At 43.0% G+C, this 69,714-nt stretch overlaps 3 protein-coding genes across 4 annotated transcripts; all 3 read right to left on the bottom strand.

The window, feature by feature from the left end:
* Positions 1–9,618: 9,618 nt before the first annotated feature.
* SAAL1 (serum amyloid A like 1) lies at positions 9,619–34,468 on the bottom strand. The gene is made up of 12 exons (XM_072725460.1): positions 34,259–34,468; positions 32,122–32,235; positions 27,067–27,150; positions 22,943–23,022; positions 21,247–21,306; positions 21,002–21,117; positions 20,478–20,658; positions 18,991–19,073; positions 18,714–18,902; positions 13,891–14,084; positions 11,677–11,769; positions 9,619–11,012 (listed from the first exon to the last, which is right to left on the bottom strand). The coding sequence occupies exons 1-12, from the start codon at positions 34,391–34,393 to the stop codon at positions 10,920–10,922; spliced, it is 1,422 nt and encodes a 473-aa protein (XP_072581561.1). The 5' UTR covers positions 34,394–34,468; the 3' UTR covers positions 9,619–10,919.
* A 1,789-nt stretch (positions 34,469–36,257) lies between these two features.
* Positions 36,258–42,217, bottom strand: LOC140594394 (serum amyloid A-2 protein-like). Its single transcript, XM_072725457.1, has 4 exons — positions 42,102–42,217; positions 41,366–41,470; positions 38,437–38,575; positions 36,258–38,150 (listed from the first exon to the last, which is right to left on the bottom strand). Exons 1-4 carry the CDS (start codon positions 42,178–42,180, stop codon positions 37,988–37,990), a joined length of 486 nt encoding a protein of 161 aa, XP_072581558.1. The 5' UTR covers positions 42,181–42,217; the 3' UTR covers positions 36,258–37,987.
* A 14,321-nt stretch (positions 42,218–56,538) lies between these two features.
* On the bottom strand, positions 56,539–59,755 carry LOC112926992 (serum amyloid A protein). 2 transcript variants are annotated; one of them, XM_072725458.1, is made up of 4 exons: positions 59,693–59,755; positions 59,164–59,255; positions 57,222–57,360; positions 56,539–56,836 (listed from the first exon to the last, which is right to left on the bottom strand). In XM_072725458.1, the coding sequence occupies exons 2-4, from the start codon at positions 59,249–59,251 to the stop codon at positions 56,674–56,676; spliced, it is 390 nt and encodes a 129-aa protein (XP_072581559.1). In that variant the 5' UTR covers positions 59,252–59,255; positions 59,693–59,755; the 3' UTR covers positions 56,539–56,673. The 2 variants fall into 2 exon arrangements, with proteins under 2 accessions (XP_072581559.1, XP_072581560.1); XM_072725459.1 differs by having other exon boundaries at positions 59,609–59,737.
* Between the last annotated feature and the right edge of the window lie 9,959 nt (positions 59,756–69,714).

Genomic DNA, 69,714 nt, shown 5'->3' with positions numbered 1-69,714 from the left:
TTTCCAATGGGCAGGGTTTGGCAGATGGTCTGGGTAAGCCTTCAACTCCTACTAAACAGCCTGCACGTCAACAACCCCAATATTGATACAAGCTCAATATGTAATTAACAAGGTGTCCTAGTGAGCAGAAAAGTTTTTACAAATATATGCTGTAGCCTTTGCAGTAGAACACAGGAAGCTGGTATTTCCAGGGTAAATTCAAAACCATTTCATTACAAAAGGTATTTAGAGGCAGCAAAACCTATACAGTAGGCTGTGTAGCTAAAGAGCTCTTGATGTTCTAGTACAAATCATATCTGCAATGAAGTATCAAGTATGGTATATCTTCACTTAATTTATCTCTAGTGAAAAATGAATGTAGTTGTAGAATTTTCAGATTCTTAAGACTTTTCAGATCTCATTCATGAAACCCTAAAAAGCTTTATAATATATTTCGAAATCATAAAATGTGGTATTTCCATCTTTACTCCTTTATTAGCTCAAATTGCTTTGGCTATTTGGAGTCTTTCACGGTTCCACCTGAATTTTAGGATTTCTTTTCTTTCTGTGGGGGAAAAAATGCCACTAGGATTTTAATAGGGATTGCATTGAATCTATAGGTTACTTTGGGTAGTATGAACATTTTAACAATGTTAATTCTTCCAATACATGAGCATGGGATGTCTTTCCACTTATTTGTGTCTGCCCAATTTTTTGTGTGTTTCAGTTTTCAGTGTACAAGTCTTTCATCCCCTTAAGCTTATTCTTAAATGTTTTATTTTTTTTTGATGCTATCATAGATGGGATTGTTTTGAAACAGACACATAGACCAATGGAACTGTATAGAGAGCCCAGAAATGAACCCACACATACAGAGTCAACTGATCTTTAACAGTGGTGCCAAGAATACACCATGGGGAAGGATAGTCTCTTCAATAAATGGTCTTGTGGGTTCCCTCCACAAAAAGGAGGGAAATTGGTCCTTTATCTTACACCATACATAAAAATTAGCTCAAAATGAAAAAAAAATTAGCTCAAAATGGATAAAAATGTAAATGTAAGACCTGAAAGGGTAAAACCCCATGAAGAAAATAGGGGAAAGGCTCTTGACATTGGTCTTAGCAATCACTTCTTGAAAAGATACCAAGAGCATAGGCAACAGGAGCAAAACTTTGTAAGTGGAACTACATCAAACTAAAATCTTCTGCAAAGCAAAGGAAACAACTAACAAAATGAAAAGGCAACCTATAGAATGTAAGAAAATACATCCAAAGAATTAATATCCAAATATGCAGGGGAGTATCTTCAACTCATTAGCAAAAAATCCAAGTAACTTGAATAAAAATTTAGGCAAGGAACTGAACACTTTTCCAAAGACATACAGACAGCCAACAGGTATATGAAAAGATGCTCAACCTCACTCATCATCAGGGAAATGCAAACCAAAATGATAATGAGGTATCAATTCATAGCAGTTATAGGATGGCTATTATTAATATAAACCAAGATAATCTGCAAGTTCTGGTGAAGATGTGTAGAAAGGGGAACACTTGCATACTGTTACTGTCAAAGTAAACTGCTACAGCCACTAGGGAAATAATTAAGTTCCTCCAAAAAAAAAAATAGGGGTGCCTAGGTAAATGTCTGAGTCTTGGTTTTGGCTGAGGTTGTGATTTCAGGATTGTGAGATTCCGCCCTGCATCAGGGGCTCCATGCTCAGCGCAGAGTCTGAGAGATTCTCTGTCTCCCTCTGCCCCTCCCCGCTGCACTCTAAAATAAATCTTTAAAAAAATAATAAAACTACCATTGATCCAGCAATCTTATTTGAGTATATATCCAAAGGAATTGAAATCAAGATCTCAAAGAGAGACCTGCACTCCAACATCAAGGCAGCATTATTCACAAAGCCAAGACATGGGTCAAACCTAAATGTCCACTGACAAACAGATGAAGAAAATGAGATATACATACAAAGAATGGTACATTGAAGTACTCTGCTTATATCAGTTCCATTACTATTCTGTTGGCCAAAGCAAAGTGACTTGGCCAAGCTCAAAGTCAAGAACAGGGAAGTAAACTCTATCCACTGAGAAGCCATGGATTGAAAATGGGTACACAGAGAAGCCATGGATTGAAAATGGTACACACAGAATAGAGAACAACGATGGAATCTGCTACAAGGTGCATGACGTCTTCTATTGGACCCTTCAGGACCTTCCCCTGTACCTCTTACAAAGGACCCTAGAATGCAAACTCTGGCAAAATTTTTATCTTTGTTCAGTGTAATATTTCTAATATGCAGATTCTTGTTTTGCTCACTGCTGTCTAATGTCTGGGACAATGCCTGATTCATAGTAGACAACAAGTATTAACTGGCTGCCCTCAAAGAGCATGTTCAGCCTTTCAAGTTACATGATCTTTACAGTCCAATGCTCCTGAACCAGTGTGATTGGCCTAGCTTGGATCAGGAATCCATATGCTGTAATCAGAGAAAGAATACAGGTAGTTCAGGGACAATTCTCAGAGAAGGGGACACAGATAGGCTGCTATCCCAGGTGTTTATTCCACCTATGTATGTAAGACCCTTCATTATCTGGTCCAGGTCTACCGAGAAGATTCAAGTATAATATAGTAGTTAAAAGGACATGCTCTAGGGTTAGGCAGGCCTGGATTCAAACCCTGGGTCAGCTACCTACTGTCTATGTAATTTTGGCAAAATTACCTAACCACTCTAAATCTTCATTTCTCCATCTGTAAAATGGTAACAACTACCTTGTAAGATTATTGCAGAATTCAATAGCATATGCAAAGATCTTCACAGAGTGCCTGCACACAGTTAACTCTCAATTATAGTAGTCATTTCTCCCAGATATGTGGTGTCTACTACACCATTCTGCATCTTTAGACAAATGTTGTATCACATTCATTTTATTTTTTTAAAGAGTTTATTTATTTATTCATGAGAGACACACACACAGAGAGAGAGGCAGAGACATAGGCAGAGGGAGAAGCAGGCTCCCTGTGGAGCCCAATGTGGGACTCGATCCCAGGACCCCAAGATCACATCCTGAGCCAAAGGCAGATGCTCAATCACTGAGCCACCCAGGCATCCTCAGGTTCATTTTATTTTATTTTTGTTTTGTGAATTTTCTTTTTTTAATAATAAATTTATTTTTTATTGGTGTTCAATTTGCCAACATACAGAATAACACCCAGTGCTCATCCTGTCAAATGCCCCCCATCAGTGCCTGCCACCCAGTCACCCCCACCCCCCGCCCTCCCCCCTTTCCACCACCCCTAGTTCGTTTCCCAGAGTTAGGAGTCTTCCATGTTCTGCCTCCCTTTCTGATATTTCCTACCCATTTCTTCTCCCTTCCCCTCTATTCCCTTTCACTATTATTTATATTCCCCAAATGAATGAGACCATATAATGTTTGTCCTTCTCCAATTGACTTATTTCACTCAGTATAATACCCTCCAGTTCCATCCACGTTGAAGCAAATGGTGGGTATTTATCATTTCTCATGGCTGAGTAATATTCCATTGTATACATAGACCACATCTTTATCCATTCATCTTTCGATGGACACCGAGGCTCCTTCCACAGTTTGGCTATTGTGGACATTGCTGCTAGAAACATCGGGGTGCAGGTGTCCTGGCATTTCATTGCATCTGTATCTTTGGGGTAAATCCCCAGCAGTGCAATTGCTGGGTCGTAGGGCAGGTCTATTTTTAACTCTTTGAGGAACCTCCACACAGTTTTCCAGAGTGGCTGCATCATTTCACATTCCCACCAACAGTGAAAGAAAACCATAGCTGCGGGCATCACAATACCAGATTTCAGGTTGTACTACAAAGCTGTGGTCATCAAGACAGTGTGGTACTGGCACAAACACAGACACATAGATCAATGGAACAGAATAAAGAATCCAGAAGTGGACTCTCAACTTTATGGTCAACTAATATTCGATAAAGGAGGAAAGACTATCCACTGGAAGAAAGACAGTCTCTTCAATAAATGGTGCTGGGAAAATTGGACATTCACATGCAGAAGAATGAAACTAGACCACTCTCTTTCACTATACACAAAGATAAACTCAAAATGGATGAAAGATCTAAATGTGAGACAAGATTCTATCAAAATCCTAGAGGAGAACACAGGCAACACCCTTTTTGAACTCGGCCACAGTAACTTCTTGCAAGATACATCCACAATGGCAAAAGAAACAAAAGCAAAAATGAACTATTGGGACTTCATCAAGATAAGAAGCTTTTGCACAGCAAAGGATACAGTCAACAAAACTAAAAGACAACCTACAGAATGGGAGAAGATATTTACAAATGACGTATCAGATAAAGGGCTAGTTTCCAAGATCTATAAAGAACTTATTAAACTCAACAGCAAAGAAATAAACAATCCAATCATGAAATGGGCAAAAGACATGAACAGAAATCTCACAGAGGAAGACATAGACATGGCCAACATGCACATGAGAAAATGCTCCGCATCACTTGCCATCAGGGAAATACAAATAAAAACCACAATGAGATACCACCTCACACCAGTGAGAACAGGGAAAATTAACAAGGCAGGAAACCACAAATGTTGGAGAGGATGCGGAGAAAAGGGAACCCTCTTACACTGTTGGTGGGAATGTGAATTGGTGCGGCCACTCATGTTCATTTTAATTTCAACTTTAGCTCATTGTATTAGGGGTACACACTTAGCCCAAAGTAGCCAATCCACAGGCTGGTCAGTGATCCACACTGCCTGAAGCACAGATCCTCTCTCTTCTAAGTCTAGTTTCAGTGTGGCATGGCCCTTTCCAGAAGTTTGTTCCTTGCCAAGGGCCCTGTGACATGGAAAATAAGAACGGTCTACTCCATGCTGCTGCTAAATTATTGTCTTGCAGGCATGGACCTCTAGGGAAAATACAGCTGTTAAAAAAAGGGAAGTCACATGAGCATGATAATCATGGTATAAAGAGTAGCCTAATACCTCAAACTCTGTCTTTGCAAACTAAGTAGAAACCCATGGAGGCTCTTTAGCTTTTATGTTACAGATGTTTCCTGGGTGCACAAAAATGGATTTAAGCAAATTTAACTTTATGCATATTAACCTAAGGTGTATCATAATATTTTACTAATGGAAACTTTGCATTCTATACAGAGATACAAGGAAGTCAGGCTGATGAGGAAATACCATGAGGTGAGTGAAAAGCTGGAAGCATCCACCACAAGGTATTTTCCTACTTCCAGTCTTACCTAGTTTCCTTTGGTTGCTGCTTTAGATCTGGCCTGGCCTTTAGGACTACATTGTCCCAGGTTATTGTATGCTTAACAAACTCAATGACTTGGCACTCGACATTGATCTCTAACAATCTGTTCATCTCTAAAATTCTATGATCGTGTTTCTCTCCCCTAGTCTCCTCTACCCACAAAATATACCATTAAAGACCACCAATACTTGTATTAGTAAACATACCCCACTGTGCTGTTAAAACACATGACATCAGTTCCTATCTGGTTAGTAGTCATGAACCTTATGACAAAAGTCTCCTTGTTGAGTCAGCTAAAACCATTAAGTAAACATAATAATTTTTACATAATTGGTTATATAATGATGGTAATCCTATTAAGTATTCGTGTTGGTTTCAACTGTGTTGAATTCAATAGTATTCAATGGTAATACAATAGTTTGAGTATTAGACAAAAAAGGACCAAGCATCATTCATAAGTAAATTCATGCTTACAACTGTGATTTACTTGCTTTTGTGAAAATTAATAAAGGGAAACCTCACTAAAGTGGAATGGGAGGCCAGAAGGAGCCTCATCACAGCATCAATTACAGATCCCTACAGAAGAATCATCAGTTGGAGAGAATGATTATTACAGGTCCCAACAAGAAAAAAAGTGCATACTGAATCTTCTACAAGAAATCAATGATACGTCAGCCAATGAAAAACCATCATTACCCCCAAATTCCTGCTTTTCTCCATGGATTCTCATTCAAAACAACCCCTCTGGGCAGCCGGGTGGCTCAGCGGTTTAGTGCCGCCTTCAGCCCAGGGTGTGATCCTGGACACCGGGGATCGAGTCCCACGTCGGGCTCCCTGCATGGAGCCTGCTTCTTCCTTTGCCTGTGTCTCTGCCTCTCTATGTCTCTAATGAATAAATAAATAAAATCTTTAAACAAAACAAAATAAAACAAAACAACCCCTCCCAACTTCCTCCTTCTTTTCCATAAAACAGCCTTCTTTTCCTCTCCTTTGGTTGCAGGACTTACCTATCACCTTGATGTAGCTTGCATGTCCCAAACTCCAAGTCTCTGCTATTCCCAAATAAACTCATTCTTAAAAACCCACACTTAAAAATAGTAAGCTTCAACTATAGAGAAAAATAGAATAGTATAGCAATTCCCCCATGTAATCATCATCCAGCTTCAGCAACTCCAATTCATGATCAATCTTATTTCATTCACTTCCTTAGCCCACTTTCTTTCCCTTGCACCAGCCTATTTTGAAGCAGATCCAAGACATCATTTCTCCATAAATGACTTTTTTTTTATTATTTTTTTTAAACTTTTTTTTTTATTTTTTTTAATTTATTTATGATAGTCACAGAGAGAGAGAGAGAGAGAGGCAGAGACACAGGCAGAGGGAGAAGCAGGCTCCATGCACCGGGAGCCTGACGTGGGATTCGATCCCGGGTCTCCAGGATCGCGCCCTGGGCCAAAGGCAGGCGCCAAACCGCTGTGCCACCCAGGGATCACCATAAATGACTTTTAATAACAGTTCTTAGATTAAATCTCATACCAGCAATAAAAAGAAAACTATTAGTCTGATCTAACTCAAGATGGGTAGTTCTCTATTTCTTTCTTAAAACCTCTGCTAATAGCAGAAAGAATGGAGTCGGAAAGTGGTAAAAGAATATAAGCTCAAGTCAAATATACAGTTCACTCCTAAATTAATATGGATCTATTTCTTTTATTTTTCTTAAAGATTTACTTATTTTACAGAGAGAAAGTATTGCGCAACTCCTCCCAGGGGGAGAGAGTGAAAATCTCAAGCAGACTCTCCGCTGAAAAAAAAAAAAAGAAAAATAAATAAATAAATAAATAAATAAATAAATAAATAAAGACTCTCCCCTGAGCATGGAGTCTCATGTGAGGCTCAATCCCATAACTGAGATCATGACCTCATCAAGCGGTGAACACTTAACCAACTGAGCTACTCAGGTGCCCTTGGGCCTATTTCTTTAAAAAAAAAAAAAAAAAAGAGAGAGAGGCTATTGATTTTTTTTAAATACTAGTTAAAATAGGCAAATTAATCTATAACTCCAATACTCCTTTTCTTCAATTTACTCAAATTCACAGTTACTTCAGACATAGCACCGCTAGCCCAGTCCTACAGAACAAAAAATGGTAATCAACACAAAATGTATTTAAGATTTTCTAAATCCCAAACAGAGGTTGTTTTTTAATGTCTTAATATGGTTGGTTTCTGCATGTGTTTCATCACCAAAAGAATATATGCTGAGAGCTGGCTTTTAAACTTACATTTCTACACTTACATTTCAATTATCCAGGATAACTAATCCAAAGCCAAAGCAATGGGAAATGTTAAGGACAGAGTGGAAAGTCTTTTATCTAGAAAGTTGGATCAGTCAAGAAAATTAGCTGCATCCCATGAACTGTAAGGGATAAAATATCTTTAAAGGAGGGGGAGAGATAGAAAGAGAACATGTCTTACGTGTTCTATCTTAAGTGGTTTAGATACTTCAAAAATCAAACTCAAATTTGATTAGAAATAAAACAACACATTTAATAAATGTTAACCCAAGTTCATTTTGTACATTCTCCCCTCCTCTGCAATAAAGTATAGGAAAAGTTTCAATTTCATGTATACATATAATTCCAAATTTCATATTTAGGCTTCTGGAAAAAGCAGCATTTCAAAATATCACCATCATTAATGCAAGCCCTAAATTTGGGGGGTGAATTCCTCACACTATATAGCATTAAAAAAGATCAAACATTGCTCATGTTTTGTTTCTTTAAAAAAACTTGTAATTTATAAATTTATGAAGTTTTCAAACATACCAAAATATACAGTACCTCATAATGTTACAATAGCAATCAGTAAAAGTAACAGAGCAGGTTCCAGGCAGAAATGGAAAACAGGAAAAACCTGAACATCCCTAGCCTTCCCAAGTATATCCTTTTTCTACCTCAGCAACTTACTCACTTCATGGCACTCTTTCCATCAGACACCCAGGGGCCTTGTGCTTCCCTTTTAAAATGTGCTCTTTCTAAAACAAAATGTGAAGTGCATATGTACACTGAAGTAAACACGGCTAATAACCGGGAGTATTACTCCAGGGTTATTTGTATCCTTCATCCTAAATTTCAAGAGATAAAATGGAATTCTTAGTACTGGCTAGCAGGTGTTACTGGCAGATCCACTGAGCTCACCCTACAGGAACTATGTATTAATTTTATCTCTTAGAAACTAACAACAGGAGGAGAACTGAGCTCCAGACAGCCTTGACCAGTTTGGGCTCAACCACCAAGCCAATGCTTGTGTAGACGGCCATTAAAGTGTCCAACAGTTACCTCTGCCTTATCATAATGTTAAGATCTCTGCTCAAGAAGGAGCACAAACTTTATAACATAACACACGATACAAATATAGGCATATTTTCTAAGAATGCATGTGTGACCTTATACCCGCCTCTACTTGCAATGATAAAGGTCTCCTTCTGAATATTCATCTCAAATGCTAAAAAAACAACTTCCCTCACCCCTGCTTGGGGATCACAGCTTTGGAAACTACTCCCCATGGTTTCCTCATTTGCTGCAAAGAAAATTACTTGTGTGACAGCTCCACCTGGTGTAGTCTCTACCTGTAACTCACCAAGGAGCAAACTCACATTAGTTCACTTACACAGGCAGGAGTGATTTCATCAGTGCCTTTGAGACCTCACATGAAATATGGTCTCATTCAGCCTAGAATAAGGTCAGTATGGAAGACATTAAGAACATACAGAGTAAATCTATCAGTTAGAGCTAAAAGTAAGATTTTAATTTTATAGTTCAGTTCTTTTCGGTAGGGACATTTTCAATAATAAAACTATCTCCAAACTAGAAATTGTACACCTCCTCTTAATAATGCTACATCCTGTGTTTTATCAGCAAAATTCACTTAAGGAAAAAATACAAAATGTGAGACAAGACCAATACTTTAAGGCCATAAAGATTCTAAAATAAACTGCGAACAGGCTATACCAGAAGAGGGGTTTTAAAACCTGGCTTTGCTTTTTGTAAGCAAAGGAGGAGGCTGGGAAGATAGAGTGAGGATCCTAAGCTCAACTCATCCTACAAAACTATAGTAGTCACATCAGCATAAATAACCCAGAAAATGACCTGAAGACTGGTAAAAAGCTGGGTTTGTTATTCATAACTGATGTTTTCTTACAACCTATTAAAAACTCTTTCAGTAACTAAATAATGCAAGCTGAATGCTTCCCTAAAGAATACCTGGTTGAATCTCTGAATAGACTTCATTCAGAAGCACCATAAATAATAAAACTATGTGAGGGAAATCGTGTATAGCACAGTTGGTACAGAATCAGAAGCTCTTTTTTTTTTTTTTTAATTTTTATTTATTTATGATAGTCACAGAGAGAGAGAGAGAGAGGCAGAGACATAGGCAGAGGGAGAAGCAGGCTCCATGCACTGGGAGCCTGATGTGGGATTCGATCCCGGGTCTCCAGGATCGCGCCCTGGGCCAAAGGCAGGCGCCAAACCGCTGCGCCACCCAGGGATCCCGAATCAGAAGCTCTTAAACTCCCTCAATCTTAATTTTAAAAAAATCTGAATTCCCTCAAGCAAATCAATTCCTGAAATTCAACCACTGGAATTATGCTGAAAATAGAGAATTCTGCTAATGTGCCTTCATGAAAATGTTATATTTCTATCTTCGTATTTACAACATTGAAAAAAATTGAACTGTAACAAAGCTAAACTAAAAGGTATTTCTGAGTTGTTACTAACAATCTGGCATCTGATCGACACAATAATCACAAAAGGCTAAGATAAGATGTGTTTGCATATATCACAGATTGCCTATCAAAAAGCCTTTCATAACTCCCTTCTCTTCGTGCCTTTCTCACCTATTGACCCTAGAAGGAAAAAAAAGGGGGGAGGGGGGTTGATTTCAAATAGCTGCAATTAGGGATGGCCATCAACATGGTTCTGGGTGAGGAGGGCTGTCTTTTACAAATATGAAGGTAAAGACTTGCTAGGACAAGGCCCCTTTGCCTCTTTCTCCTTTTTCCTCCTTGAATGTGGATGGAAGGTCCAGAGATGTTACAGCCCCCTTAACCACAAGACAGTAAATATGAACACAAAAGTCTACATGCAGACCACATGGAGAAGTAAAAGGAATCAGGATCCCTGAGTCAACAAATCAGGGCTAGACTGCCCACCTCTGGATTTCTTATTGCATTAGATACATAAAAGCTATCAGATTAGGCTCTTAGAGTAGGGTTTTCTGTTAGCACAGCTGAATGTACTTGCAGTGGAGACAAATACAAAATTCTCATGTAAAAATCAAATTAAGAGGTATGAAGAAAATCCTTACCAACGCTTCAATCTAAAAAAGAACATCAATGATAACCTTGTATTTCTGTTTTCTTTACCTAAAGAGGACAAATAACACAAAACTATATGAAAAAAATTGTGTGTGGAGGGGGGTGAATTTGACAGCAGGCAAAACTCCAGGTTCCAAAGCAGAATGTAAGTGAGATAAGACAGGGAGAAGGGCCTGGGTGTAATACCATACAATCAGGGTCCAATAAGCTTTAGGTATTGGTGAATTTCAACTGCCAGTGAAGAAACAAAGTTCATTTATTGGGCAGAAGAAACTCCAATTCAGGTTTTAAGTCTGAACCTTCAAATTTGGGAAGCTTTCTTCCAGGTCATCAGCAAGAGTCTTATCAACTTCATGTAGAATTTTGAGAAAATCTTCTATCTGTGAGTCAAACAAAAGAGCCAAATAAATATAAGTAGAAGAAATGGTGGTTTAAGATATCAATTGTTGATAAAAATGTTCTATCTGTGGTCTCTAAATAGTCCAAAGGAAAAAAAATGTTGACAGATCCCCAGATGACAGATTACTGTCATTCCCAGGTCCTTCAAAACATCAAAGAAGTAACTAGCCCTTCTCATTTAGTTTTACTCTTGAACTACTATTTATACTTCCATTGTTTCTCCTTTAGGGTCCATTACTTTAGGGTCCTTTAGGCTCCTCTCACTACCATATTCCAAACTTCATTTTCCTAAAAAGGTTCCTACTTTCAAATTGCCTCTAATGGTAGCAAATGTGATACAATTTCAAGAGCCCTAAAACATAATATCATTCCTACCCAAGAATCTTATCTTTGCTTAATATACATGCTATTTACTTTATAATGGTAAGAGGTCCAATAAATTCAGTATTGATCCTTCCTCTTAAAATTAGAATCACTAGGCTAGTCCCATGAATTACCCAACAATCATCTATCTGACAATGGCACTAAATCATGTGAATTGTATACACAATCTTTTTTGACAATGGTAGGAGATAATAAGTACTTACATAAAAACATATAGTAATTCTCTACAACTCAGCCACCTATACATTTACTCATACTCACCACTGGACTATAAAAAGGAAGAAGGTTTTGAAATGCACAGGAACATTTCTGTTTGCTTAACTGGCCTTCCTTTAGTCCCCGAGCCACAGTCTCCTAAAACAAAGATTTAATGTTAAAAAAGGAAAATTTCTAAAGTTTTATCTGATCAATAAATATAAATCAGTAGATTTATATCAGTAATTCCCTACTGATCCTATGAGCATTTCAAATGTCCCAAACTGAGCCCAGCATCATTCCTCTTTATGTAACCGAAACTCTGTTCCACTATAGTCCTTATTTTAGGGAAGGGACCACCAGCCACCCATCCAGCTGCACAAAGCAGTAACCTGAGATACAGCCAAGATTTTTTTCCTCCTCTTCTGTTGCTGCTGACCCCTCCCCCTAAGAGTTTAATTCTACTCTACTGAATCTCCCTTATCCCATCTCTTCTTTCCATCCACCCTTCCACGGTTTGGGGTCTCATTATTTTTCAGATTACTCCTGAAGATTACCACCCACAAGAGCCCGTTGGTTGGTCTGCAGGCCTCCAGTCTCAACTCTCTCTAATCCTCTCTCTTGCTTTTAGAGTAATCTTTCAAAAGAGATCATCTCACTTGATCCTTAAAACAAAAGCCTTTGGTAGCTCCTCAATCCTCAAGACTAAATCCATATTCCATTAGATATGGCACATAAGAATTTTCATGACATATCCCTGGTTTATTCTCAATCTTCCTTCAATATTCCTGTCACTTAAAAATAAACATCCCTTCAAAAACAAAAAGGACACACAAAGGTGACAGCAAACAACAGGAAAAACACTTGCAATGAATATGCAAAAGATATTATTATTGCCCAAAGAGTTCAGGTAAATAATCAAAATAGATAAATGTATAAAGTAAGAAACTTAAATAATACACAAATATATGGAGGAGTGCCCATATATGAAACATCTGCCTTCAACTCAGGTCATGATCCCAGGGTCCTGGGACTGAGCCCTGTGTAGGGATCCCTGCTCAGTGGGGAGCCTGCTTCTCCCTCTCCCTTTGCCCCTCCCTTCCCCCACCCCCGGCTCATGTTCGCTTGATCACGTGCATTCTAATAAATAAAATATTTAAAATATATATGTATATATTTTATCATGTATTTTATGTATATATATTCTATACACACACACACACACACACACATATATATATGGGAAGATATTCAACTTAATAAAAAATGCAAATCAAAATAAGGCATAATTTCTCACCTACTGAACTTTACTTGACATAAAAATTATAATACCTGATAATAAGGATCCTGTAAAGCCAACATTTTCACGTAAATAATTGGGGCAATATGCAGCCATTAGGCCTCAGCCATCTTTACTTGTATAGTGCCAAGTTCAGTCATCTAACTTCTGAAAATCTGTACTCAAGTAACTGACCCAAATCTAGAAAAGCAGAATACTTGACCAAAAACACCAAATTACCAGAATAACAGAAACATCTTTTAAGAAATATCCTTCTTTAAAAAAAAATGCAATGAATATGAATATATTCTTCATAGTTATATTAATATTTTTCTAAAATATAGGGGTAGAAAGTATGCTCAAAGGAAGAATATGCGAACAATCTTGAGCATATTCAGGAAGAATATTTCCCAAAACATGTTTGTAGTAAATTATGAAAACTGGTGGTGGTTTTTGTTTTTATTTTTTTTGACAAGTTGGGTATTAAACAAACTGGTCAGTGAAAGGTCTTTCAGTAAATTCAGAGTCTGAAAAAGGGCTCATAACATAATGTTTAGTGAAAAGAACAGTCTATAAAGTTCTATATACTGGATTATAAGTGTGCAAAAAACATATATAAAAACATACCAAACCCTATCAGTTGCTGAGTTACGATTATAAAGTTACAGTTATAACTTTTTTCTTTCTCTATTTTCCCAAATGTATGTAATATTTTTTATTTATTATTTATTTTAAAGATTTTATTTAAGAGAGAGAGAGCACAAGACAGAATGGCAAAGGGAGGAGCAGACTTCTCGATGGGCAGGGAGCCCAATGCAGGACTTGATCCCAGGACCCCAGGATCATGACCTAAACCAAAGGCAGATACTTAACCAACTGAGCCATCCAGGTGCCTCGTTATACTACCTTTATATTAAAAAAATACAGTGATAATAACACTTGGAGCATTAAGCAATCCATACTTTCTTTTGCTGAAGAAACCATCAATACTTCTTTCCTACCTTTGTTAAAACCTGAAAAATATTAGAAAGAAATTCACACGAAATATCCTTTAAGATTTTCAAGTGGAAATCATCTTGGGTCAAGTCAGACTTTTTCGTTTCTTCTGTGTTAGAGTCGGCCGAGTTCTCTGGTTTCTTCTGACAATGTTCCATGTTTTGTAAGACACGAATCAGGCTGTCAATTAGAGGAAGATCTAATGTACAAACATATTGAAAAGCACAGGATTAGCCAGTTAAATTTGACCATTCCTCCTTTTGTTGACTGATTGATTCATTCATTCAAAAGTGCTAAACAGCTTACTAGTTGCTAGAGTTTACGTTAGGTATCAGAGATATGATGGCAAACAAGATCATTGAGAACTCAGCCTGCAAGATGCTTACATTTTCATACTCTCAAACTAATGACTAAAGCAGATAATCTCAGCCTTCAGTGAATTCTACCTATGAAGGAAATTAAAGGGGAATATAATAAAGCAGCTGGCAGGGAAAGCTCTCTGAGGTGAGGACAGTACTAAAGGAGAAGCCTCAATGCAAAGAGTCCAGGAAAATGTTTTAGGCAGGAGAACAATAAGTGCAAAAATCCCAGAGAGGAAATGGGCTGAGAAACAAAAAAGCCATTGTGGCTCAAGCCAAGTGAAGCAAGGGGTAAAGAAGGGGACACAAGACAAGTTTTTAGACAGCTGGGCAAAAGTCCTATCGTGCAGCATCTTGGAGGCCATAGTGAGAAAGATTTTCAATTTTAAACTTTATCATCAACATCTTAAACAAAGCTTTTACATATTTCTTTAAGTTAAATTTCAGAAACAGTATGATTTCTTAAAAAACTGAATAGTCATTTTAATGGGCCTATTTAAAAAACTGAACAGAAAAGGTAAAAATAAAGCTCAGACTCAAATGTATGCTATAGCATGATCATGTTAAAAGGTATCTCACTTTGATTCAACCACTGATTCTAACCCTACCATTTCTGCATCACAATTACAAATTCAGGAAGCAGGATTTTCTGTAGCATTGAATCCAGATTTAATCTAATCTATCATCTAGATAATCTAACTTCACTTCCAGATTTAGGTATTTATTGTATGTGAAAAATGACTTTTTTTTTTAAATTAAGGAAACCAAAAAACTAGGGAAATCATATCTCTTATTTCTCAACTCAATGTCACCTCTTCAAAGCACTCAGCCTGTAGGGCTGTTTTACTATATTCCCCTTGGATTTATTCCCACTCTCTCCCTTGTGTTGTCACTAACTCTAGACTCTAACACTCAGTTCTTTACTCCATTTTGTTCTTGTAGATCACATCAATCTACACTATACCATCTCTCTCTTTCTCACCCCTAGCCCTAACTCTGCAAAGCCCTTATTCAAGGCTTAGGGCAGGATGAGTGAGTGAGGGTTATTTAGAGGCTTAGAGTTCAAAGAGCATCTTTACACTTTCTCCCCCAATCATAAAAATTATACAGAAATTTTCAGGGAGTTGAGGGTTGGGAGTGGTGGTGGGGCTAAAAAAAACACCCAGACTCCTAACATCAAGAAAGATGTGTTCCGAGTATTGCAAATAAAAACTAATGATTTTCAACAGAAAGAGCATATATACAAAAAGGTTAAAAAGAGCATTAGGGCTCAAAGTCAGCATTTCCTCCCCTTCTCCTTTCAGAAATCACCACAGAAAAAGAACATAAGCAACAAAAAACAAATGCCAGCATAGATCAAATTAGGAGATAGCAGAAACCTCAAACACAAGGTAGGTGGAAACAGTGTCAATCAAGCAGAAGGTGCAGGAGCAAGTGACGAAAGGATGCCCGAGGCTATACGTCTCAGAAAGAGCCAGGAAAGTCCATTTCTTTTTTTTTTTTTTTTTAATTTTTTTTTATTTATTTATAATAGAGAGAGAGAGAGAGAGAGAGGCAGAGACACAGGCAGAGGGAGAAGCAGGCTCCATGCACCAGGAGCCCAACGTGGGACTCAATCCCGGGTCTCCAGGATCGCGCCCTGGGCCACAGGCAGGCACCAAACCACTGCACCACCCAGGGATCCCGGAAAGTCCATTTCTTTAAGGTAAAGCACATACTCTGAGGTGCAAATCCAGGATCCCTTGTTTACAAGAGCAGGAATGGAACGTGTAAGATAGCAGCTGGAGCTCCCCTGGGGATTCTAAGAAACAGACTAAGAGGGGGTAAATGACTAATTCCATAGACAAGCCACATTTGCAGGAAGCAAATGGCAAGGGGAAAGGCAAGACTTCACCACAGCCATCTCTCACCTGGTAAAAAGAGCTGGAAGACTCACAGACCCAACTCCTGGGAGCCTAGAAGACAGCTTTAGCCACTCTCCTATGTGAACTTCCTGCAAACGGCTAGGCTAGTCCAGGAAAAACTCAAGTCATTCAAAGGTGAGTAAGCAAAAGGAAACCAGCATAGGAGCAACACAAAGACACTTAAAAGAACAAAGAAAAGAAAAAACAAGGGGAAAAAAAAAAGATGAAGAATACTCACCAAAAGAAGCTAACATGAAGCTTACACATATTAATACTGAGCCATGATTTTTAAAACAACATGTAATCAAGTACAAAGCAGATACAGAAGAGCTCAGACTGAGAAATGAATGACAACAGGAGAGGAAACCTGAGCTGGCAAAACTCAAGGAAGAAACTAAAAGAAAACTTCAAGCCACCACTGAAATGAAGGCAAAACTAGCAGCAGCACAAAGGAGGGTGGACACTGTTCAACACATAGCAAGGGACATGGTGGTCAGAAAGAAAAGAGCAAAATGAAGGAACAATAAAGAGGGTTTGGTTTGTTTCTTCTTTAAATGAAGAAAAAAGAATTATGGAAGACAGGAAAGGAGGTCCTACACAAAATTACTGCTCTCGAAGAAAAAACTTAAAATGATATTTTAAAATATAATTCAGGAATGCCATCCCTGAGACTTGAATTTGTAATTTGAAAGTATGAGGAAAAATTGATAAGGAATTATTAACATTAAGATATAGCTTTTAAGTTATTAGATTTTTTTATAATAAATTTATTTTTTATTGGTGTTCAATTTACCAACATACAGAATAACACCCAGTGCTCATCCCATCAAGTGCCCCCCTCAGTGCCCGTCCACCCATTCACCCCCACCCCCCGCCCTTCTCCCCTTCCACCACCCCTAGTTCGTTTCCCAGAGTTAGGAGTCTTTATGTTCTGTCTCCCTTTCTGATATTTCCCACACATTTCTTCTCCCTTCCCTTATATTCCCTTTCACTATTATTTATATTCCCCAAATGAATGAGAACATATAAAGTTATTAGATTTTAATGATTTTTATATTTTTAGATTTTAATGATTTTTAAGTTATAATTTATGATTCTATTTTTGTAGCAGTCATAATTATAAAGGTAACCATCAGACCAAAAATATGCACCTTCCTAAATGTTAGAACTACATACACAAGCCATATACTGGTTTATTTAAATGTAAATATATCTTTTTTTAAATAATAAATTTATTTTTTATTGGTGTTCAATTTGCCACCATACAGAATAACACCCAGTAACAGTGCTCCTCAACATGCACTTTTTATTAAAAACTCTTAATAAAGTAGAAATAAATGAATTTTTCCTTATATGGTAAAATGTAAATAACAATATCATGACTAATGGTGAAATGCTAGAATCATTTCCAATAAAATTAGGAATAAGGTAAGGATGTTTTCTATTATCATTAGCATTTAACACCTGAAGTACAAGGCAACCCATTAAATAAGAGAAAGAAATCAGAGGCAGAAAAAAGATAAAACATATCTAACTTAAATCCAAAGCTGTATCAGATAAAGCTCAAGGTTATGACTGAAACAACTATTAAATATAGCAAGAGAATTCATGGATGCAAAATTAATATACAGAAATCAGTTGTGTTCATAGATTCCAACAGCAACAATTAATGGAAAGAAAAGATGTCACAGACAATAGCAACCCCAAAGATAAAATAACTAGGAATAACTAGGAAGCCTAATAAGAAATAGGCAAGATTTATATGAAGAAAATCATAAAACATTCCTGAAGACATAAGATAAAACTTGAACAAATGGAAAAGTGTAACCTGTTCTTGGATACTATAAATTTAATGTGATCGCAATAAAAATATCAGGAAGATTCTAGTTTTCGTAACTTGTTAATCAAATTCAATATTAAACAATAATAGTCAAAAAGATTCTGAAATATTAGGATGAAAGCAGACTAGCCTTACTCAACACCAAAATATTTTAAAACCATGGCTACCCATACATGAATACAGCAATACAGAAGGGAATAAAATATATAGGGAAACTCAGAACATAGCAAATGATAAAATTTCAAATCAGTGTGGACAAGCTGGTTTATTCACTAAATGATGCTAAGACAACTGAGTAGCCATCTGGGAAAAAAGCTGAAACCATGCCTCACATGTAACACCTGAATAAATTCTAAATGGATCCTGGATTTAACTGTAGTCATAAAAAAAAAAAAAAATCACTCTGTGAAACGCCATTTGTTTACATAGCAAAATATTCCCATTATATTTCTAAATGAAAAAATTTGCATAAAAAGCAGTATATAGTAATTATTTTTGGTCTGGATGGTGGGATTACAAGTGTTACACTTCCTTTTATAAATTTTACAAATTTTTTGTATTGAGCATATAGTATTTTTGTAATCAGGGGAATAAAAGCACGAAGAAAGAAAGAAACCAACCAACCAACCAACCAACCAACCACATGAACAATAATCACAAGCCTGGGCTTTAAAATCTGACAGACGAGAACAGAATTTACTTCAGTGAACTAAAATGGTACTTGCCTTCTTCTATCTTTAGATACTCCTGTTCAGCCTGTGATGCATAGATGGAAGACAACACTGAATAAACAGAGGCTAGCACTGTTTTCTGTTCTTGAAGTATGATGGGTGGATCATCAGACTGGCAAAATTCATGGCAGACCAGGTCAAAAAGTAAATTCCAAGTGTCTTTTCCAGTATCAGGACACTGTACTTAATAAAAATGATAAAGAAAATGGTAATATAAAAACAGAAAACAACTCAATGAGTAACTCCGGTGCTTTCCTATAAAACATCTTACCAATTGCTTGAATTCCATCATCCACTGTGGTAAGCAGCTGTAAGATATGCATGTAAACATCGAGCCCTTCTGGATTTTCAGAACTAAATACAAAACGCAAAAGCACTGAATCAACAACTCTATGAGACTGCAAATCATTCATTTATTCAACAAATACTTACCACTCTGTACTAGTCACTCCCCTCAGGTACTGAGGGTAAAACAGGGAACAGGATAAAGTCTTGGTGCTCACCAGAGCTTACATTTTAATGGGGAAAACAGTAAAAAAAACAACAACAAAAAATTATGAAATATAATCCACACAACAAGAAAGAAGTAAAAAAAATTTTTTCGCCCTGTCCCACAAAAGCAACAATACAGAAACCTTCTAGGTGATACTTCATCATTCTGGCATAGTTGAATAATCAGAATGAAAAATGACTAAAACATTTATATAGCGAGTGAAAGCCCCACTGCCGCAAGCATCAACAGTAACAATGTTCTCACGACTTCAGGACTCCCCAACCTCCCTAGCTGAGAATACTAATTTTTGTGATCAACAGCTTGGATTCCTAGAAATTCACAATCTTAGTTCTTCAAATGATTAAGAAAAAAAAAAAAAAGCGAACAATAAAAAAGATGGTTCAGCACTAAGTACCTACTATTTTCAGGTACTATGTTAGCAGCTGGGAAACAGGTGTAAAACACTGTTTCTATCTTCATGGAGTTTATTGTCTAAAGAAAAGGAGAGAACTAAAGAACAGTTATGGTAAAGTGATATGAATCTGTAATACTAAGAGAAGTCCAAGGTGCTAGAGGACCACATGGCAAGCAGACTTAATTAAGCTTGGAGAGTCAGGAAAGGTATCTTAAGAAAAATGATGTTTACGAATAGACCTGCAGAAGTATTCAAGGTAAAAGAAACATGTTATGCAAAGGCTTGGAAATAAAAGAAAACAAATGATGTCTGACATTAACTGAAAAATGGAAGATAAAAAATAAGTTCTTTTCCATTTGACTTAAATCACACAAAACTGCAGAAAATTTTAAGACTGTAACCATAATATGCTAGAAAATAGCCTATAGCTAAGTAATATTATAATAAGTACTTTATAACTATTATGATTTTTTAAAGGAGCAAATACACTGTCACCACAAATATTAATAGTGAATCCAACCTGACAAAGATTGACGGAACATTATTCATCCTGTTGAAAAGAACCCGAAACTTGTATCTAAGGATATTTCTAGCAATTGGATTTTCTTTTTTTCTTTTTTAATTTTTTTAAAAATTTATTTATGATAGTCACACAGAGAGAGAGAGAGAGAGAGGCAGAGACATAGGCAGAGGGAGAAGCAGGCTCCATGCACCGGGAGCCCGACGTGGGACTCGATCCCTGGTCTCCAGGATCGCGCCCTGGGCCAAAGGCAGGCGCTACATTGCTGCGTCACCCAGGGATCCCCCAATTGGATTTTCCAAGAATAATCTCACAAAAGAGCTCACTTACCGTACTTGTTTGGCAGCTTCAAGTACACAGGGCACAATCCTAAACACCGGCTGCTCTTCTGAGTCTTCCTGGGGTGGGTCCTGAGGCTGAACAGCCCCATTTCTAATCCATTCTAACATTAGCTTCTCATCCAAATCAAAAAGCTTGTCCACAACTTCCCCTACCTTGACCAGTAAGTCAACTGCAGATAATAAAACAAATATTGAATTGAGAAACAAAATTTTAAAAGCAGTAAGACTAATGAAAATTCCTAAAGCTATTCCAAAAACAGCCAAATCTTGCCAAAACTTTACTAATTCAGAGGGCAATTTATTCATCTCCTTTGTTTAAATTTGCTTGTCTTCCTTCATTTTTAAATGAGGATTTATCAGTATCCTCGCAGCTTAAGAAGAAATTTTATATCTTGAATAGAAACACTTTACCTTAGACTTAATGCTTTTTTTAAAGCTACCTCCAGAAAGTTGCATGGTTTCCTAAATATTAAATATAACCAAAATTTTTTCCCAAATTACATTGTGACTTACCATTTGTTGAACTTGACATAATGAAACAAATGCTATCATAAATAGCTGGATATTCCCGGATTCTTTCAACCCAGACACTGGCCACTTCTGTCTGAGAAAGACAAGTAAGCAACAACCTAGAAGATAAACACGAGCTGAGTATCTAGGTTTGAAAAACAGAAGGAAATGCCATAAAGAATTAACTTTATTCTCCCAGATTCCTGTATAAGTGAGTATACAGAATCCATTGAAAGAAGAAAGCATACCGGCTTGTTTCCAGAAGAGTGGGAGGGTCTGAATCATACAAACAGTGCAATAATACCTGTCTTATAGACAAATAAAGAAGTTAATTCAATATACATCACTTCTCTCACTTCAAATGTCTAAGCAGTATTTTCATTTAATTTTTTTCAACATTTTCATTGTAAATATAGTATATATACAAGAAATTAATACTTAATGAATAATTATCAAATAAACATATATTTACAAAAAAACAGAAGAGTGCTACATCTCCATAGCTTTTCTTTGTCCCTTCCAAATCACAATTCTCTTTACCACCTAGAAATGACTACTACCTGGACTTTTCCAGCAATTATATCCTTGTTTCACTCTATAATTATTCCATATATTTTGGCTTTGAATTTTATGTGAAAAAATTATACTGTATGTATTCTTTTGAGTCTTAGTTCTTTTGCTCAACACCATGGCTTTTAAGGTCTACCCACGTTTTCCCATGGTGATTATTCTTTGATTCACTGCTGCAGAACATTCCACCATATGAATATAAAACAATTTATTTTTCCAGGCTACTACTTACTAATAGATATGTGAGTTGATTCTAACTGGGGCCATTTCAAGCAATGTCCTGTAACACTTTTTGGCTGATACATGTGTGCACTGTATATCTTACCATACAGATGAGTGGGATCACTTGATCACAGCATCTGCATTGCCTATCTTCCAACTTAACAAAATAATGCCCAACTGCTCTAAAATGGCTGAACAAATTTATATCCCATCACCAATGTGAATTGCTCCATGTTAATTTTAATATGACTCATTCTTAGATTTTTGATAGGAACCACTAGAGACAAAATATAATCCTAGGCCATTTATTGCATGAATGACTGTTGAATTACTGAAAACATCTTGAACTAGGATCTCAAAGTCACTTCACACCTAGAAGAGGTAATCATCTCTATTTTAGAGACCCAGGTACTTAAATCCTGTGATAAACCCTCACAACCCTAGCTGACAATAATCACCCAGAACACTTTTCTTAATCTACTGAGGGCATAAATTTCTCTGAAATTCTGACTAACAGTCATGAACTAGAAAATGAACAGGTTGGTGAAACTTAGCATATAATTCCAGGGTGTTCTCAGATCTTTTAAAGTAATCAGTAGGTCTTCCACCAAAAAACTCTCTGCCTAAAACTTTCCCACATGTAAAAAGAACTAGCGTCCAAGCGAAAATATGAAAGTCTTTGAATCACTGAGGCAATCTGTATCTTCTAATTTGTCAACAAGCTCTATCCTGAGATCTTAGTCAAGAGTTCTCAGGGAAACCCTGGTCACTAAGTCTAGCTTTTCCAGATTCTAGCTCTCTGAGTCTTGGGATTCGCTGAGCCTAAATTATTTGGGATTCTGGTCAGGTGCCCCATTGCCAAGCTTTTGACCCCCCTTTGATCTTACCTTACCAGGCTTACCACCTGCTGATGATTCATCCTTTGCAACCAATAAAGAAACAGGCCTAAATCCTCAATGATGCACATAAAAACTGTGAAAGCCCCCAGCTACCATCAATATATAATTAAGTTCCTGAAGACTATAAGACAGGAAAAAGGAAGTACTATGTTTCATAAAATGTTTCTGTATCTCCTATGTATTCAGATTTCCTTAGAGATATGAAATATTTATTTATTTTGTAAAAACATAATTCTTATATAGTAAAACTTACCCAAGATTATTATCATTGCTGATGGACACACATATCTCCTGGAAACAGGCCATATTACCTAAAATTCCCACGCAGATTTCCTGCCAAATCAAATGTCACAGGTCATAGGTCACAATGTCTCAAAGATAAAAGACACAAACAAAAATAACAAGTTGAAAAAAACTTTCACCAAGTCAAGTATGGAGGCAGAAGAGAAGATGAGGTAGCATATAGAAGTATACTCCCTGCATCCTAATCTTGACAAGTTTACAGCATTTGACAAGGGATGAAAGACACAAGCAAAAGAAATATCAAAGGCAGGCACGGGTTATGGAAGGAGAAATCTTACAGATGAATTGTGTTAAATGGTTAGTAGGATTCAGACATGTAAACAAGAAGAAAGACATCTGGACAAGTGGAAAGCATCAGCAAAGATGGGAAGGGAATAATGCACATGGCTAATACACTGAACCTAAAGAAAGCAGCCTGGCTGTTGCACACACCTGGAGAATAGCATGAGATAAAAACAGCAGGTAAAAAGGATCAGGATTAAGGGACATGAATGCCATGCTGAAGAGATTAAATTTAATCTAGGTGGTTATGTGGATCTACAAAGATCCTCAAGAAAGGGGACAGCAGCATACTGCAATATTATTTTAGGAAGATTACGTCAGCAGCAAAATGCATAGTACACAATAGTGAAACATGTTACAGGAAGTTAATAACCTCAGTAATAAGAGCCGATTTTTACTTAGCATGTACTAGGCCCAGGCACTATTCCACGCACTTTCCATGTATTATTATTCATATAATAACTTATAAGGCAGGTACTGTTGTCATCCCCATTTTTCGGATGAGAGGGGACTAAAGCACAGAGCAATTAAGCAACCTGCCAGGATCTCTGACTATGCAACAGAAGAGCTCCAGAGCCTGAGCATTTAACAGCTATGCCATACCACATCTCAGGAATGAAGGTGTGCGAAGATGACAGTGGTGATGGCAGGCATGGAAAGGGATGAAGTTGAGAAGGACTCAGGGGAAAGCAAAATCATCTGATGGGAGGCAAAGGTAGAAGGCAGTTGAACCTGATTCCTCGGTTTCAAGTTTCTTCATTTCTCCAGTTGGAGCTATGGTCCCCCTGACAGGAAAATTGGAAAAGAAAGTGCAGGAAAGGACACAAGGAGCTCAGTTAGGCAGTTAATTTCCAAACTCGCTGGAACGTAAGAATCACTTGGGCAGAGAAGGGGTTAAAAATACATTTTTCTGGGTCCCATCTCAGAGCTACTGAATCAGAATCTCCAGTATAGGGCCTGGGAGGCTACTGCTTACCAAACACAGCATGTAATTCTTTTTTTCTTTTAAAGGTTTTATTTATTTATTTGACAGAGAAAGGGAGAGAGAGCACAAGTAGGGAGAGTGGCAGGCAGAGGGAGAGGGAGAAGCAAATTCCCCGCTGAGCAGGGAGCCTAATGCAAGGCTCGATCCCAGGACCCCAGGATCATGACCTGAGCCAAAGACAGATGCTTAACCAACTGAGCCACCCAGGTGCCCTCATAGCAAATAATTTTTATGACCAGATAGGAGTGTTCATCACTGTGTCCGGACATACAGCACTGTGGACTGGAAAATGCAGCATGCAGGTAGAGAATGCATGTGCCACCAGATATCAGAAGGAAGATGTGCCACTAGCTATCAGAAGGAAGGGCACAGCTCTGATCCCACAGGCATAGACTCCCAACTTAAAAGGTGTAAAGAGCGGATGAGCTCACTAAAGAAATGAATTTAAAGAGGACAAGCGATCTGGGTCGCACCTTAGAAAGAATCCACACTCAGTGTGTAGGAAGAAAGAAAAAAGCCAATAAAAGTGACAAGAGAAGTGAGTGACGAAGCCAGAGACCGGGAGAGTGAGGTGGCATCGAAGCTACAGGAAGGGAAAGTTTCAATGAAACAAGGGCTTAAATATTGTACAGCACAGATCTCCACAGTGAACTGATTTCGTCTTGGAGCATGTGAGATTAGGTCACATGACCACTGCAGGTTCAATGCTGGGAAAAGATTCAAGGAGAACAGAAGCAGCAGAGACACACAGACATTTCCTTACAGATTAAAGGGAGAATGACTGGGGATCTCTGGATGGCTCAACGGTTAGCGCCTGCCTTTGGCCCAGGGCACGATCCTGAAGTCCCAGGATTGAGTCCTGTGTCGGGCTCCCGGCATGGCGCCTGCTTCTCCCTCCTCCTGTGTCTCTGCCTCTCCTTCTGTCTGTCTATGTCTATCATAAATAAATAAATAAATCTTAAAAAAAAAAAAAAAAAAAGGGAGAATGACTGAACTTCCAAACAAAGACCATGTTTCTCGTCTTGGCTGCTAGCCGCAATCAACTGAGGGAACTTTAAAAGTCGTGTGGAGTCTCACATTCGGAGATTGTTTCACCTGATCTGGGTAGGGCCTAACTCAAGATTTTTCAAAGGTCCCAAGGGCAAAACTTCTCAAAATGTGGGCTCTGGTTCAGAACACACGCATCACCAGGGAACTTGTTAGATAGCCTCGATCCTACCACAAACTTAATGGATCAGAAACTCGGGGGTGGACCCAGAAATCAGTGGTTCTGGGACCTGCTGAGGTTTGAGAGCCCGTGCTCCATTCTAACACGTGCCCAAGGCAGAGGATCACTGTTACAGACATGCTGTGGCTCACAGACATATATAATGATATGACTAATTCCCGAAAGGTGCCATTACTGACATAAACTTATTTTCTTTAAGAACTAATCACGAGTCAATGTATTCAAGTTAGAAAAATCCAGGAGAAAATCATGTTAACAGTCAAATTTTTATACCAATGTAATAAGTGAAGGAAAAAGTAGTCCATCAGTTCATCAAGCCCCATTTTAGATAGAACACTGGTCCTAAAAAAATTTGAATTCAGCATTCGATTTGTAAAAATATGCTAGATAATTCTCCACTTCATAATTTCAGAGAAAGAGAGGTGATACAGTTCAGTGGTTATACTGAAGTCAGGCCGGCCAGGCTCAAATCCCAGCTCCATTCTTTCCCAGTTTATGACCCTTGACAAATTAACTGGAGACTTAGCTCATTTATTTATAAAGTGAAGATAAATTCCTATCTCATGGAGTGGTAAAACCAAATAGCCATACTTAGTAAACAGTTATTCAGTATAATTCAGTTATTTAGTATAATAACTTCAGTTATTAAGTATAATTACTTAATATTTACTGATCACCCATGATACTCATAGCACATGGCAACCTAAATGACACAAAAACACAATCCACTGCACACACAACATAAAGACTAAATGAGAAGTGCAGATAATTCTTTTACTATCAGCAATGACCACTGAGAGCTTACTTGTTTGGGAAGGCTTAGAGGAAGAGTAGCACCTAGGCTAACAAATATGAATCCTGAGAGGGATGGAGCGTAGGAAGGGAGGCATGGAGATGGTGATAATCACAGTAAGCTACTGAGACAAGGAGGAGACAGGCCTTGCTAAATTAGAAGGACCATCTGCACGGCAGATTTTATGCTGAAAAGATGAATTAGATTCAGATTATAGAAAGTCCTGAATGTTGGGCTGAGTTTAGAATGAAGGTTTTTAAGCAGTGGAGGATTTTATGAATAAAAAAAAGCAATCTGGGGATCCCTGGGTGGCTCAGCGGTTTAGCGCCTGCCTTTGGCCCAGGGCGCGATCCTGGAGTCCCGGGATCGAGTCCCGCGTCAGGCTCCTGGCATGGAGCCTGCTTCTCCCTCCTCCTGTGTCTCTGCCTCTTTCTATGTCTATAATAAATAAATAAATCTTTAAAAAAAAAAAAAAAAAAAAAAAGCAATCAACAGAAATGGGCAATATTTCCTGTTCTGCCACATATTAGGAACATAACTTCGGTTATGCCTGTTTCCCATTGCTGTTGATGAAAGTATTGATCTCCTTGGTCCAACCCAAATCTAAAATCCTATGACTCTAATAATTGTAAACAGCACCTCATCTAGTGCCCAGCAATATTAAATAAAAGTCTACAGACTGATTTGTGGCCAGCAAGAAAATTAAAGTGAGAAAAATGAAAGACTATCTAGCACTATCTGCTGGTACTGCTCCAAAGAGGCAGCTGTAAAAATGCACATACTTACTCTTAATCGAGGACATTTGGATTTGGCCAATACTCCCATAAATATGTCAGGCGCATTAAATTCTTGGAGAAATAAAGCCACATCCTGAAAATAAAAAATGACTATTAATTTGGATGCTGAATAGTCCTCTTTAAACCCCATAGTTCAGACAACCATAAAAAAAAAAAAATTCTATATATACCTCCTATCAGGCTCAAGAAAAAAAAGCCATTAGGTCAGGAATTGTATCATTACACAAAAGTAATGTTAGAGTCTTTATGCTATCTGATCCCAAGGCAATGGAACAAATTCATAAACAAATTTAAACTAACTGTGATATTCCAGGAGATTGTTTTTTTTTCTGCCTTGAATGCATTTACCTTATGATCTTTCTAGCCACCAGGAATGTTAACTCATTCAAACACACCTGCTGGTTGCCAGGTATCCTGCCAAACACTGGCGTAGGGAAAAAGCATAAAACTCATAATTCCTATCTTCTAAGAGTTTAAACACAATGGGGGAAATTAAAACACCTACTGGGTTATGCCCCAAATCAGAACTTGTGCTTTCAAAATTCTCAACAGAAACTAATTCTGATCACAGTGTAATACGACAGCTTCATATGTCCTTCCTAGAGTTTGCTCAGGCCACAGCACCGATAGGGATGCACCACATAGGTGAGTGAACCTGCAGTGGTCATGTGACCTAATCTCACATGCTCCAAGACGAAATCAGTTCACTGTGGAGATCTGTGCTGTACAATATTTAATAAAACTAAGTTTTTGACAGTCTATCGCCTCCAATTTTTAACAAACTTGAAGTGTATATTTGCAATAGCTTAACTTAAAACCAGAGGCTACATGGCTTAAGTGGAAATGCTCTTCAAAGGGCCCTGGAGGCACCTCAAGAGAGGAAGTAATCCTTCCTAGCAGCTGAAACCAAGGTAATCTGCATGACTGTTGACTATAAGACACATCCTGTAATTACTAAGAGAGCACAGTCAGAGAATACAGTATTTTCAAAGATATACTCCAAACTGAAAGTCACAGCAACAGATGCTTTAAGTGTTCAGAGTGCCGTTTGTCACGTGGGCAACAATTAGGGTATGGAGAGACTGATTTACTTAAATGATAGTTAATAATTCCTAGAGTAGTACAGGATTAGGAAGTCTTAACACTATCAACACCAGTAATAATAATAATAATAATGGTAATTAACATTTACTGAGTAAGTAGTAAATAACAGTGAAGTGGTTTGCATACTATCTCATTTAATTCTCAAAACATCCCTACTAAGGTTATTACTACTGGCCCCACTCCACTAATAAACAGAGGTTTTAAAAGGCTAAGCAACCTGCCCAAGATTATACAATCAGTAGAACAAAGCCAGGAGAACAGAACTCAGATGAGCTTGACTCAAGGCCATGCTCTTAACCAACACACCATGCTACCTCTCAGCTACTCATTCATTCATTCATGCATTCATTCATTAAAGTAGTAATTGCAAAACCCGAGTAACAGGCACTGTTTGAGGCTCTGGTGGACACATTAGTGAACAAGCTAGATAAGGACCCAGTCTCATGGAATTTTTAATCTAGAAAAATGTACAATCAACACATACACAACTGAACTAAGTGCTACAGAGAAGATAGACAAGATAACGTGCTAGAAGCCACGATGTGGCCAGCCTTTGGTTCTTTATAAAGATCAATAAATTAAACTCCTAGCCAGAATGATGAGGGTAAAAAGAAGATACAAATTACTAACACCAGGAATGAGAGGGATGCTATCACTATAGATTCTACAGATAATTAAAGGACATTATGAACAAGTTTACACCAATAAACTTGACAACTTAGAATACAATGGATAAATTCCCTGAAGAACATAAACTACCAAAGGTAAGCCTTGTACCTATTAAAGGAATTGAATTTGTAATATTTTGCACAATATACTAAAAACCACTAAATGGTGAATTTTATGGTAGAGTTATATCTCAATAAAACTGTTATTTCTTAAAGTAATAAATATACAAAACTAAAAGTAAACGAGCAAAAAGCAATTAATCTTCCCATAAAGAAAGCTCCAAGCTCTGATGGCTTCACTGCTGAATTCCACCAAATACTTAAGAAACTAATTCTGCACAAACTCTTCCTGAAAAGTCAAGAGGAAAAAGTTCCCAGTCCATGAGGACAGCATATCCTGGTACCAAAACCAGACAATGACAAGAAAATGAGAATCTTTCATGAAATTAGATAAAAATTTTAATAAGATTTTAGCACCTTGAAAACCAATCAACTTAGTTCATCATATTAACAAAATAAAAAGAAAACCACATGATCATCTCAACTGACTTAGCAAAAGCATGACAAAATAAAAAAATCCATTCCTGATACAGACTCTAGGTAGAGAGAGACAAGACTTTCTCAATCTGCAGCTTCATGATATTAATGGCAGAAGACGGAATGTTCTGGCCTTCAGTTAAGAACAAGAGGATGCCCCTCTTACCACTTTTCTAATTAACATCATACTGGAAGTTCTAGCCAGGACAAATGTGCAAGACAAAGAAATAAAAGCAATTCAAATTGAGAAAGTAGTAAAACTTTTTCTTCACAAATGGAATACAGCTACAGGATAGAAGTTAAACAAAATTGACTGTATTTCTATATACTAGCAATGAACATACAAAAGTTTTTTTTTAAACGCCATTTACAGTAGCCTACAAAAATATGAAATACTTCGGAATAAATCTAACAAAAGATGTGAAGTACCTATACACTAAAAACTACAAAACTTTGCTGAAAGAAATTAGAGAGGATCTAAATAAATGGAAAGATATACCTTGTTCAATTTATCAATTCTTCCCCTAAATGATCTATAAACACAACTCCAACCCAGTCAAGAAAGTAACAAATTGATTCTAAAATTAATATGGAAATACAAAAGATCTAGGACAACCAAAACAACTCTGAGAAATAAAGCTATTAGATTAATACTACCTGATTTCAAGATTTATTATAAATGTACAGTAATTAAAACAGTCGTAAAGATGGATGAACAGATCAATAGAACAGAGCCCAGAAACAAACTCACACATACAGACAGGTAACTGATTTTTGACAAAGGTACAAAGGCAATTCAGTGGAGAAAGCCAGCCTTTTAAAAAATAAGCTTGAACATATGCAGAAAAAGTGAATTTCAACTCATACCTTGCATCACACACAAAAATTAACTCAAAGTGGATCACAGACCTACCAGTAAAACCTAAAATTATAAAACTTAGAAAAAAAAACTAAGAAAACACCACAATTAAAAAGTGGGCAAAAGATTCAAACAGGCACCAAAAGAAGATATGCAGTTTGCAAATAAGCACATTAAAAAAATATATGGTCAACATTGTTAGTAATTAGGGACCCAAATTACAATGAGAATCACTACGCACTTCTTAGAATGACTAAAATTAAAAGGCTGACTGCACCAAGTGTGGGTGAGAATGAGGAGAAACTGGAACTGTACCTCATACCCTGCTTATGGTAATGTAAAATGTAAAAACCACTTTGGAAAGTACACAATTTTTCACACAACCTGTAAGAAACACAATTTGGACTGTTTCTTAAAAAGTTAAGCATACACCTATCATATGACCCATACTATTCTAGGTATCACCTGAGAGAAAGGAAAACATGTCTTACATAGTTAGACCCAAAAATTCAGCATTAACTGTAATAAACCCTGAACTCAAATACCCACCAACAGAAGAATAAATGAATAAATCACAAAATGAATTATCACTCAGCAATAAAAAAAACAGATCACTGACAGACACAGCATGAATGAATCTTAAAACAATGATGCTGAAAGAGCTGGACCCCTCCAAAAAAAGAATAGGCCCTCGTTTAGATAAAACTAGAAAATGCAAACTACTCTGAAGTGACAGGACAATGGTTCCTCAAGAGGCTGGAAGCAGGGAAGGGTAAGTGGAAAGGATCACAAAGAGGAAACTTCTAAGGGTGAGAGAGATGTCTTCTTTATTACAATGATGGCTTCATGTGTGGGTATGCACACACAAAATTTTTCAAACTGTGCACTTTAAATACATGCAGTTTCTGTACATCAATTATACCTCAAGAATACACAGGCTTTTGGTGCCAATTATACATCAATAAAGCTGTATCGGAAAATAACTGATGCCAGTGAACAGCTACGGACAATTTTTTTTTAAGATTTTATTTATTTATTCATGAGAGATAGAGATAGAGACACAGGCAGGGGGAGGGGCAGAGACACAGGCAGAGGGAGAAGCAGGTTCCATGCAGGAAGCCCGACGTGGGACTCGATCCCGGGACTCCAGGATCATGTCCTGCGCCGGAGGCAGGTGCTCAACCGCTGAGCCACCCAGGCATCCCCAGCCATGGACAATTTTTAAGACAGAACACAATTAAATCTGTGTTTCAGGAAAATGAGAACTTTCATGGCAACGTGGAGGACAGAAGAGAAAGGAAAGACTAAAACAAAGATTTTTAACGAGGAAGTCACTGCAGAAGTTCAAGTAATTAGAGAGAGAGATTATGTATGCCAATCTCTTTTCATATCTGTAAAATAAGGGTATTACCTGTATCACAGAGTTATTATGAAAAGCAAGTAGAATATAAACATGAAAATGCTGCTGAGCTACAGAGTACAATACAAACATTAAAATATTATTTTGCAGTTCTATACACATGGTTCCCTCCTGTCCCCTTCTAGTTTGATCATGGTACATCAGTGGTCTCTCAACCTGCTCTCAAACACAAGGTCAGCATTCTCTTTGAGCAGATAAGTATCAGAACCTTCCTGGGCTACAAGTATTCTTGTGTTCATTAGAACTATGTATTTAGACCAACTCTAATGACAGGTCAGATCCTCCAGCCTCAGAAACAAAAGTTTAGCATTTACAGCTCACTCCCTAGACCCATATGAGTGATTACAGACACTAAAGTCTTTCCCCCAGAGACTTAAGGACTGAAACTTAAAAAGAAAAATCCATTTACCACCTTCTTACCCAACAGTCTATTCAGTTTCATTTCCAACTCCATACCTCATCCATGGACATATCCCATACTCTGCAAATTTCATTCTCCATTTCTTCATCGAGCTCCATCTGCTGCTCCTCATCATCTGAGCTGGATTTTGTGTTTTCAGGGCTAACAATCTTTAACAGAAAGGAAGAAAACTGATGATAAAAGCGGCCCATAGCATTCATCACGTAATATCATCCCATAATCATTCATAAGTCACAAAGACACTGTCCTAAAAGTATCTTCTCTTGCAGAAACCTTGTTTTAAAAAATTATGAACCCTGGGTAGATCTATTCATACAACATTCATGAAGTAGGGCATCCTGGGTGGCTCAGCGGTTTAGCGCCGCCTTCAGCCCAGGGCCTGATCCTGGAGACCGCGGATGAGTCCCACATTGGGCTCCCTGTGTGGAGCCTGCTTCTCTCTCTGCCTGTGTCTCTGCCTCTCTCTCTGTGTCTCTCATGAATAAATAACATTAAAAAAAAACAACAACACTCATGGAATAAATACTGTTACTAGGCACTGGGCTTGAAATATAGAGATGAATAAATATAACCCCTTAGTTTCAAGCAGTTTAGGATCTAGAGGGGAAAACACATGTAAACTAATTTTCACAACAGGAAAAAAAAAAGCTAAGTGATTCAAATGAATTGTGGACAGAGCTGTGAAAGCAAAAACGATGGACCGGTAACCTATGCCTGGGGAAGGTGGGCAAACTTCTCCTAGGGACGGGATCTTCAAGCTGAATTTTTGAGGGAGAATAGGAGTTTGTCATGGGAAGAATGGCAGAAGAATGTACCTGAGAAAGTGCAAGAGTTCAGAAAGGGGCCTAGCAATGTTGGGGGATGGTGAGTAGCTTAGTGTGTCATGGGCAGATGAGGCTGGGAAGGTTGCAAGGAGCCCTGGATCCCAAGCTAAGAAATGTGCGCTTTTCTCTCGCAGGCAAAGAGAACCAAAATAAGTTCCCATGGGCGGTTTGTTTGTTTGTTTATTTGTTTGTTTATTTATTTATTTATTTATTTATTTATTTATTTATTTATTTATTTATTTATTTATTTATTTATTTATTTATTTATTTATTTTTGCTTGGTTTGCTCAGCGCCGACTATTCCTGCAGCCATGTAGTAGATGCGCTGGAGAGAACAGATTGAAAGTAGGTTAAGTTCCCAATGGAATCCCCGGGTGGCTCTGCGGGGTTTAGCGCCTGCCTTCAGCCCAGGGAGTGATCCTGGAGTCCTGGGATCGAGTCCCACCTTGGGCTGCTTCTCTCTGTGTCTCTCATGAATAAATAAAATCTAAAAAAAAAAAAAAAAAAAAGTCCCCGAAACGCGGGTGAAGAAGAGCACTGCATCAGCCAAGCGCCACGGTAAGCACGCTCTACCTACGATGACACACGATACCCCCGTACACAAGAACATAGGTGTTTCTGTCGCACTTTATAGAAACGGAGTCAGAAATCGAGGCTCGGAGCGGTGAGGGGATGAAGCCACGCTTTCCGCATCAGAGCTGCAAGGACTCCAGAATCACCCCATTCATTCTTTTTTAAAATTCATTTATTCATGAGAACAGAGAGAGAGAGAGAGAGAGGCAGAGGGAGAAGCAGGCCCCATGCAGGAGCCCGACGCGGGAGGTCTCCGGGGTCACGCCCTGGGTCACGCCCTGGGTCGAAGGGGGCGCCAACCTGCTGAGCCACCCGGACGCCCCATTCATTCTGCTGCAACAAGAGTCCAGGAGATGAGTTAGGTCCCGAGCTTCACAGCGGCGACACAGAGGAATGGGGAGCAAAACGCCAGCCACGTATTTAGGCGCCCAAACGCTCCGGGGAACGTGCACAGGTAAACGGTGTCAACCGTCAGCACTCCTGCGTCCTTGCCGCCGCACCGCCCTGGGCGTGGAGGGCTGCCGGGAGGTGGTGGGGTCCCGGGGCGCTGAGCGCCGGCCCGAGAAGGGGCGGGGCGGGGATGGAGGGCGCGGGGGGAGGAGAGGAGGGGGGAGGGGGACTGGGCGGGGGGGAGGGGGCGGGGATGGAGGGCGCGGGGGAGGGGGGAGGGGGACTGGGCGGGGGGGCGGGACGGGGGAGGAGTGGAGGGGGAGGGGACACTGGGCGGGGCGGGGGAGGGGCGGGGGGGCCCCCCGCGAGGCGCCACCGTCCACACCTGGATGAGCCCGCTGAGGACGCCGAAGAGCCAGTGCCTGCTGTAGACGGTGCTCCCTATGCAGTCCCCCCCGGCCACGTCCTCGTCCCCGTCCTCGTCGCGGCGCGGCGGCGGCGGCGAAGGGTTGCGGTCCATGCCTCGGCCTCCGCCCGCCCGGAGGAGCCGCGCCGGAAGCGGCGGGAGGAGGCGACCGGCCTCCTGGCGCCAGAGGGCCCCGCGCGCCCCGCGCGGCTCCCGCCACAGCGCCCCCTGCCGCCCGGAGCCCCGCGGTGCTCGGGGCTCGCAGCTCGGCTGCGCAGAGGCCTTGACCCCCCCCTCCCCCTCCCCCGCCCTTCCTGGGACCCGAGCACGCCCAGCCGGCTCCAGAATTGCCGTTTGTCACTCTCTCCTTTTCTTTTTTAAAACAATTCCCTTTTTATTAAAATCAATTTTCAGAACATTATTTTCTATTACAAGCCATCTTTTGTGCACTTTATATTAACTTTTATCTTTGTAAAAAAATAATGATAAAAAATAAAAAAACCTTTTATCTTTATGTATTGAAAAATCTCACAGCATTCAACAGCCTTAATTTATTTCAATGAACCCCAATTATCATTTTTCCTCTCATCCTTTCTTCTCAGGTTCAACTGTCTTCAGGTGAACAATAGGAGCTCCTTTAAGTTGACTCCTTTGTCCTTTTTATTATTTTTTTATTTTTCTATTTTTTAACTGAACAAAAGACATTTATAACTTTTTTCTTTTTTCTTTTTTTTTTTTTACATACTTTTTATTGGAGTTCAATTTGCCAATATAGAGCATAACACCCAGTGCTCATCCCATCAAGTGCCCCCCTCAGTGCCCGTCACCCAGTCACCCCCACCCCCGCCCACCTCCCCTTCCACCACCCCTAGTTCGTTTCCCAGAATTAGGAGTCTCTCATGTTCTGTCTCCCTGTCTGACACTTCCCACTCATTTTTTCTCCTTTCCCCTTTATTCCCTTTCACCATTTTTTTTTTTTTTTTTTTTTTTTTTGGTGCTTTCACTATTTTTTATATTCCCCACTGGACCAGATAGTCCATCTCCTCCTGATGGGCAGGGACAGCGAGTCGGGTGCAGAGGTGGCTGTCGAGGCTGTCGGAGCCCGGACCTCCAGGCACCTTTGGCCTCCTTGACCTCAGTGCGCCTCCCTCTGAGACCCCAGTGTGGATGGAACCCTCGGACAGGCATAGGTCACCAGGAAGAACGTCAGTATGACAACTCCCCGTATTTTCAGCTCCTGCTTCTATGAGTTGCGTGGTACTCAGCCCCGAGTGCCCCCCACCCCACAGGGGATACTTGATCACACCTACTTTTACGTGGATGAAAGAGATTTATAGATGCTACCATCGACCTCAACCTGAATTCCAAAAATATCGATGGGGTTCCCCAACAGAAAGAAGAAATAAAACTAATATAAAATAAAATATGTATTTTAATATTTTCAACACTAGAAGACATAATAGAGGTCTCTGTTAGCACATATACATCAAGTCAGTGTGACCCCAACAGTTACACAGAAGAGTAATAACGGTGTGATTCCATCAGGGGGCTGTGCTTCTCAAAATCATAAATGGAGCATGTGAAAATATCTACCAAAACAAAGTTCCAATTTACCAAGCAATTGCATTTCGAGGAAATGTTAGCTTTTATTAAAACTGGGCAAAAAAATATTCTGTTACTATGTAAAATATATATTTTACTATGTGAAATACAGTAGAGTTCCAGGCTCAAATAATTATGAAGATTTTTTTCACTGTATGTGTAGGGTCAGACTCAGGTTTTCTGAGGCCTGAATTACGCAATTTGGGCAGCTCCCTTTAGGAAAGACAACACAAAATTACAAATATTAAATTAGCAACAATAGGAGATATTTACTTAGAATGGGAAAAATTATCAATTTTGAAATAGCCAACAAATATGTAAGACATCACAAAATATATAAAAAATATTATTAATAAACAGCATGACACACTTCAACAACCCTTTATCTTACTTTTAATAGAATTTATTTTTAGATCAGTTCTAGGTTCACAGCAATATTGAACAGAAGGTACAGAAATTTCCCATATAACTTATACCTGCCCCTATACATAGCCACCTCCATTATTAGCATTCCCCACCAAAGTGGAATATTTGATACAATTGAGACTACATTGGTGCATCATTATTCACCCAGAGTTTGCATTAGGTTTCACTCATGGTGTTGTACATTCTATGGCTTTGGGCAAATTTATAACGACATATATCTACCATTATTGCTTCATGCAGAGTAATTTCACTGCCCTAAAAATCCTGTTTTAATATAATTTTAATTTTTAATATATTTTTTCTGAGTTCACGTTAATCTTCTTTTCATATGACAATGACCTTCTAAGGTCATTTTCTATAATGAAAAATTAAAAAATAATTCTGTCTTTACTCTGAGCAGGGTTGCTTGATTTAAAAAAAAATTATTTGAAAGTTTCTTTTAGATTCACAATTTGTTACTGGTAATATTTTATATAATTTGAGCACTGTGAAATTTGGAAAACCTCTCTCAGGAGGAGAACTTCCATTTTGACTGGGATTCCAATCAAAATAAAAATCTTCCATTTATGATCTTACAATTCTCCATAGACTCATGCTTGACTATACATTTCAAAGTTGTCTCTTCCCAACCATCCATGTATTCTGTGCAGGGCTGTGCAGGACATGTTCATTTTGCCATATGACCTCTGCTCTTGCACCAGGAATAACCACAGTAGATGATGGAGCATACCTAGAGGCCATTCCTACTCCAGGGTAGTGATAAATAATTTAATTATACTCAGAAATGACTGAAAACTATGCAAGTACGTCCCACTAAGTGCAAACCAGTTATGTTGCCAATTCAACTTCTCCTTAGATACCCCAAAATGCCTGTGCCCACTACAGTACCATTCAACACAAGCAGAAAAATGATGGTGGGATGTTGGCATGAACACAGGCACTAACTGCTTTAGTTACAATAGTTTACTTGTACAGATTTTACAAAAAGAATTGCCCATGTGAATCCCATCCCAGAGCCACTCCGAGGATCTTGGAATGATCCCATATAAGTGGGGAACCCTTGATGCTCAAGCTTCATCAGATTCACAGTAAATCTGATTCTACCTAAATGCACGTGTGAAGGGACAATGCAAAAGTGAAGCAAGATTTAGGATGGCTCTTTGGTCGCAGCACTGTCTCATAAAAGTAAGCGGTATGTAACTGCTCCACCGACCAGATGCTCTGCAATTACCAGGTCAACCAAAAGTACCCCAAGATAGATCCAAAACCTGGAGTTGGAGATGCATATGGCTGCAGTGCTATCCTGTTGAGAACTAGGGTAAAATCCATCTTGGTCTCAGAGACTGACATGTATGGTCCAAATATAGTCTATATAGTATGGTCCCTATTATGAACATACTTTCACCCCAAATTAGTATTATTCTTTATTAGAATTTATCTCCTCTGAAAAAAAAAATAAGGTAAATTGACCACATCCATGGTAGCAATGGTACTTAGGAGGATTGTTATTTGGTGTTTCCAGATGACAATGACAGACTGAATTTTGCAAGCATTTATTAAACATTTTTATGTGCTCCTTCTAAACTATTGAGTAGAAAGAATACAGAATTCAACTCAACAAGTGTTCTTGCCGTTAGGGGGCTCATAGACCGACTCCTGAGGACAGAACTGAAATGAAGCTCAGTACTTGTCAGGCAGGCCAGCAGGTCGGAAGTGGTTGGGGTCTTTGCCACTCCGGCCCCATTCGTTGGCAGCCTGGTCAGCCTTCGAGTCCTCCACTCCGTGGCCGCTGTCTCCAAACTTAAAAAGATCTGTGATTCTCTGAGATTTCTCTCTGGCGTCACTGGAATAGAGAAAGGCAAATGGGTTTAATCAGAGACTGATGAGCAACACCTCCATCTTTCCTATCTCTCCTCTTTCTAACAAATTAATGACTAAAATAAGCCAAGTTTAGAGGGACTAAAACACTGCTCATTTCTGGGCACAGGCCAACTCAGCCTGGCAAATCTCCTGGTGCTTGGTAGCCCATGCCCATAGGGGGAAGGTGGGTATCACACCTTGGTCTTCCTAGCTGTCCACAGCACACATGCTCAGCTCACCCATCTCTGCATCCCAAAGGGTCCAGTTACCTGATCACTTCAGCAGCCCAGGCGCCCCCAGGGCCCCTCTGTGCAGCGTCATAGTTCCCCCGGGCATGGAAGTATTTGTCTGAATTTTTGTAGTTGGCTTCTCTCATGTCAGAGTAGGCTCTCCACATGTCTCTAGTCCCTGGAAAGGAAGGAAACTGAAGGTGATTATCTCTTGGAAAATAGAGAAAATGTTTTCCTCCCACTGAATCTAAGTTTTCAGTCTTCGACAAAACCCTTGGAGATGATCTTGGCTGGGAGAAATATTCCCTAACTCTTCACTCCCCTGATTCCTCCAGAATCGCACTGGATACACATTTTATTATCTTTGATTCCATCCTGTAGATACCTGGCTTTTGGCTCTGTGTGATGTGTGTGAACAAGGTGGGATGGTCTCTAAGGGATGCTTCCTTGTACAATGAACCTCTACCTGGAAAGACAAGGGAACCCCCCGGCTGGGGCATGAGGACAAAGCCCGAGGGTGAGGGTGGTTGCTGCCCCAGGGGACTCCCAGCCTAGTCAAGGGGAGAAATTCATCCCTGTGGGCAGCATGAAGACAACTCATTCCTACCTACTTCTTAAAGTCCGGGGTGTATTTGGCCTCCAGGCAACTGTCAGAATTCAATCATTCATAGAATTGAAAAAGTGAGCTCCCCAAAACAGCTTCACAGAAATCGAGTCACCAGATGCATAAAAAGGGCAATTGACCCGCCAGCTCTAAAGCTCAGTGTCCTCACCATAAATGGAAGAGTACCGCCTTCCCCACAGTGGTTATGCAAAGAAATGAGAAATTACACATATAACTTCTAGAAGATTGTAGGTGCTCCATACGCTATCACCTCACTAGGCCTTAGGAAGGCTGGGACAAAACCAGCAGCGGGACTAGGCTAAGAGGAAGACCAGAGAGTAATGGACTGAAGGAGTCTCAGTAGACTACTCGGTAACCACATGAAGACTTCTAGAAAGTAGCTGACTAGGCAAAAGAGAAAAACCTCAGTGAGTGGTCGTCATAGTTTGCGTAATACCGGCCACGCCCCTATCTTCATTTCATGTATTTCTCATTCCCAGTGCTCAGAAAGATCGCTTGGTTGAGCAGCACAACCTTCTGACTATACTGATTCCCTCCGAGTTACGGACTCAATAGGTGCCTGGGGGCCGCTGGCTTTAGAAGTGCTTCCAAATGCCCCACAAATCTGTCACCCGGGGAGCAAGACTGCAGGTGGTAGTACCCAATCTTGAGTGGGGGAAAACCCCACTGGGTGCTAGCTAAAGGCCAGATTTCAGGCTCAGCCTCGGAAATTGTGATTCAGCAGAGGGGGAGTGTGTGGACCAGGCATCTGCCTTTCACAAAGCACCCCAAGCCCCAGGTGATTCTCATGCCAGTGGCCCTAGAATGGCCCTTTGAGAAACCTTGACCTAAAGATGAAAAAAAAAAATTGTAGCTGTGCCTGTGAGAATTTAGAAAGGATTGACAGCAAAGTCTTAAAGCAATAGGCACTGGCCATCACAGAAAACTCAAAATAAATGATTTAGTGAAATAAACAAATTTGGCCTCTTGACCCTGCCTCATAAGGGGTATATCTCTTCTCTCCCGCCCAGCCAGGTCTCAGGCCAGAAGAGCCATCATCATGTAATTCCTTGTGCCTTCGACTGGGGGAGAGAGCTCTCAGAGTTGCCTTCTGCCTGCAACACATCCTGACTATCTGGCATTTGGGCAGATGAGCAAGAGGATTATGTGTTCACAGGCCACTCACTCTCGCATGTGCTCTCTGGTGGGAGGCAGGGTAGTCCTGTCCCAGGAAGCTCTGGGAGCGCCAGCACTGGGGTAAATCCTGCTCTGTGTGGGGACTTTGTTAGGACTCTTTCATCTCTTTCTGCCTCAGGTCCTCTAATAAGAGATGATGGTGCCTACATCCCAGGATTAAAGATTAAAACCTGAGGATGAAAACGAGTTCATCCATACATGTAAAGCTCTCAGAACAGCACCTAGGACGGCCAAGCTCAGTTACTCTTGGATGTAATTACTAGGTGCACAAGTTGGATGCACCCACTTCAGGCTGCCTGAGACCCAGCCATGAGCTGTCCCTGCCTTCCCACTAGGCGGCACTAGAGTCCACTCGGAATAGGGAGCAGGCACCAGGGACCCCAGATCTTTTTCTGCTCCTGCTGCAAGTGGAGGCCCAGACCCTATATGACCTCAGGCAAGGGGATCCCCATGGAAGAGGGTGATGCTGGCCAGAAAAGCCAGGGGTGGTGGGATAGGACAGATGAGGTTTCAGGGGGAAAAGCACAAGGAGGAAGCCTGGAGATCTGATGCACAGTATAATGGACACCAAACAATGTATTATTATAACTATGAAGCTTGCTATACTCTAGAACTTAATTATTTCTTTTGTAAAAAAAAAAAAAAAAAAAAAGATTTTATTTATTTATTTGAAACAGAGAGAGAGAGAGAGCACAGCAGAGGGAGCAGTAGGCAGAGGGAGAGAGAGAAGCAGGGCCCCAATGAGCAGAGAGCTCAACATGGGGCTCGATTCCAGGACCCTGAAGTCATGACCTGAGCCCAAGACAGGTGCTTAATCAACTGAGACCTGCAGGCGCCCCAAACTTAATTATTTCAAATACTAAAAAAAAAAAAAAAAAAAGGATAATAATAGACTATAGTAGATGTGCTAATTATGGCTACAAAGGCAATCAAATACATAAATGCATCAAATTAACGTGACATATACCTTAATTATATATAATGTTATATGTCAGTTGTATTGCAATAATAATAAATAAAAAAGGGAGGGAAACTGCTGACTTGCAAACCACACTTTGTGCTTCCCACTCATGGCCCCTGCCCTGTGTGGATGTGGCCCCGGCTCAGGTGAACTCCGAAGGAGGCCAAGTGCAGTCTCCCCATGACCCCCCATGCTTTGGTCCTTACCTTGACCTGCTTCCTTGAGGAATGTCCACCAACTCTGGCTGCTGACTCCCAGGACCAGGGAGCACAATAGGATGCCCACGAGAAGCTTCATCCTGCTGCAGAGTCCTGGGGACACACGAAGAGGAGACAAGTTTTGTTTTCATTTGGTTTGTTTTGTTCATGGGGGGAATGTGACCTATCCTTCATGTCTACACACACACACACACACATACATGTACCTATACACCCATGTACATGCATCCGTGTGGGGGGGTACATGGAGAAGGAAGTGGACAGCGTGTATTAGCACAGTTAGCAGGTGATACAGAGCTACGTAGACAGAATTCCAGGGAGTCCACGTCTCCATTTCCACTTGCCTGCCGGGAATCCCAGGATGAGAGCCTGCACGGCACTTCCAACACACACCACTTTCAATGCTGCCCTATGAGCCCTCACACCCACTGACAGGAAGCTTCCGAGGAGCCCTCTGGGCATTTGTGACCGTGCACCTGTCTATCGAATGAGATGAGGGAAACGATGCCCACACACTTGCAGGTGCCACTTGTACCCACCCCCGAAGGCCCACAGAGGATGATCACGACTAAAGCCCAGTCCCAGAAAGTATTCACATCTGCTGAATCCTCATTGTCAGGATCATGGATCCAGGAAAGGAGCAGAGAGCTGGGACCCAGCACAGGAACACTGTGGGGAAAGAGAATGTGCCAGGAAGAACCGCTTGGAAGGTTCTGGACCTCACCTTTGGCTGTCCCTCCCCGCGGAGGCTCCTGGTGAGGCTGAGCTGCCCTGCCTCCGGCCCGAGACCTGTGCCAGCACATATATACTGACGCTCTGCTGGGGGGACTAATGGGAAGACAGGGCAAGGGAAAACACTGGGCTGGGGGAAATTCCCCGAGGCCAAAGGCAGCTGCAGATCATCAGGCTTTTTCCTCGAAGGCTCTCATTTCCCAGGTTGTGCAATCTGGCAGATTCCGGGAGTGTGACAAACAGGCGTTTCCCAGCCTCTTTCCACTCTCACTGCTGCTCAGGAAAGGTTTTCTTCCCCACACAACTGCTGTGAAGGGGGATCAAGAAGAGAAAAGAGACCCGAATGCCTAAGGCCTGAGAGCGCACAGGGCCACTGGAGGAGCAGAAGGGGGTCCGCTGAGGGGCGCGAAGCCTGGGGCTGGACCCGGGGAGCGGGAGGGAGACAGGAAAGCCTCAGGACCAGGACAATAAGCTCCAGCAGCCAGGGGGGGCCTGGACACTGGGAAGGTCCTCCAGACGCCCAAGCATCACGACCGGCCCCTTGAGGGCGCCTCTGTAGGCCGATGAGGACTGGCCACCCAGGGACACCGACCTGGGGCTAGATACTGGCTCCAATGTCACGCAGAAATGACATCCTAAAAACCATCAGGAAGAGAGCACTGGCTGGGAGCTGAGCAAAATAGAAGATTCAGGACGGGACCCGAGAAAGCAGGATGCAGCGCAAGAGCAGAGGGAGCAGCTGCTTGGCCCGAAGAGCAGGACCGCGCTGTCCTGTGGGAGGATAGTCAGGGTGTGTGGGGAAGGCCCTGCGCGCAGGGCTCCGGGGGCCGGGAGGCCCGGTGGGCGCCCCGACCCCTTCCTGCCCATTCAAGTGAAAGGAACGTGCCGAGCTCATCGGATTTCCTCAGGGAGAGAGGACGGTGCATGTGTGATGTGGCGGCGATCATGGGGCATCCAGAGGACAGACCCCGTCCTTCTCACAGTGAGGCCCTGGGCCACAGGCCGGAGGCAGTAGGGCAGGGAAGGCCCGGCCCAGGGGTGCTGGCTCAGGGGTGCTGCCTGGAGCATCCCTGGGAGACGAGGAACACCAGCGGCCCGGCAGACACAAGACAAGTGCCTGCAGGGCTGATGGCAGCAAATCCTGGAGACTGGGCAGCCCAGAGGCTGGAAGATGCTCTGTAGTGCCCAGGTCGGAGGTGGGATTCATGCTCCACCAGTAACCCAGAGAAGAAGCGGGAGGCCCACTTGGGACTTGTTACAAGACTAGAAGGGATCTGAGCAGGACACTACAAAGGGGAGGCTGACCCAGGACGAAGCAAATCAGGCGAGGATTACAGGAGCGTGAGGGAATCATTGGCTGAGATGGGCGCCTGCCAGTGCGGAGTGATGCCTCTTCCGGGGCTGGGTCTCAGCTTAATTCCTGTAGGTATGATGAGCCGAAGCTGCAGGCAGACAACTGTCAGGATCTCTCTGCCCGGTGGGCCTTAGCCAAGGCAATGCTAAGCTACATTTGGATATTCCCCGCACAAATCATTCCTTGGGAAAGGTGGGGTCCATAGGTCCCCTGAGCCTGCGACCCTGACCTGCTTTGGCTCCCGGGGTCGTAGGAGTAGACATGTGGGGAGACAGGCAGTTGTCAACCCTCCACAGCCATTGGTGACAGGGAGCTTGGGGGCTGCTTCCCGGAGGAGGCCATGGGATGCCCACAGCCCGCCCCCTAGGCTCCCCAGGGCAGAAATTCTGGATCAGTGACCCCATCCTGTGACAATTCTTTTGCTCCTTCGTGGCCCTTCTGTGCAGGAATGCTCCCTCCGCCACTTTCACACAGCATTCAAGTCATTCCCTTCTTTGATAGAGACATTGCAGAGACAGTGAGTGCAATTTCTAGACACCAAGAGATGCTCCTCACAGGGATGTGAACAAGCACCGCATAGTCTCATCCTTTGTCACATCGTGTATTCAAACTTCTTGGAAGGGACACTCAGATCTTTGCAGGGCCCTGCTTAGAACAATAGACATTAGGGACTGGCAGCTAATTCCCTGGTGTCTAATACAGAAGGAAGAGGCTGGCATGGTGGCATCAGAATGTCCAGGCCTTAGAGAGATCTCCAGGTCTCCCCGGAATCGCTGTGTCCAGGTTTGCAGAGACAGTGCCCATTAGGGCGTCTGTGTCAGCTTTATCAATAGTGGCAACCCCTTCACTCTCAGAGTGACCTGGTTTACATAATAAGGTAGATGCCCCCCCCCACCCCGTGACCAGGCTATTAAGGGGCCTCAGAGACCCCCCTTTGCTCTGTTGCAATTAATGTAAGTGAATGAGAAGGGGACCAAGGGTTGAAGATCAGAAAGCCAAAGTTAAAAAATAAGTTCCACAGGACACCGTGACCCAGGGAGGCATGGGAGGCCTAGGTCCCAGGGTCAGAGGGAGGGCAGAGAGAATGATGAGCATTTTCATGAATTTAAAATGAGAAGAATAAACATATGTACCTGCAAGGTTCGCATGGATAAGAATAAAAATTTGATCATTCTGATGATGAAATATGTCCCATATTTCTTTGTCTTTCACAGTGGTGGCCTCCCAAACCCTTGCAATTGCCTACGTGTTCACAGATACAGAGGGGTCTTTCGTGATGTTCATGAGGTGACTTGGGACCTCACGAAGGACAGGGGCTGATTGCCAGGAGGCCCAACCATATGATTGGAGGCACTTTCGTTCCATCCTCTTACTAGAGGGAAGGTTCAGGGACAGGAGCATTGAATCACTCCCCCATGCCCCAGGATTTAAGTAATCCCTTATGCTACGAAGCCTCCATAAAACCCCAGAAGGCCTCATTTCAGGGAGCTTCCAGGGTGTAAGCATATGGAGACTCGGAAGAGTGGTGACCTGCGAGGACATGGGGCCTGTGGCCTTTCCCATTCTTTGCCCTCCGGATCTCCTCATCTGGCTCTTCCTCTGTATCCTCTTCGATAGCCGTCATTACACTGGTAAATAGAAGTAAGTGTTTCCTCGAGTCCTGTGAGAGCTTCTAGCACATTATTCCAACCCAAGGGGGAGGTGGCTGGATCCTTCAGCCTGTCTGGGGTCTGTCAGAAGCACACAGAGCAATGGGGGTTTAGGATTGACATGTTCCTGGCTGAGGTGAAGGGGAAAGATCGTGTCCTAGGACTGACTCCTTAACAGGAGGGTTCTGTGCTCTCTCTGGGGAGAGAGTGTCAGAACTGAGTGGAATTCTTGCACACCCAGTTGGTGTCTGAGAACTGCTTGGTGATGCATGTGGGGGATCCCCGCAGACCCTGACACTGGGTCTGAGACCTAAAAGAATGCCTCATAGGGCTGTGGTCGGGGTGGGTCCATTAAGGCTGAAAGGGGCTTGGGTCGGTCAGAGCTCTTCATATGCTGAACCTTTCTGCGCTGCCAAGACACTTCATAATACTTTATACGTAGCAGAAGACAGAAGATTAATTAATAGATTATTACGCAGCCACACATTCTTAACATTAAGAAGTGAGACGACCAGGCAGAGTTAGATTTTTAAAGATCCTGCTTTGACTACTCAGGACATAGCAACATTCTTTCAAGTCTGGGTGTCTCTGAAGATCTCTTTGTTAGAAACAGCTGTGCCCAGGACAGTGTTTGTGATGCACAAGACAAGGTGGAGTCCCTGCAGCTGTGCAAGGGAAGAGGGAACATTCTCTTGTCCCTGGAACTCCACAGGTAGCACCGGGAGAAACTGAGGCTGGAGGAGCTCAAAACTTGCCACAAGGAAAAGAGAGGGCAAAGCGGGTTCAGGACACATGCAATATTGACTGAGTCATTTTTCCATCTAAAGGCCCCCGGGTAGTTAGAGTAAAAGAAAACTTTATCAGCATTTCCCTCTGTATGACTTCCTTTTATTCTTCACATTCTTCTTTCCAATATGGACTACTTGCTTAGCATCCACGTGTGAACAACTGTGGGCATCCTTTAAGGCTACATTCATGTACTCTCTAAAGCATTGCTGGTTTTAAAACTAAATACTGTATCCGGCATCATAAAAATACCTTTTTAAAAACTTAAATCGAGAATAGCTTAACAGAAAGAGTTTATCAGTGTGATAGACAAAGTAATGCCTCCCACAAAAGATGTTCAGGTCTTGACCTTTCTTTTTTCAAGTTTCATCTAGTATGCATGGATGGGCACTAATTCTTTTAAAAATTGTATTAACTGGGCAGCCCAGGTGGCTCAGTGATTTAGCACTGTCTGCAGCCCAGGGTGTGATCCTGGTGTCCCGGGATCGAGTCCCACATTGGACTCCCTGAATGGAGCCTGCCTCTGCCTCTGCCTGTGTCTCTGCCTCTCTCTCTGTGTCTCTCATGAATTATTAAATAAAATCTTTAAAAAATTTTTAATTAACTTATTTTAAGTAATTTCTATACCCGAGGGGCTCAAACCCTCCATCCCAAGATCAGGAGTCCCATGCCCTATGATCTGAGCCAGCCAGGAGCCCCTGAGGAACACGAATGTTAACTTTGTTGTACTTTCTTCCTCAATATCAAACTGTCTTTTTGAGTGATCATCGTCTCATTCATTCCCCTCATGGTCATTTCCGTAACCCATGTGAGGTATTTGCTGTGAGTACAGAGGATATGCTTTATGGCTTAGCTATCTTTGCAAACATTGAGGGACACATACTTTTACTTTTCTCTCAAGCTGCAGGATTTTCCTTAGCCACCACTTTGGTGAAGAGAAGTTTTGTTTTGCTTCCTTTTTTTCCTCTTCTCCTGAGGATCATTGAAAGTCTCAGCTTAGACACAAGGTGTATCTGGTCGTCTATACCCTGGGAAGGTGGACTGTCCTGGGGGGGCCAGGCCAGCTCATAGGAGCTCAGGACAACCATCTGTTAAGTCATTGGTCATATGAGTTTAGCCAAGGTGGGACGCTTTACACCATAGAAACTGATGACACTGTGAGTCACGGATTTTTTTTTTTCACTTTGGCTTCTGGGGAGGCAGTTGTTAAACATCTCCCAGCACGGGGTGGGCGAAACCTTCTAATTCCAAGCACCACAGATCCTTTGTGAGTCTAGGCACAGCCAGACCAGGGCTCCAGGAGAGGGAAGCTGCTGCAGACCCACAGCTTCAGCCCCAGAACAGGTGCATTCCTCACCCCACCCTTCAGTTCACTCAGGGAGATTCAAAGAAAACAGCGCATTGGAACAACTGAAGAAAGCGTTAAATTCCCGGCCCGCTGTAGATGATGTGGCTGCATATATTCCCAAGGAAACAGGAAACGTGGCAGGGCTGGGGCGGGTGCACAAAGCATCCAGCCCGAGAGAACATGTGTACTCAGCCCCTTTGTGCTTCCTGAGACCAGGAGCTCCACCTCCATGATATCCTGTAGGGAGCAGCAGCTCCCCAATTCCAGGGCAAGGCAACCTGCTCAGGCAGGGCGGGCTTTCTGCTCTGGTGGCTCCTCACTCTGCCCTAGTCCCCCACTACTACTAGCAAACCTACAAAAAAAAATCCTTTCAAAATCAGATCTCCCATGTTTCTCCTTTCAGCTGACTGCTGGTGGCTCCCAGGTCAGGGGACACCTGCATTCCCCACATGTACCCCCAATGACCTCTGGAAGAAGCCACGAGAGGCAGCAATGAACAACACTAACTACAGCACAACACAGCACAACACAAAGCAAAACCGCATAATTATCGGACCTTTCAATGACTGCAGCATTTCTCAGCATAAAAGCTCTCCAGAAGGATTGTTCTGAGCTGGTTAGAACCAGTTCACAGAGGCAGACTAACTTTCCGTGTGGACCCAAAAGGTTGCCCTAAGTTCCCCTTTTCTGGCTCATGTTTGGGCTTAATACAGAGCTCCTGTTCTCAGGTTCAACTTAATCAACTCACGGTGACACACCTTGTGTTAATTTAGATTAAACAATGCCACAAATGTATTCATGTAAGTAAGAAACTTTTTTGTTGCACGGAGACATAGTCATCTTTAGGAAGCCAAATAAATATTAGATACGGTGAAATGGTTGATAAAATCTCTCCTCTCCAGATTCTCCTCTGAGGCCAGATGTTCTTCAGGAGCCTGATAGAATCTTAGGGACAGTTAATTATGTGTTATACAAGCTGTTGTAGAAGACAGAAAATGAAGTTGTGCAGCCATTTGAAGAAGCTAGAATAATCTTGATTCCAAAACCAGACTTGGGTAGTACAAGGACATAAAACAATAGTTCATTTTGTTTTCAAAGGCACAAACTTTCAAAATGGAATATAGTGTAAACAATCAAATCTGAGTTTAAGAATGCCTCACCATTGGTTCACTCTTGGAATGCACAAGGGGCTCAACATTAGGATATTGATCAGTATGAAAAAGACCATAACATTGTGTCAATTGAAGCCTAAAGAGATAAATAGTATCTCAGTTGATAAAAAAAAATCATTTGAGAAAGCTCAAGATTAATTATGGTTTAAAAAAATCTTTTTTTGAAACTGAACATCAAAGGTAACTCTCTTAAATGTATCAGACTAGGTGACAGTAAACATATAATTTAATGGAAAACTTCTAATCCAATTTCTGAGGTTCTAGAATGAGCGAAGACTACCAACGATCACCACTGTTTTCTATCGTAGGTCCTGCAGCCATGGAGAATAACTTGGAAAATAAAAAGAAAGAAGAAATATTAAAATTGGAAAGGTGGACATTAAACTGTCATTATTAGCAGATATTAAAACCATTATCTCCTAGAAGCCAAAAATCAAAAAAGTACTAGACTCGATAAGAGAATTTAATAAGATAACCCAACAGTTGATCCAGAAACCAAGCACATTTCTCCATATCAGAAATAACCAAATAGAAAATATGATTAAAAATAGGAAACCATTCCTGGTAACAACATATCTACAAAATACCTAGGGATGAAATGAATGCGGAATCACACTGGAGAAGATTTCAAACCTCTAATAAACACGTCATACGATGATGTGATTTAATTGGAGAGAAGCTGCAGGCTCTCAGATGGGATGATTTCATTCTATAAAGATGCTAAATCGGGATGCCTGGGTGGCTCAGCAGTTTAGCACCTGCCTTTGGCCCAGGGCATGATGCTGGAGTCCTGGGATCAAGTCACACATGGAGCTCCCTGCATGGAGCCTGCTTCTCCCTCTGCCTGTGTCTCTGCCTCTCTCTCTCTCTCTCTCTGTCTCTCATGAATAAATAAATAAAATCTTTAAAAAAAATAAAGATGTTAATTCTATCCCAAATTAATGGACAAATGTAATGCCTTTCAAAGTAAAATTCCAGGTGAACTTATGAGGAATCGAAGAAAATTACTCTGAAATTTATATTGAGAAGTAAAGATCATACATAGAAAAATAAAGCTTCATAAATAAGAGTGTGAAGAGGTTGCACCTGGGTTGCTCAGTGGCTGAGGGTCTGCCTTTGGCTCAGGTCGTGATCCCAGAGTCCTGGGATCTAGTCCCACATTGGGTTCCCCACAGGGAGCCTGCTTCTCCCTCTGCCTATGTCTCTGGCTCTCTCTGTGTCTCTCATGAATAAATAAATATAATTAATTAATTAGTTAATTAATTAAATAAAAAAAGAAGAATGCACAGACAGTAACACACAGAGCCAATGCGGTAGTAGAAACAAAGTAGTAGTATTGGCAAACAAAGGACACATTGACCAACAGGAGAGAAGAGAGTGCAGAGAAGGGCCACACATAAAGGGCAGGAGATGCAGGAGACACCTCAAATCATGGAGGAAGAGACGGCTTACTTAAAGAGAGTTTCGAAGGAACTGGTCACCCTACAGAGAAAAATGAAACAGGATCCTTGCCCCATACATATACAAATATCAACACTAAAATACTAAATACAAAGGTAAAACGATAAAGTTAATAGAAAATATTTTCACAAACTAAACTTGTGGGGCGCCTGGGTGGCTCAGTGAGTTAAGCATCTGACTCTTGGTTTCAGCTCAGGTAGTGACCTCAGGGTCATGAGATTGAGTCCTGGGTTGGGCTCAGGGCTCAGGGTTCATTGTGGATCCACTAGTACCTCTCCCTCCCCTGCTGCCCCTTCTTCAGCTCATGCTTGCATTCTCTCTCTCTCTCTCTCTCTCTCAAATCAACAAATAAAATCTTTTTTAAAAAGTTTTTTTCACCATATAATTTATTTATTTGAGATAAGCATGAGCAGGGTGAGGGGTAGAGGGCAATATATAAACTCTTCAACAAATAAATAAATAAATCTGTGGGGGCACCTGGGTGGCTCAGTTGGTTAAGTAAGCATCCGACTCTTGATTTCCCCTCCAGTCCTGAGCTCGCGGTCTTGAGATCCAGCCCTGCTTCAGGCTCTGCACTCAGCTGGGAGTCTATCTGAGATTCTCTCCCTCTTCCTGTGTCTCCTACCCCGACCCTCTCTCTCTCTCAATGTCTCTCTACAATAAATAAGTAAATCTTTTAAAACGTAAACTTGTGATGTGGACGAGGGAAGAAATTCTTATAATTTCAAAGCACAAACCAAAACGCGAAATAGTGAACTTGAATACGTCAAAAATAAGAGCTCATTTTTAGAGAGAAAGTGACAAATGACAACGTCTAAAACATGTTGAGAGATTAATTCTTCCGATGAATCTGTGAGAAATGGACAGCACTGCAAATAGAAAAATGGGTGAGGAGCTCAAAAACCTAGTGTGCAGGCAACTGCCAATGACCAAGAAGCTCACAAAGAGATGCGCTCAGCGTTCGTCCTGGGGAAAAGGCAAATAAAACACCGAGCAGTCGGGTCACATGTATTAGAACAGAAAAAAAATGACATTGGCTGAAACCTTGTATGTCAGGAGAGCGCGTGCTGGGGTTGCTGTGCATCTGTCACTCTGCAGTGTGGCCCGACCTCCTGGCTCCAGCTCCTTGGCCACCAGCGGGCACTTTCCCAGCTCCGCCTCCCACCAGCAGCATCCACGTCCACCTGCAGCATCCGTGTCCACCTGCAGCATCCGTATCCACCTGCGGCATCCGTGTCCCACCTGCAGCATCCGCGTCCCACCTGCAGCATCCGTGTCCACCTGCGGCATCCCCGTCCCACCTGCACCAACCGTGTCCCACCTGCGGCATCCCGCTACCCGCCAGGTAAATCATTGTGGTGTCACCGACACAGAGTCACGTCTAAATATTAAATAAAATGGGGCGGCGGCGCTCTCATGGGACGAACAGACGATCTCTGAAGTCTCCTTTGTTGTTCTGGTTTCAAAGAACTCCTTGGTCAGAGCAGCTTCTGGGAACGCGGTGCCCAGTGCGCTTCGTATTCCTGCAGCAGCGGGGATGAGGAACACCCTTCCTTCTGGTACTGAGCTAACTTCTTTCACGGGGGGTCAGTGGGGCCTGTCTTTTTCAAGGCCAAGTTCTGGAATAATGTCGGTTTGGCCAGAAGATAAGCAGGCCTAGGAGAAAATTGAAACCTATGGGAAAGGACAGGTCAGAATAGGACTGGGATAGACGGACTACGGCACGTAATCAGCACCATCCTTTATCTCGTAGCTTCCATCCTGTATGTTGACTGGGACCCTGACTCCTTTACCAATTAGTATCGCATGATCTTTATTAATGTGGGTGCACTATTGATGTGTGTGGATGTATTTGCACATTTAGTGCAGTTGGGGGGGTGTGATGAGAGAGAAAGGCACACACGTGTGAATTATATGCTGCACAGACATCTGCTGCTTTTCCTCATCTCAACCCTAGCCTCCAAGCAGGCGTGAGGTTGGCTTTCTCACCTTTGACAAGCAGCACCCAGGACAAGGCCTAGCAGACAGTGGAGCTTAATGAGCCTAGGTTGAAAGAACAAGTTAGAGAAGAAAAGTTGAAAAACATTTACAACATGTAATAAGTATATGGGCAGCCCGGGTGGCTGAGCGGTTTAGCGCCGCCTTCGGCCCAGGGCGTGATCCTGGAGGCCCAGATCCAGTCTCACACCAGGCTCCCTGCGTGGAGCCTGCTTCTCCCTCTGCCCGTGTCTCTGCCTCTCTGTGTGTGTCTCTCATGAATAAATAATCTTTTCATAAAAACCATTTAATAAGTATAAAGAGAAAAAGGAAACAGCAGGGCTCACTTCCTCATCCTGGGTTGGGGGAGAGGCAGGAAGCACCTCCTGGAACCTTCATGTTTGCCTTCTGGTCTGTTTCCTAAGCGTATGTACTTACCTGATACATAAACAACGATAGGGATATAATACTCAGCATTTTCCAGGCTGCTTTTTCCCTGAACTACTTAGCAGAGCATTTGTCCTCGAGTCTCCTCTCACCTGCCACAGAGTCAGGGGCCAAGCAGAAATTCACATCTGGCCGCCTGGGATTGAGCATTTGGACTCTTCGCCACATGCTGTGCGGCTGCCACCTGAACAGTGGCCCGGGATAGTCCTTCACCCCCTAAATGTACAGTGTAACTTAATTCCATTGTGGTAAACATGCATAGCTAACTAATGGCTCCCCCGGAGAGTGCGACCTGCCCGGGACCACTGATGTCCTCTGTGCCCTCGGCCGCTCTGTTCCCAGGGCCTCCCTCAGTTCCTGCCACATACTGGGGCTCATTCAGGAGGGGGTGAATCCGGGAACGGATGGAAGAAGGAGTTTTACAAGCATCTGTACCCACCAGGGGACAGCTGGGCTTTGAAAAGGCTCTGTGTTAGACTGTCTGGACATTCCCAAGGGGTGGCCTGCAGGGGATTAAGGGAAGATTCCAGTGAAGGGTGGCTCCCTTCCTGCTCAGGTCCCTGGGCAAGCAAGGCCCTATGGGCAGCCTGGAGTTCTTGTCACTTTGCCCAGCTCTTTCAGCAAAGGGACGTGTGAGTCATGATGGGAGCTTTGCAAAATGTTTTACACAGCATGGTTTCACAGCCCTCCGTAAATCACGGATTGTGTGTAGAGCACACACATTCTTCCCAGAAAAGAGCTGAGACTGCTTTCCCATAGTTAGAGACTTCAGGAACCGACTTGGAAATCAGGGGACTGTGAAAGGGCTCCCTTTGCCCCCGAGTTTGACAAGCAGGCCGTCGAGTGAGTCTCTTCCCTGTCCCACACCGAGGACCGAGAGGCTCCATGCACCCCACATTCTAGGGAGAGCATCCAAGAAGCAGGCCAGTCTCACGAGCCCCCAGGGATGATGAAGAGGCACCTGTGCAGATGGGTGCGATCACCTCCTCCTGGTCCCATTCCCCTCTGACCGTACAGAAGAGGCCCGGGCAGGACGAGTGGGGCCCTCGGCCACTCTGGGGTGTCCTGGCGAGAGAACTGAGGTTGGATGAAGGCTGTGGCTGGGCCACGAGTCGCAACATCGTATCTTGAGAGGGAGGTTGGCACATGCGCCCTGTCAGGACCAGTCATGGATACACCACCTCTCTCTGGGGGGGTCCTGCACATGTGGGGGTGCTGGTGTAGAGCTGACCTACACCCCAGGAGCGGGTAAATAAAATGAGAGGGAACCTGTATAAATAGTAACTGTAATAGCATATTCTAGTATTTCTAAGATAGACATTTTTTAGCATGATTTTTCTGAAATTAGGACATCTCACATCCACCAATGACCAGGCCGCAGTCATAAAGTCATTATCATTGCTCTAGGAGCATTTAAATCAATTTATTTTGCGTATGCTTCATCTTTTTTTTCTTTATATACAAAAGTGCTCTAAGATAAAAAATGTATGCCCAAGGAGGTCCAAGAGTATCTTCCAAAGAGTCAAGTAAAACTGCTGAGTGATAGGAAAATATTACAACTTCCCTGAATTCACAGAAGGTTTTTCATGGAGTTTTACCAACAATAATGCATATCTCAGTCCACGGTGTCTTGGGCGAGGGAAATGCAGAGTATCTTTCCCCTCCTCTGTTCTCACAGAGCACCCTCTGCTAACTTGACCCTCTGAGAGTCCACAAGGTAGTCTGGAAGTTCAAATATTAGTTGCTCTCTCCCAAGGCTTCCCCTCAGTAACCCTAAGGACTGATAACTCTAGTCCTCCTGAGGTTTCTATTTGCATTTTTTTTTCTATTTGCATTTGAATGGGAGATGGTGCAAGGCCCTCCTAGGAACAGTGAATGTATTTGATGCTAAAGTAAAATCTTGTCACTTCCCGCAGTACCTAGTGGAGATTCTGGTGTGGATCACAGCCACCCAAGGTGCCTCCTGACCACGTTGTGCAGATCAAGCCCTGGACCTGACAGCCCTACGTCCTGCATGAACCCCTCTTGCTTCTCCTTTGCGTTGGGGCAGCTGTTGTTCCTCTCCTCTACCTTGAGTCACCTGCAAGCCAAAAGTGGTGGGCGGGAATATTTAAAGGGTTTGGAGAAAAAGGCCCGTCAGCACACACTGTGTACCCCGTGCACTTGTCCTGCAAAATGAAGAAGCAAAGGCTTTCTGAGAAGCAAGTGAGGGCCATGGTTGGCACGCACCTGCCTGGCACAGCAGGTTCCAAGTTGCTCAGGAGACTTGGAGGATGGGCTGGAAAGTCAGATCCATGGAGAGGCGGGCGACCTTCGGAGAGGAGGCGTCAAGGTGAAGCCGCACAACCCTTCCCAGAGGGGCGCCGAGGGCAGTGAGGCCCCAGGTCACCAACTGGAACCCACTCCCTGGGCGGGGCCCTGCTGGGCCGCCACCTGCTTCTGCTGCCCCCGCCTTGGTTCCACAGAGACCCGACCCTGGCTCTCAAGCCCAGAGCCTGGACCCTCTGCCTGCACCTGGCCCTGCTCTGGGCAGGAGCCACGATCTCCCGTCACTGACACCCGCATCCACACTTCTGTTTCCTCCTTGACCACGCGTGCTACTGTCCTTCCTCTGTGAAATGTCGTCATGACTCTCTCCCTCCGGTGGGCTCCTCGATGTCTTTGTCAGAGAGGATCCACATGCTGGTAGCGATTGACATCCCTGAGCTCCCAGGAGGGACAAGCAGGGAAGAAAGGCCTCTCCCCCAGCCTGGGGCTTGGCCTCCTCCTTACCCCTGTGGCGCTTCTGTCCTGTGCAGGCCCCCTTGCCCCTCACTAGATGGAGCTTCCTGGCTGTCCCCCCGAACTTCCTTGGCATCTTCTGTGATGCTTCCCTGCAGCGCTGGGCCTGTGTTAGGTGGGTGCTGACCACCCCCACACACTGGGTGACTTAATCCACTCAAATGTATTTCCCGTATTTCAGAGAGCAGGGAAGTCCAAGATCAAGATGCACTCATTTGGGGCCTGGTGGGAGCTCTCCTCCCGGCTTGCAGATGGGCACCTTCCAGCTGTGTCCTCTCGGGGCAGAGAGGAACGAACAAGATCTCTGGTATTTGAATTTTTAAAGACACTGATCCCACCAGACCAGCTTGCGAGCTTGTGAATTCGTTTAACTGGAATCACTTCCTTATCCGGTGGACACCCACACTGGGGGGTGGGGGGCGGATAGGGCTTCACATATGACCATTCAGTCCATAGCTCGGCCGCCTCCACAGCTAGCCTCAGGCAGGTGGACAGCATCGCCCCTGCCGCCCGCCGGGCCCCGTGACCCATGTGGGCTGCCTCCAGGTGAGTTCCCAGCAGCCCCAGCTCCATTCCCAGTTCCACTGCACCCCGTTGGAGTTTCCTGCCTGGTATCCTCCTTGGCACCTCAGTGGGGAATCCTTGTTTGTGGGCTTTGTCTTGGGACACCCCACAATCTTTATGGGCCATCCAATGGGCTACAGGAGTTCCAACAAGATGGACATCTCAGCTTTGTGTGATCTGGACCCCATAGTGTGTAATCTCGCACCTGTCAATCTCTCCTTCTACTATAATGTTCCGTCTCAAATTATTACCTGGTTTCCGTGTGCTGACTCCACCCCAGGCGCCACCCCAAATGGCTTCTCTCCACTGCTCCTTCTTCACTACCACTTCCCCAGTGTGACAGGCTAAGGTGCTGAGGCCTGAGGAAATAGTCCCGAGTGAGGTGGCATTTCGTCTACACTTAGCTTGAAGTGAGGCAGTGAAATCAGGAGGAGCAAAACTCTCTTGGACACATTCTTAGATGGCAGGGACAGAAACTGGTTGTAACTGGACTTGAAGGCCCTGCTGAGAAGCCCACAGAACATCAAGGTGGCCCTTGATCCCACAGTCCCGGCCTCCCTCTGCTGTGTCCCCTGCCCCCAGGACAGCAACCACTGAGGAGCAAAGCTAAGGGATCTAGACGCTGAGAACAGAGACGGTGACAGGACACAACTGACACAGTGAGAGCTCTGGACACCGAGGAGCCAGAAATAGCACCAGTGTAAGCAGAGGGGCCTGGACAGGGGGGCAGGTCTGATCCGGGAAAGGTGGGTACAGGGCATCTGTCCGGGTGCACCGAGGCGGTCCCCCCTACACCAGGGCCCAGGCTCAGCCTCACGCGGTGTCCATCCATCCCCCCTGGGGAACTAACCGGCAGGACGTATACCCAAGAAGAACACACTTTTCAACAGTCCATCTCTTAAGCATTTATTAGACACCTCTGAGGAGCCCTCCCCAGCCTGCGTGGCCCGAGATCTCAATGAGTGTGTGTCCCTGCCCTCAGGGGGCTCACAGCCCGGCTCCCCAGGGCAGAGCCAAGAGGAAGCTCAGTACTTGTCAGGCAGGCCAGCAGGTCGGAAGTGGTTGGGGTCTTTGCCACTCCGGCCCCATTCGTTGGCAGCCTGGTCAGCCTTCGAGTCCTCCGCTCCGTGGCCGCTGTCTCCAAACTTAAGAAGGTCTGTGATTCTCTGAGATTTCTCTCTGGCGTCACTGGGATGGAGGGGGACAGGCAAGAGATGAATTAGGGCCTGATGAGCAAAGCCCACCGCCCCCACCAATCTCTCCTCTCTCCAAGGGCTGGCTGACAGGAGCCAGGGCAGGAGGGGCTGAATCACCCTGCACCTGACCCTGCACCAGGCACAGCCCACCCCAGCCAGGCTGGTCCCCGGGCCCCCAGGAGGAGGGCAGGGAATCCCCAGGTCCCCTGGCCTTGCTGTGGCCCTGGGAGCCCTCCAACCCCACACTGGGCCCAGAGGAGGGGGTGGGCAGGACCAGGAGGAGCCAGTCTCTCCCGCCAACATCTCTGGGGCTTGGCCTGTCCTCTGACAGCCTCGCCAGGCTCACCCATCCCTGCATCCCCAGGGGCCCAGGTCACCTGATCACTTCAGCAGCCCAGGCGCCCCCAGGGCCCCTCTGTGCAGCGTCATAGTTCCCCCGGGCATGGAAGTATTTGTCTGAATTTTTGTAGTTGGCTTCTCTCATGTCAGAGTAGGCTCTCCACATGTCCCAAGCCCCTGGAGACAAAAGCACATGGCAAATAGGATACCACGTGGATAGAAAGCCAGAGGCTGTCATGGGGAAGACTCAAGGAACAACAATCTACCACTGACTCTAGATTTCTGCCCGTGGTCCCAGCACCCTTCGGGACCCTAGGCCCAGGAGGACAAGTCTCCCCCCTAGTTGGTTTCTCCATGTATCTCGACTTAGGTCATGCATGGGGGCACTGCTGTGTTGCTCCTGTGTGTCTGGCTCTGTGCTACCTATGGGCTCATCCACTAGGGCCCCATGGGAGCTGCTCAATGGGAGAAGGGAGGTGTTCTAGAACAGGATTTCTCTCTTCAGCATCATTGACATTTGGGGCCAGATTTTTCCTTGCTGCTCAGTCCTGTCTTGACTCTACAGGTTGTGTAGCAGCAACCCCGACCTCTACCCACTACATGTGCGCAACCTAATCCCCGAGAGTCACCCATCAGAAATGCTTCCAGACATTGCCAAAAGTCTCAGGACATAAAATTGCCCTTGGTCGGGAAGCACTGGTGTAGAATGAAGCCAAGATGGTAAAATCCAAGGGCACTTGGGTAAGTGTGGAGGTGACAGGGAAGGCAGATTCTGAGAAAGGCCCAGGCTTACTGGACTTCTGCCCCAAGTCCCAGGAAACCTATTTTTGCAGAGTGAATGCCCGCGACTGTGACCCGAGGCCCTCTGAGGGTTAGGGGCAGAAATGGCATCCTGGTAACTTTCTGTATAGAGTGTATCCATGATGTGGCAGCTGGAGGTAGCAAGCCCTAGGGCCGCGGCCCATCTGCCATCCTTGTCTGCACTTCTAATCACCTGGGAGCTCCTGAGAGGCCTGCGCCCGGGTCTCAGCCCAGGCCATTCCTTGAGCTTCTCTGGGCGTGGATCTCAGGCATCAGTCCAACATGTAGCTGAGACTGAGAGCCACTCAGCTTTAGGAAGAGGTACTCAGACACATCTACCTGGCAAGAGCTCTGACCTACACACAGCTGGGTTCAAACCTCCTCTCTGCCACCTGCTGACTGCCAGGTAGTCCCTGGGCAAGGGACTTGGCTGCTCTAAGCCTCAGCTTCCTCCCCTCCAAAGGAAGGGGGAGGCCTGCCTCACTGAGGTGTTCTGAAGTCCTAGTAGGAGAACACCTGTCCCAGGTTGACCAGTAGTGTCCCTGTTTGCCTCGAACCCTCCCCATTAGTGCTGACAGTGTCACAGAAAGGCCTCAGACCCGGGCCACCCAGCAGAATTGGTCACCCTGAATTGCATGAAGGTACTGAATTCCTCGTGTAGGCTTGATATATATTATTAGCTCCGTCACTTTTGGGGTCACGTTTAGGGCTAGGAAAGGGTAGGAAACAGACCTCCCAGGGACACTGTCACTGACAAAAGGAACCATCAGAGAGAGCTAAGCTGAAGGTGTCTCTTAATGATCCTATCAGGAGGTGGAAAGGAGGGAGGGAGGGAGGGAAGGAGGGCTGAATGGAGGGAGAGAGGGAAAGGAGAAGAAAGGATGGACAGCTTTAACCATACTTTGTGCATTTTGTCTGCAGAAGATGTTATGCCGTTTCCAGACTCACACTGTGTCTTCTCTTCCAACTTACACTTCAGCTGGGAATGATCATTGTTCTTTCTCTAGTAACAGATGGACTCCCATTTTGTGCTTTCCAATCTGTTTGATGAGGGGCTCCCTAACACCAGGCCCATCCTACCACATAGGGCAACACACCCAAGACAGTGGCTCCCACCCTTGAAAGTGCTCAGGGCAAGTCCTAGTGGCCCTTGGATGTCCCCCAGTCCAGCAGCCTTACCTTGAGCAGCCTCGCCAAGAAATGAATACCATTGGCCGCTGACACCCAGGACCAAGGAACAGAAAAGGAGGCCCAGGAAAAGCTTCATGGTGCTGAAATGAAGAAGAGGGTTAGGGGGGCAAGGACAGGACCCGCACCCTCCTTTGGGATTTGCATGTCACAGAGAGCCTGGTGCTCATTCCCTCTGTTCTCAGTAGACTCTCAGGGGCCAGGTAGGAATCGTGGCTGTAGGTCCTCACTCGGAGCCACAGCCCTCAGTGCTGAGCCCATCAGCCAAGAGGTCCCCAAGGTGGCACTGATGGAGGCAGAGGGCAGCTGGGACCAAAGTGTCCCAGCCTAGGGCAGCCTTCAATCAACCCAGAACCTTACAGTCAACCAAAGTCCTCCGTGTGGCACTGCGTCAGCAGGGCCCTCGTACAGGACAAACACACAACAGAGTAATTACTTTTAAAGGAATCCCCAATCCTGTGGGGAAAGAGAAAAGAGCCTGTTTTCTCAGCCTCAAGGACTGCTTGCAGCAGCCCCTCACCTGAGTTCCCAGTGGAGCGAGCTGCTGGTCCCTGCCTGCTGGGCACAGGTGACCCGTATTTATACCGAGCCGTCCAGCTGGGCCCTGGGGAGAGAGGAAAGGCCAGACCTGGTGCCTGGAAATGTCTCCCCAGGTCGTGGCCCCTGGAGCCTCCAAGAGAGGACTTCCTGGACAACCGTGGTGTTCTGCATCCCAGGGCCAATTCCCGGTTGTGCAACCCCAGGGAAGCAAGGTTCGCTGCTTCTCCCTGGCAGCCCGGGATGGGGGCGGGGAACGTTCTGCCATCAGGGCTGGGGGGGGGGGGCGTGGGGAGGAGGGTGTGCAGCCCCTGCTGGTGGCCCCCCGCTGCTGGAAGGATGAGGATGGCTCCTCATCCAGGACCTCGCTCCCCTGGCCACCTCCTCAGGATGGTCCCTGCCGGGCCAGGCAGCAGATGGGCCAGGACAGACCCGGAGTTCGTGCCTAATGCTCTTGAGCTTCCAAAAGGACAGTCTCGCCCCAGCCCGTGTTTGGGGGGCCCCGGGAGGTCCGTGCACCTGTGTGGGTGTTCGTGCTCGGCTTCCAGCTGGGAGGCACAGAAAGCCCTGCTCAGCTGGCAGAGCCCAGGAGGATGTGTATTATCTCAGTAGGGGTGGGGGGTTGTGGGGTTCCCAGGGTGGGAGTGCCTGCCTGGAGCGATTCCTCCTCCCTTACACCCCTGGAGCTGTCTCCATGGCAATGAGAGTGTTTGGTGCAGGGAAATAAATTGTAAACTCTAAGAAACCTCTAATAGGACATGCAGTCTGGGAGAAAGCAGCCGAATTGGAGAAGTGGCAGGCTCCCATCAGGACACTGTTGGGGGAAAGTTCTTTGCTGCATTTCCTGAATATATAGAAGGTCACTACCTGTGCTCTTCTCACTATGAATCAGAAGTATCACCAGGGTCTGTCCAGTAAGGTGAGGCCTGTGAAGATATGAACAGAGACTCCACTCTCCATAGAAAACATCCTTTGTACCTCGTTCTAACTGGAAACATTCTAGAAGGACACTTCTGGGGGTGTTGGGTGGCTCAGTCAGTTAAGCATCTGACTTCAGCTCAAGTCATGATCTCAGAGGCCTGGGATCAAGCCCATCTTGGGCTCCCTACTCAGCAGGTTGCCTGCTCGTCCTTCCCCTGTGTCCCTTCCCCTGCTCATGCTCTCTCATTTCTCTCTCTTCTCTTAAATACATACGTACATACATTAAAAGAGAATTTTGGAGACTAGTTCAGCATAGACTGTTGACATTGTTTCAAGCTGTCTAGACACTGATTAAAGAGAAAGGCTGATTCTCGGTCTGAAGCAGACTATAGCTCATTATTACTCCTTCCCTTTGCCTGATTTTTTGGGCAAGACAGCAAGTACTATTTATTCTTTTTGACTCCCTGTACCCTGCCTCGTTAGCTAACTGTTGTCTTGTTGGTGTTGCTAATATAAATGAAATACAGAATCTCAAATTCTCAAACTGTTAGTTTGCATATGAAATCTAGCATATGGGAGAAGAGCGACATGCTAAGTTTTCTTTCAACTTTATGAAGATATCTTATATGTTCGGGAATCATTTGAGAACAGAGGATGTCCATTACACCTGTTACAACGTCATTACCAGGGTGACAAATCATGAGTCCAGACCACCAAGTTGGCTTCTATTTTTAAAGGTTCAGAGCACAGGACATACCAACCCTGAACCATTTGCTTTAGAATACTATTTAAAAATTTTTTTTCCCAAAGGCCAATTTAAATTCAAGTTACCAACAGAAACTACGTCTGTTTTGTCACCTTTGTATATACAGTGTTTATCACATACTTTATTTCCTCTGTGAGGACTCACAGCATGCCAGCACTGGTCTGTGTGCGGAAGTGTCTCTAATCTCATGTGTGTACCTTTTTTTAATTAATTAATTTATTAATTTATTTATGATAGTCACAGAGAGAGAGAGAGAGAGGGGCAGAGACACAGGCAGAGGGAGAAGCAGGCTCCATGCACCGGGAGCCCGATGTGGGATTCGATCCCGGGTCTCCAGGGTCGCGCCCTGGGCCAAAGGCAGGCGCCAAACCGCTGCGCCACCCAGGGATCCCTCATGTGTGTACCTTGTAGCGATCCATCTGTAAGTATATAACATAGGGACATCCTGCATTATCTAATTCTAACCCATTCCTGACAACCTGTTGGGTAGCTATTTTTTTTTAATTATTTTTTATCTACAGTTGTGCTCAGTGCATCTAAACCTCAGCATCATCTTGGTTAATTTACTCTTTTTCAGGAAAATCTGCCTCACCTGCCCTCCTCCACGGCCACTGTGCCTCAGGTCAAAACATCATTCTCTGTGGCATACAGAGGATCCTTGCCTTTCTTGTACTGTGTCATCTTGTGGGGCTGGTGCATGCCACGGTTTTGATAGTTGGGCTAGTTTGGGAAGGACGCATTGTCTCAGGGGCTCATGATCAGCACCGTGTCCACAGCACTTGTCTTATTGGTAATGGTAGGGTCAGGACCAGGTCAGGATGGAGTAAGGCAAAACAGCCCTGTCAGGAGCTCCAGAAGCAGCCTTGATGGTTTAAAATACTTGAAGCCAAGCTTCGGTTTCCTAGACTCTAAATATACTGTAGCAATTGTTTTGTGTGGAGGTTAGAGGTAGCAAATTTTTGAATGCCAATTATTTTAAATTATTTTCCAAGAGAAAATAATAATAATCCCTTTTTAGCCGATGTTCACAAATATTATGAGAACTATTCAAATACCTATTTTACAATCTATGAAGGATATCTATACAATATAAAACAATTAAGATGCCAACTACTCAACTGCTAATAATCAATGAGTCCATTTGTGCATGTTTTGTCTGCAATACATAATAATACTCTAGGAGTTGGACACAAATTCTGTTTTCTTTATGCAATGAATATGTGCTATAAATCTTTAGAGATAAAGAAGTATTAAAGATAATGAGTGCACGGGGGTGCTGGGTGGCTCAGTCAGTTAAACTTCCAGCTCTTGGTTTAGGCTCATGGGTCGTGGGTCTGAGCCCCGCATTGGACTCCATGCTCAGCAGGGACTCTGCTTCAAGATTCTCTCCTTCAGCCCCTTCCCCAACTTGCACTCTCTTGTGCTCTCTCTCTCTCTAAAATAAATAAATAAATCTTAAAAAAAAAAAAAGTTTAATGAATGCAAGGGCAAGTAGGTGGCTCAGTCAGTTAAGCATCTGTCCAACTCTTGATCTCAGCTCAGGTCTTGCTCTCAGGGCTCTGAGTTCAAGCCCTGAATTGGGCTCCAAGTTGGGCATGAAGCCTACTTAAAAAAATGAATACGAATAATTTTTGCATAATAAAATATACAGGAACTTTGGTGTCAGAATACATGAAAAATTATGCATCTAAGATTTGTCTGTGTTCAAATTCAGGGAGCTGGATGACAATCTTTTCTACTTGGCACTGGAGATTCTGTATACAGACAGCTGTGAACAATGTTCTAAAGCCATAGATGATGCTATTACTGAAACACACCCAGGTAAAATGGCTGTCTGTGTTGTCTTTTCTTTCTATCACCCAAGTCCTGATAATATGAGACTGTTTGCAGTTACATTTTTGAGTGGATATTAATGTTTATATCTTGGTCACTCACTAGCAGCATGTGTCACTATTGTCTGCATGATTTAAACCATGTCACCACCCGGTGACAGGAGCAGTCCCCCCTAGTAACAGGAGAGACAGCAGAGTTTCTGGGAATAAAGGCAGGTACATCAGTGCATTTGGCAGTCAGAGCCCATGGAATTCATTTCAGATTGCTTCTATTTTTCAGGGAAATAGAAGAATCATCATCTGAGAGGAGGGTGGAAGAGGAGGTATGGTGGAAGTTCTAGGAGAGAAGCGAAATATGGTCATCTAGGAGAAGGGCAAAGTGAATAAACTTAGGAAGTGTAGTAGTAGGATTGCAAGGAAGCTCGAGGATAATGATCATGAATTTAAAGGAAGACTAATCACCATGGCTTTCCCTGACTACATTCAGGTGCCAAAGCACAGGCTTGAAGAAAGTGGGGAATTGGATCTCACCACTCAGTAAATACTTGTTGAATTATCAAATGGGTTAACACATGTGAAGGTCAAAGGAGGATTCATTTAAAGATGAAGGAGGGTAATAGGGTATAGGGAGGGAATTAACAAGGAGAGAATGAGTGAGGGCATAAATATACTCCAAGGTCCAAGGGCCCACAGACTCCCTGAGGGTGGAGTTACCCAGAGTGTAGTAGGGGTGGGTCTTTCTCTGATAAAGAAGGAAAGGAAAGAGAATGGAGATGTATTTTGTGGTGAAGGATAGCTGAAGGAAACCAGAAACACTTGTCCTTTACCTGCTCCAGGATTCATCAGTCTCTACCTGTTTGCATTTCTGAGTTTGGCCCCGCAGTGCACAAACCTCAGGGACAGGAATCTTGTCTGGTTTATTGATAATCTGCTAGATCAGCTACACCTAGTAGAGCACCCCACCTATAACAGGCTCTCAGTAATTTTTATTGACTGACTGTATCAATGAATGAATGAAGGAGGAGAAGTAATCTGCACGGATGGGTAGAGGTAATGTGATGGTGGAGCTTGAAAGTTAAGAAGAATGGAAAAGCTTTGAAAGAATGGTGTGTCATTTAGAGAGATGAACATGGACATTGTTTATACGCCTACTTGGAATGGTTGAACTTATTGTCCAAGAATATATTCAGAAACCGAACAACACCCTCACTACCATTTCCATCCTGTTATTACGCACCATCATTTGGATTATTGTAAGGAATCCCTAATTGGCTTCCTTCCATGTTTTCCACACTTGCCCCCATCTAGTCTCTTCTTAACATACCCACCAGATTGTTAAACACAAGACAAGCGATGTCATTTTCTGCTCAAAATCCTCCAGAGGATCTAAGTTTTACCCATGCTGAAGGCAAAGCTCTTTCAACAGCTTATGAAAATCTGTCTTTACACTTCATTTCCTACTTCTCTCCTCTCATTCATTTTGCTGCAGCCACACTAGCCTCCTCCTTATTTAAACTCCCAAGCACATCTCATCCGAGGGGGCTTAGATAATTATGCCTTTCATCTGGAATATTCTTTGCCCAGATATTTGTATATCAGGGCTCTAAGAAGAGCAAGACCTGGGATTTCAGGATGCTGGAAGGTTCAGCAATATTATTAATGTCACCAAGTGTTGGCAACAAAAAAGTCAGAAGGAAGGCTGGGAGTGACAAGTGGAAATCTTCCATGAAGGTGGAGAGGAGTGGGGAGCTGTACCAACAAATATAATTGAGATATGCTTTGTCCCCAAACAGGACTAATTAGATTGTCTCTATCAGGAGTATCTGGTGGCCACTTTATGAATGCCAGTTCCTGAGCCAGAATCTTGAAGATTCTGATTCGGCAAGTTTGGAGTGGACTTCAGGAATGCCTGTGTTTGACCATCTCCATGTTTTGGAAATCACTTGTGCAGATAACATTGCAAAGCTGGAGGATAGGTAATAAAGACTTTGATGGGGACTTAGGAGAAGGTACTCCAAAGAGCATTGGAAGGTGTTGCTGGGTGGACTTGAGAGACCCCAAGGCCTCTGCTCAGTCTGTCCTGGGATGTTGCCAGAGGCTCTTGGTCCTGTCACAAGAAAGAATTCAAAAACAGACTAGACACAACAGTTGAGTGGTGCAAGAAGGAGAGTTTATTAAAGCCAGAGTATACTCTCAAGACGTGAGAGCCGGTGAGCTCAGGGAAAGCTACATGCCCTGGGGTTTGGGTCTCTCTTTTCTTGACAGTTGTTAACCAGAGGGTGGAATATTTATTATCCATGGGGACAGGATTTTGGGGTACCAGAGTTTCTCACCTTTTCTCCCTTACTTGGTGAGGGTCTTCAGCCTTTTTGGTCTTGAGCCTGTCTGGTTTGACCCAGCTTCTTGTCATTTTGGTTTTGGAGTGCTACCAGGAACGGGTCTCTAACTTTCCCCCTTATAGTAGGCCATGAATCCCCTTTTGCTGGCCTCTGGGTTTCCTGTTAAACTTAACGAACTGCTTACTGTAACAGAGGGAAAGAATGTGGAGATGGTGGTGGGAAGCAAAGAGGATAGAGACCCCCCTCACCCATTCTGTTGTTCAGGAATTGCAGGAGGTCTACCCCTTGGGAAAAGATGACAATAAAGTGGAACCAACGTGGGAAAGGCAGGTTTTTATAACAGGGGAAGGAAATAAGCAAAGATAAAGGGCAATACTCAACATGGAGCCTTCTCACCTGGGGCTCAATGGATGGTAGTAGTGAATGGGCAGACAGAGTATAGAGAGTTGAGACTGACTCATAAAGAAATTACTTTAGGTCAAGCAAAAGCAGGGACATGAGAACAAGGGTAAAGGAAGCAGTGCTGGGGTTACTGTCTTGGGGCTGAGTGTGAGATGCTCTCCTGTAGAAGGCTGATGCTTTTGAGCCAGTAGAACTACCCCTCCAAAGTCCAAATGGACTATAGAGAGAAACAATGGGTATGCTTTTCAGATCTCCTCCCAAAGATGCTGAGGTGTACTATCAACATGAATCCTAGAGAGAATGAAGGGACAAAGGAGAAGGGTAGGGGAAAGAATCGTTAATGAGAATAGATAAGATATACTCCTAATACATATTTAATACAAAAAAATTTGTAAATAAGAAATTAGTTCCTCGGGGCACCTGGCTGGCTCAGTCGGTAGAGCACATGAATCTTGATCTCAGAGTTGTAAGTTTGAGCCCATGTTGGGTGTAGAGATTACTTTAAAAATAAAAAATCTTGGGGCATCTGAGTGGCTTAGTTAGTTAAGTGTCCAACTCTTGCTTTCAGCTCAGGTCATGATCTCAGCTTCATGAGTGAGATCAAGCCCCGTGTCTGGTTCCATGCTCAGTGTGGAGTTTGCTTGAGAATCTTTCCCTTCACCCTCTCACTCCCTCTCTACTCCTCCCCTGACTTGTGCTCTCTTTCTCTCTCAAATAAATACATGAAATCTTAAAAAAAATAAAAATCTTAAATAGAAATTAGTTATTCAGACCTCCACCCAGCATTCAGACTTGGAGGCAAGGGTCTTGCAAGGCCAGGTCTTTCTACTCTTTGAGATCTCTGATTACTGAAGACGGGATCCAAGTTTTCTCCCCAGGCCAGGAGTGCTTTGTTTACCTATGAATTCATCCTTTATAGAGTCATAGCCAATTGATTCTTTTAAATACATACACCACATCTCCTAGGGATGACTCTCTTTACTCACATAGAAACAATCTACCTCCAAACCCCTTTCTGATGGAGAAGCTATAGAGAATATAAACGGATCACTCAAGGACCAGAACCACACAATGCCTTCGTCAGTGTTCTTTCTACTCTAGCTTCTTGCCTCCATAACTTAGCAAGTATTATTTTCTGGGGAATTGTACACCCCTTAAGAAATATGAAAAGAGGTTTCTGGTAATTCCAGGTTGGATGATTTGGTTTGGGAGAATGCCATCAGGCACAGCAATCTCAGCTTCTCGTAGTAGAAATCTGGACTTTGCCACATTCCATTATTCTATGCTTATTTTTAACAGAATGTCCCATTACGAAATACCAGAATACCTTTCCAGGATAGATTGTGACACTGAATTCCCATCACAGATCCTAAAATCCAGCAACCTGAACTTGGAAGAAGTATGGCATAGAAGTTTGTGACACTGAATTCCCATCACAGATCCTAAAATCCAGCAACCTGGACTTGGGAGAAGTATGGCATAGAAGTCAAGAGCCAAGCCCTAGATTCAGACAGACCTAGCATGGTTTCAGAGCTAATATGGTTTCTAGCATATACTCATATTGTGACAGCATTTGATGACCTGGAAAAGCAAAGATAATGTCTTAAGGGAAAAAGAGTGCAATCGAATATGATCCCATTTTTCAAATGTTCAAAGGCATTTTCCTACAGTGAAACACAGCATGAGAGGTTGCACATCAAACAGTGATCATGTTTCTGGGTAGTGGGTTCTGTTTGTGTTATTCTGGGTTTTCAAAATTCCCTATAATGTCATGCTCATTCATTCATTTATTTATCAACTATTCATTAAATGCCTTCTATGCAACCATCACTAAAGTAGCTATTGGGCACGCATTGGGGATTATGAGTGGGAGCAAGAAATAACCAGATCCAGGGTATGCCTTGGTGAAAATGAGTCATGTGACTGGGAAAAAAGATGATCATATATAGAGAGAAGGTTTATAGTTATCTGATTGTAAAATCAATAAGATTCCAAGAAATAAAGAGGAAAGATTAAGTGCAGAAAGTATACTGAAAGAAAAGTGTCATTCATCCTCCCAAGATTTTTGTTTCCCCCAAAGAACAACAGTCCCTAAGTACTAACATCATTACTCATTCCCATCATGTCCTCCTTAAAATTAATAAATTCATAAATGGCTCAGCTGTCAAAAGATCGCCTTTCCCTTTACTATTTATTCACCAGGCTACCCATTACTGCAACTGGGAAGACAAGAGAAATGACTTTCCTTTCGTTGCTTCTATTTAACAAGCTAATCATCAGGAATGTAAAAGGACTAACCATTTAATTAAGGTTAAGGACTCCTCATTCTGTTTGGTGTGCATCCCTTCTTACAAAGCCCACACCTCCTCCTAAAAAGGGAACACTTTCCTCACAGCTTGGAGTTTTCAATTTGCATTCTTTAGGCACCAGGAAACCCTGAATCAAGTCTGTCTATAATTAGGTAAGTGTCTCTTCCCGGGAGGCTGTCGGGGGCTAATTGATCCTCTGAAGCTTCTTGGCCTCTGCCTGGTGGAATGGCTAAAGGTAAAGGACACATAGTATGACATGGTGGGATTCAGTCAGCAGCCTATGGTCAGCAGCAGTGAGTCAGGGTCTGGAACTGGTGTTGTCAACATCCAAAAAGGCGCTGCATTGTGCTTGAAAATATTTTATTTCCTTTCCTTTTGAACATTTGCAAAAGGGAGTAGTGAATCAGAGACAACTCAAAACCTAAAATCTCTTATGGAATCATATAGTGTTGGTGAACCTAAGAAATTACTTGGAGAAGAGGAGTTTTTTAAGTCTTAGTAAGTTTTCATAAGTTTTGTTTGAATTTCAAGTGACTACCTTCACTTGTTTCTTAAGTTCCACATATGAGTAAAATCATATAGTATTTGTCTTTCTCTGACTGATGAGGATTAAGGAGGGCACTTGTGATGAGTGCCGGGCGATGTATGGAAGTGTTGAATCACTATATTGAACACCTAAACTGATATTAAATTGTATGTCAACTCTAATGGAATTTAAATTAAAACTTAAAAAAATAAATTTCAAGTGTTAATAATAAGCACTCCTATGAATCATCATTAAACCTCTGTACCAGGGAGGGTATTCAATATCTAGGTCATTAAGCATGTTTTTCAATCTTATAGGAGAGAAAGGGACAATAAAATGTTATGTCAAAAAGAGACTCCTTTTTCTTTTACATCCATTGGCAGGAACATCCAACTCCAACTTGGAAAACTTACTGCTTGTGATTGAGCAAAGTCAATTTTTCAGGTTTACCGGAGAGCCTGTCTCAATCTTGCTTAGTTAGCAAAATAAGGAATGCTTGTTTAGGTCTGTGTTTCCTAAACATTCTGGAACTCCCTGGCTTCTCTTATCTTCAGACAGACATGATTAACACCAAATTGGTTCAACAAACGAAAACAATTCTCACAGGGCAGCCTGGGTGGCTCGGTGGTTTAGTGCTACTTTCAGCCCAGGTTGTGGTCCTGGAGGTCTGGGATCGAGTCCCATGTCCAGCTCCCTGCATTGGAGTCTGCTTCTCCCTCTGCCTGTGTCTGTGCCCCTCTCTCTCTTGCTCTGTATCTCGCATGAATAAATAAATAAAATCTTAAAAAAAATTTTCAGGCCCAAGTGATTTGCCTTCCAATTTTCCTTTAATTAAAGCTGATTCTGCCTAAGTGGAGACTCACATTCCTCTTGACACATTATATCTTTCTGTAATTCCAATAGTATATCT

The sequence above is a fragment of the Vulpes vulpes genome, chromosome 11 (assembly GCF_048418805.1).
Source record: "Vulpes vulpes isolate BD-2025 chromosome 11, VulVul3, whole genome shotgun sequence".
In the NCBI taxonomy this organism is placed as follows: Eukaryota; Metazoa; Chordata; class Mammalia; order Carnivora; family Canidae; genus Vulpes; species Vulpes vulpes.
Note: the sequence above shows the minus strand (reverse complement) of the source record. Positions and strands in the feature narration are given on the sequence as shown.

Bases quoted from the DNA above. Each gene is read 5' to 3' on its own strand.
- LOC112926992 (XM_072725458.1), bottom strand. From the start codon at position 59,251: ATGAAGCTTTTCCTGGGCCTCCTTTTCTGTTCCTTGGTCCTGGGTGTC. The intron at 57,361-59,163 runs GTAAGGCTGCTG...TTTTGTCTCCAG, and splicing joins TCTTGGCGAGGCTGCTCAAG to GGGCTTGGGACATGTGGAGA. The intron at 56,837-57,221 runs GTGACCTGGGCC...CCTCCATCCCAG, and splicing joins TGGGCTGCTGAAGTGATCAG to TGACGCCAGAGAGAAATCTC.
- SAAL1 (XM_072725460.1), bottom strand. From the start codon at position 34,393: ATGGACCGCAACCCTTCGCCGCCGCCGCCGCGCCGCGACGAGGACGGG. The intron at 32,236-34,258 runs GTGTGGACGGTG...TTTCTGTTAAAG, and splicing joins TCCTCAGCGGGCTCATCCAG to ATTGTTAGCCCTGAAAACAC. The intron at 27,151-32,121 runs GTATGGAGTTGG...TTTTATTTTCAG, and splicing joins GGGATATGTCCATGGATGAG to GATGTGGCTTTATTTCTCCA.
- LOC140594394 (XM_072725457.1), bottom strand. From the start codon at position 42,180: ATGTGCTGGCACAGGTCTCGGGCCGGAGGCAGGGCAGCTCAGCCTCAC. The intron at 41,471-42,101 runs GTGAGGTCCAGA...GTGTGTCCCCAG, and splicing joins GCGGGGAGGGACAGCCAAAG to GACTCTGCAGCAGGATGAAG. The intron at 38,151-38,436 runs GTAACTGGACCC...TCTCTATTCCAG, and splicing joins TGGGCTGCTGAAGTGATCAG to TGACGCCAGAGAGAAATCTC.